Source organism: Heterodontus francisci, unplaced genomic scaffold, assembly GCF_036365525.1.
Source record: "Heterodontus francisci isolate sHetFra1 unplaced genomic scaffold, sHetFra1.hap1 HAP1_SCAFFOLD_124, whole genome shotgun sequence".
Lineage (NCBI taxonomy): Eukaryota > Metazoa > Chordata > Chondrichthyes > Heterodontiformes > Heterodontidae > Heterodontus > Heterodontus francisci.
In genome coordinates, this window is record NW_027140322.1 from 2828187 (window position 1) to 2900275 (window position 72089).

Below are 72089 nucleotides of genomic sequence, written 5' to 3' on the forward strand. Positions count from 1 at the left end.
ATTTTAGATATCAGACAGAGTGATGGATTAAAAAACGTGATGGTAACAAGTAAAAATGTACCCACCCCGAATTCTAGAGATGTTCCCTTCAGGATATTCTGATCCAGGATCCGTGTCACCCAAACTGTAACTGGTGTAATATTCAATCTGATTGAGGGACTCAATGGAATCAGTAACTGTTAAACACAAACATGGATGGTTATTGGAGAGATTGATTGGCACGTTCGAATAAATAACATAATACCGTCATCATCTGGTGACAACGTCCTGGGACTTTGTATCTGACGTGATTGTGGAAAATTCATCACAGGGACTGCAGTGGTTCAAGAGCAACTAGGGTTGGACCTTAAATGTTGGCTCATACAGCGAGCCGTTAAAACAATACGCAGTACAGCCGGTCGGTCAGATTTCAGACATCAGAGCAGAGACAATAGTGTAAAACATAGTCAGTGAGCACAGTTTCTTAATCCAAAATCCCTCCACCCTGTCTCTTTCCCTTTCAGAGTCTCAAACGGCAGGTGGTGGGGCTCCAAAACCGAGCCCCACCCCGGATAATGGGGTAGAAAAGTGTGCAAGGAGGGCAATAACGGATTTGAAATTCGAGTCATAGAGTCGCACAGCATAGAAACAGGCCCTTCGGCCCACAGCGTCCATGCCCACCATAATGCCTATCTATACTATTCCCCCTGCCTGCATTAATTCCACATCCCTCTATGCCTTGCTCATTCAAGTACCTGTCCAGATGCCTCTTAAATGTTACTACTGTTACACTCTCCACCACCTCCTCTGGCAGCTCATTCCAGATAAACACTATTCCTTGTGTGAAAAATTTTATCCCCTTTAAACCTCCTCCCTCTCACCTTAAATCAATGCCCTATAGTTTTAGTCACCCTTAACATGGGAAGCAGACTCTGGCCAGTTAACCTATCTATGCCTCTCATCATTTTATATACCTCTATCATGTCCCCTCTCAGTGTCCTTCGGTCCAGGGAAAACAGACCCAGCCTATCCAATCTCTCTTTATTAATCAAGCGCTCCAAGCCAGGCAACAGCTTTGTGAATCTTTACTGAACCCTCTCTAGCTTAATCACATCTTCCCTGTAGTGCAGCGACCAGAACTGCACACAGTACTCCTAGTGCAGCCTAACCAACGTTATGTGCAACTGTAACATGACGTCCCAACTTTTGTACTCAATGCCTCGGCCGATGAAGGCAAGCATGCCATTCGCCTTCTTCACCACCCTGTCTAACTGTATTGCTACTTTCAGAGAACTATGTACATGCACCCCAAGGTCTCTCTGCTCAACAACACTCCCAGGGCCCTGCCATTCACTGTTTATCTCCTTCCCTGGTTCAACTTTCCAAAATCCATCATTTCGCACTTGCCTGCGTTAAATATACCATTTGCCAATCCCTTGCTCACTTTTCCAGTTGATCTATATCCTGTTGTAGCTTTAGATAACCTTCTTCACTGTCCACTATACCACCAATTTTGGTATCATCTGCAAACTTACTAATCATGCCCCCTGCATTCTCATCCAAGTCACCAATATGTATGACAGACAACAGAAGGCCCAGCACCGATCCCTGCGGCGCACCACTGGTCACAGGCCTCCAATCTGAAGAACAACAATCCACTACCACCCTCTGCCTCCTATCACTAAGCCAATTTTGTATCCAATGTGCTACCACACCCTGGATCCCATGTGTTCGAACCTTCCGGAACAACCTACCATGCAGGACCTTGTCAAAAGCCTTGCTAAGGTCCATGTAGACAACGTCCACCGCCCTGCCCTCGTCAATCCTCTTGGTCACCTCCTCAAAAAACTCAATCAAATTCGTAAGATATGTTTTCCCACGCAGAAAGCCATGCTGACTATCCCTAATCAGACCTTGCCTTTCCAAATGCATATAAATTCTGTCTCTCAGAATCCCTTCCAATAAATTTCTCACCACTGATGTAATGCTCACCGGCCTGTAGTTCCCTGGCTTATTCCTGCTACCCTTCTTAAATAAAGGCACAACATTAGCTCTCCTCCAGTCTTCCGGTACCTCACCCATTGCTAATGATGATACAAAACTCTCTGCCAGGTCCCAGCAATCTCTTCCCATAGCCTCCTAGGATACACCTGGTCAGGCCCCGGAGATTTATCCAACTGAATGTGCTTCAAAACCTCCAACACCTCCTCCCTTGTAATGTTGATATGCTCCAGGATATCGCTGGTCCCGCCCTTGAACGCATTAGCTTCCGTGACGTTCTGCACGGTAAATACAGACGAAAAGTATTCATTTACGACCTACCCCATTTCCCGTGGCTCCACACATCGATTACCACACTGATCCTTAAGGGGACCTACTCTCTCCCTAGCTACCCATTTACTCTTAATATACTTATTGAATCGTTTAGGATTCTCATTTATCTACCAGGGAAATCGTCTTTGTGTGTTTTGTTGTAACCTCAGAAATTTATCTCAATGGTTAAATCGCTCCCTAAATATATCACAGGACAAAGCTTTCATCGATTTTCTAGTGTTGTTGCCCCAGTATCATGAAGTGGAATTTGTAGATATTATGTTAAGCATCAGAATACAAAGTGTCAGAATAAGTTTTTTTGTAGAAACCACTGATTTCAGGTAAGGAGTTCCTGATGGGAACGTGTTTCTGATCCAGAAATCCAGTCACCTCGAGAAATAAAATCTGAGTCAATGTGACTGTCTCCTCCTGAGAGCAGTGATTATTTATGGTCTTGTTTAAATGGAATACAATTACATGAAAGTTACAAACAAACTGAAATAACGTTCTTTAACCATTCGCGATGGGTGGGAATCTTCCCAAACCCATTGCTCATCTTACTATACACACTGATATAGACACACTCGCACTGTGATAGGCCACCTTCACAGGGTGATAGTGAACGGATTTCTGACAGTGTTCAGTCAGTAAACTGACCATTAAAATGGGGTATTTAAGTGGAAGTGACATTTGTCTAGACAAAATTCGGTATGAAATATAAAACACAGACCTGAACGCCGGATCTGATAGGAATCCTTGCCAGGTGGAATATTCTCAATCTCTTCATAAATTGCTTGGTATAAACCAGCCGGTGAACCCTTGCCACCAGTGACAGAACCTGTCAGATGAAGAGTAGGGAGATTAAAGTTTAGTTGCAAACCACGAGCGTTTAACAGTAAATTATCTGCGAACACATCCAAATCACAGAGATGCCGATAGTAAAGAGACAAAGCCAGGTATTGTGAATGCAGAGTAGTTTTGTTGTGCATATTTTCGGATAAGTCTATGTATCTATTTTTTTTGCATTCTCATATATTTACCTGCAGCAGACTGGGGACAAATTCAATCAAGTTTGTTAGAAACGATCTCCCCCTGACAAAGCCATGCTGAGTTCCCCGATTAATGCCTGCCTGTCCAAGTGGAGATTAATCTTGTTCCTCAGGATTTTTTCCAATAGTTTCCGTACCACTGATGTTAGATTCACCAACCAGTAATTATCTGGTTTATCCCTGCTACCCCTCTTGAATAATGGTACCACATTCACTGTCCTCAGTCCTCTGGTACATCTCCTGTGATCAGACAGGATTTGAAAATCTGTGTCAAAGCCCCTGCTATCTCTTCCCTTGTCTCACGTAACAGTATGTGGCACATCCTCCCAGGGCAGTACTGTGGCGCAGTGGTTAGCACCGCAGCAACCCGGGTTCAATTCTGCGTACTGCCTGCGTGGAGTTTGCAAGTGCTCCCTGTGTCAGCGTGTGATTCCTCTGGGTGCTCCGGTTTCCTCCCACATGCCAAAGAATTTCAGGTTGACAGGTAAATTGGCCATTGTAAATTGCTCCTAGTTTAGGTAGGTGGCTGGGAAATATAGGGACAGGTGGGTATGTGGTAGGAATATGAAATTAGTGTAGGATTAGTATAAATGGGTGGTTGATGGTCGGCACAGACTTGGTGGGCCGAAGGGCCTGTTTCAGTGCTGTATTTCTAAACTAAGCTATCTCATCTGGGCCTGAGGATTTATCCATTTTAAGCCCACTAAAACATCTAATACTTCCTACCTTTCAATGTTAATTTATTCAAGTATATCACAATTCCCTTCCCTGATCTCTACACCAGCATCATCCATCTCCATGGTGAACACAGATGAAAAGTAATAATTTAAAACCTAATCTATGTCATCCGGCTCCACACAGATGGCTACTTTGGTCCCTAATCGGCCCTACTCTTTCCCTGGTTATCCTCTTTCCATGAATATACTTTAAAAACTCCTTGGTATTGTCCTTTATCTTGCTCACAAGTGTTTTTGCATGCCCCCTCTTCGCTCTCCAAAGTCATTTTTTAAGTACGGCCTGTGCTTTCTATACTTTTTTAGGGCTTGCGCTATTTTCAGCGCTCTGAATCTGTCATAAACCTCCTTTTTATTCCTTATCTAATCCCCCATAACCCTTGACATCCAGGGTTCCCTTGGACTTGTTGCTCCTACCCTTCAACTTTACGGGAATATGTTGGCCCTGATCTCTCCTATTTCCTTTTTGAAGGTAAGAGCCCATGGGATCCAGGGCAATTTGGAAAATTGGATCCAAAGTTGGCTTAGTGCCGGAGGCAGAGGGTGACGGTCAAGGGTTATTTTTGCGATTGGAAGCCAGGGACCAGTGGTGTACTGCAGGGATCGGTGCTGGGGCCATTACTGTTTGTAATGTACATTAATGATTTAGACGTGGATATAGGAGGTATGTCAGTAAGACCGCAGATGACACGAACACTACTGGTGTCATAAACAGTGAGGAGGAAAGCCTTAGATTGCAGGACGATATAGATGGGCTGGTAAGATGGGCGAGGGAGTAGCAAATGGACTTTAATCCAAAGAAGTGTGAGGTGATACACTTTGGGAGGACTAACAAGGCAAGGGAGTATACAATGGATGGTAGGACCCTAGGAAGTACAAAGGGTCAGAGGGACCTTGGCGTACTTGTCCATAGATCACTTAAGGCAGCAGCACAGGGAGATAAGTTGGTTAGGAAGGCATATGGGATACTTGTATGTATTAGCCGAGTCATATAATATAAGAGCGGGGAGGTTATGATGGAGCTGTATAAAATTATAGTTAAGCCACAGCTGGAGTACTGTGTACAGTTCTGGTCACCACTCCAAAGGAAGGATGTGATTGCACTGGAGAGAGTGCAGAGGCGATTCACCAGGATGTTGCCTGGGCTGGAGCATTTCAGCAATGAAGAGTGACTGGATTGGCTAGAGTTGTTTTCTTTAGAGCAGAGAAGGCTGAGGTGGGACCTGATTGAGGTATACAAAATTGTGAAGGGCATTGATATGATAGATAGGAAGAAACATGCTCCCTTAGCGGCGGGGTCAGTAACCAGGGGGGATAGATTTCATGTAAGGGGCAGGTGTTTGAGAGGGGTATTGAGGAAGAAACTATTCACAAAGAGGATGATTGGAGACTGGAACACACTGCCAGAAGGGGTGGTAGAGGCAGTACCCCTCACAAAATTTAAGGTATTTAGATGAGCATTTGAAATGGGATAGCATGCAAAGCTAAGGGCCAAGTGCTGGGTAACGGGATTAGAATAGATAGGTGCTTGATGGCTGGCACAGACACGTTGGGCCGAAGGGATTGTTTCTCTGCTGCATAACTCTATGACTCCATGACCTGATCTCGTGCTTGTGATCGTTTGCAAACTACTTCCAGTCTAGTCAAGTTACAAGGCTCGATCTTTTCAGCTTTATGATTGTCTTGTTACAGAGGCTGTTCTGGCCGGGTCCTTGGCAGAGATAACAGGTCTATGCTGTCCTAGCTATGGACTTTTTCTTATTCAGAGAGAGAAAGAGAGATTTTTCTATAAGAACTCTATATTATTATGAAAAGTGCTTTTTATTAAGAGGTCCATTTCTTATAATAAATCAGGAGTGGGTTAGATGGGTGAAATATGAGTGCAAGCGTTGTTTTGGAATGTCGAATCACCGCTGGTGAATACAGGAGGTCCTATACAAGTATCACTTGTCAAAATAACCGACAGGCCCGGTTAGACAACTCGCGATTGGATGCCCAGAGCCCGAATCTGAAGGGCAGGAATTGATACCCAATGGATGAAGAAAGATGAACAGTGAAATAAATAGCTGAATGCACAGCCCAAAAAATCAAATTATCTTCCTGATCCATTGTTACAATAAGTAAATTCTTCCAGAGTTTCATGTATTATGTGATGAACTCTCACAGTGAATGTGAACACTTCAAATCACTATCCGTTTTGAATGTCACATTTTATTCATTCTGGAGCACCTTGAATGGAGAAAACCAGCAAAAACGACTGCAATGTATTTCTAACAAGGTCACCTGACAGTCCATAGAAAGCTGCATTGACCGAAAGTCTTGCAAGTATATGACATGAAATCTGCGATTTTCTGTTTGTTCCACGGTAAGATATGAGCCTCACCTCTTCTGATTGACTTTTTCTGTATAACCACCATCAGTGAGACCAACACACAGATTAGCAGGACTCCGAAGCAGACTGCAACTAGGATGGAAGTAGTTTTATATCCCTGTTCTTAATGACAAAAATAAAGAAAGGTTTAGCACAGACACAGTCCATCTTGTGTGATAAAATATTTGCAAGAAGTATTTAATAATTATATCCACTGCTTCCAGGCAATGAGTTGGGCTGAACATTCCCCATTATGTGGTGCACATTGCACCAGAGGAAAGTGTGAAACAATCTAAATTACAGAGACAGTGCCCCCATGTTTCTGATCAGTGCAGGACAGTTCAGGTACAGCCAGAAACTGGGATTAGCGGAATTTAAACTGGACCATTTGAAATATGCGGTGAGGCAACAAAATGTTCCAGTCAATGAGAACGTGCACATAGCATCTTCAGAAAATGACAACAATACCAATTCAACTAATACAAACTCTAATGCTAGCTGGACTATTAATAATGGTAAGTACCTGCAGATGTGGATGGGAAAGCAATTGGAGGCACATCGAACCCTATGGAATATATTGTACAAAAAGTTCAGGAGGATGAAATTTCAGCACTTTCCATTTAAACGATAAATACTGTTCTTAATTTCCCGAACTAATGAGTCAATTTAACAAAACAAGGTACCCTAACCCCACTCTCCAAACCCTGCCACCCTCACCGGAACAAATCACACTGGCATCTTCCTTGTGATCACAGTCAGATTGAGCCGGCGATGAGGAAGGACAGTCGGCCAGAGAAGATTCGCTTCCAGTGCACTTCACCTCATCCAGCCAGATAACACCGACACCCTGAGAAAAAGTAGCTCCTCCAGGGGCCAATAGAGCGTGACCACAACCCAGCTGTCTGCAGACAACATTGGCATCGGACAAATCCCAGGAGTCATCACAAACCGTGCCCCAGCTGTTATTGCACAATATCTCCACTCTCCCAGAGCAGTTGGTGTTACCTCCAAACAGGCGCAACCAATGTCCAGAATCTGGCAAAGAGAATCAATTATTATTATTGATGTAGTATAAGACAGGAGTACAAGTCAGATAGTTGGTATAATAAAGAGGAAGTAGCACCTGGTGAAAGTACATGTTTACAATCATATTCTCGAATGCAGTCCTCTGATCGATGGAGCTGCTCCTCAGTTACTTTTGCTTCTGTTGAGAAGAGAAACATGCTGACTGTATCAGCCACCAATGTTTGAAATGACACTCACAGATTGAGACGTTTGTTGTGTTACCTGAACAAATAACACCAGCATCCTCCCTGTGTTCACAGTTGTGTTTCCCCCACGGTTCTGTTTGACACTGCCAAAGGAACGATTCGTGTGAAATACACTCCATCCCATCGAGCCAAATGGGTCCAGATCCTTCTCCGAATGACAGAGTGTAATAATCGATAGAACTGAGGGGACCGCACTGTAACTGTTTACAGATCACTTCTGCATCAGGTCCATCAAGTGTATCCGAGCACACTGTTCCCCAGGTGCCATTGTAGAACACTTCCACTCTCCCCTCACAGCGATGCTTCCCATTCACCAGCCGCAGCTCTTTGTGCTCTGTCAATGACACAAGAAATATCCAGATAGTTAGATTGATAACTCGTTGTATGTTCATACTGCACAGCTCAACACATGCTGCACCAGTTGTGTTCACTGATTTCCGGTAAGTATTCAAGAAAAGCGATAGAAAAACACCGGCAGCCCATAATGTATTAAAGAATAATCAACACGGATTGAACAACAGAAAGACAAACAACGTTACTGAATTGTTTTCAGACGTTACAGAAAGATAACGGGGATAATGCAGTCGACGCAACATGCATGTTTTTTTCAGAAGGCCTCCGACAAGGAACCACATCGTGAGATCATGACTGGGGTCAGAGCATGTGAAGTCAAGAGATCAGTGGAAGAATAGTATAAGACGAGCTACAAAGCACACTGTCGGGTTTAAATGTGGTAACCCAGAATGGCGGAAGGTGGGAAGTCGTGTTCCACAGGTCTGGGGTCACTGCTGCTCAATATTTACAAAAACGATTTTGACTTAGACAAGGGAGACATGATTTCAAAATTTCAGATGACAGCAATTTGGGGATATAGTTAACACTAAGAACAACAAATACGAAATACGGAAGACGTTAGTAAAAGAGCCGAATGGGCAAACAATTGCCAAATGAGTTGAATACAGATAAGTCTAAGGTGGTCAGTGTTGATAGGAAGAATAAAGAGGCAACGTACTTCTTGTAAAATAAGGATTAAAATGATGTATAACAGCAAAGAGACCTCGGGATATAGGGGCACTAATCACTTATAAAGTGACAGAAACCGAAGCTAGTGATCATAAATATTGGATGATCATGAACAAATCTAATAAGATATTCAGGAGAATTATTTTTTTTAGCTCGGAGTGGTTTGAATTTTGAATTCCGAACACATGCAATTGTTGAAGTGATGAGCGTCGATGCCTTCAAGGTAAAGCTGTATAGGTACATGAAGAAGAAAGAAGTAGGCGGATATGCAAAGAGGGTTAGATGCAGTGATATGGGGCGATACTCGTGGGCAGCATAAACACCACATTGACCAGTAAGGCCGAATGGCCAGATTCTGTGCTGTCCATTGTATGTAATTCGATGTCATATCTTCCCTGTGAAGCCATGTGCACAACACTACGGAAAATAGGCACATGGAAGCACCCTTACCTGAACACAAGATCCTCACATCTTCTTTATGAGAACAGTCGTGGTTACCCCACGATGCTGAGGGACATTCCCAGAGAAATGATTCGTTACCGAAACACTTCAGTTCATCCAACCAAACTGGCCCTGAGCCTCGTTCACAAGATGCCGGAAGTGCCAGGTCCAAGGCCTTTCCACAACCCAGCTGTTTGCAAACCACGTCAGCGTCCGCCAGATCCCAGGAATCATCACAGACTGAACCCCATATCCCATTGTAATAAATCTCCACTCGGCCAGTACATGGGCTTCCACCGTCAGACAGCCTTACCTGCACGTGGTCTGTTGGACAACAGTACAGGAGGATTATACTTTCAATAGACATTCACCTCATCACTCAATGCAACTCATTGCACCATCACCAGCTTTAAAACAAGACATGTTAAATGCGCCTGCGACAGGTAAATAAAGCTATAAAACAGAATATCTGTTTACACATGCTTCTTACACAGAATGTAATGAACAGAAATGTTTCAGATATCCTACTACATCTGGCTTTGACATGTTATGTTCTCCAGTTCCCATTTTATGTTTTGAACGCTGTGTACGTTGTTGTACAGGCGATCACTCACACGAATAACAATTAATTTATACCCATGTTTTATTACTGTATATGTTCGTTGTCCATGTATGTTACCCTTATCTGTTATCTTGGTCAGACATTTACTGTCATCTCCTATTGCCTTTATCTTGAATTGCAAGTGACTTGCATTTATCTAGCGCCATTAACGTAATGCAACATCCCAAGGCGCAGTGCAGGAGTGATATCAAAGAAAATTTAACACAGAGCACCAAAGAATATATTAGGTCACATGACCAAAAGCGAAGTCAAAGAGTTTGCTTGTTATGGAGTATCTTGAAGCAGGGAAGAGAGGTTGACAGGCAGAGAGATTTAAGGAAGCAATTCTGGAGCGTGTGACCTTTGCAGCTTAAGGCACGGCCGCCATGGTGCGCAATTGAAATCAGGAATGCTCAAGAAGCCAGAACTGGGAGCTGTCAAACTGGAGCCGATTGCAAAGAGAGGAGCTGCGAGGCCAAGAAGGGATTTGAAAACAAGGATGAGAAATTTAAAACCGCGCATTGCTGGGAAAAGTAGGTCAGTGAGCAGAGGGCAGATGCCTGAGTGGCAATTGGTCGAGACAGCAGAATTTGCAGAGGTTGGAACTAAGGAAGCCAGCCAGGAGTACATTAGAATTATCGAGTCTGGAGGGAAAAGGGCAATCGACAAGAATAGATCACGGCAAATTCGGGTGATGTCATGGAGGTGAAAATAGACAGTGTTAATGAAGATATGGAGATTTGATAGGAGGCTCACCCCGGGATCAAATGTAACACCAAGATTACAAGCAGTCTGCCTGAGTCACAGACAGTTGGTGTGGCGAGAAATTGAGTTGGCAGCAAGGAAACATGCGATGGGGACTGATGGTTTCTATCTTTTCAATACTGAGTTGGAGGAATTTTCTGCTGATGCAGTACTGAATGTCAGACTGGAATTCTGACAGTGTACAGGCTGTGGAGGGCTCAAGAGAGCTGAATGTGAGGTAGAGTTGGATACAGTGAGATACATGTGGAAACTGAGGCTCAGTTTGTGGATATCACTGAAAGGCAGCATGTAAATGAGAAATGAGGTATCAATGGATAGATCCTTTGGTGACACTGTAGGTGACTTTGCAGGAGCGGGAAGAGAAGACATTGCCGGTAACTTTCTGACTATGACTGCACAGATAAGACTAGAACCAGCTGAGTGCAGTCCCACCCAGCCAGGGGATAATGGAGAGGGGTTGGAGAGGAATTTCATGATCAATCATATCAACATTTGTAGACAAGTCAAGAAATAGGAGGAGGAAACGTTTAGATTTGTTACAATCACTTAGGATGACATTTGTGACTTTGATAAAAGTTATTCTGGTCTTGTGGTGTGGATAGAAATCGGATTTGAGGAATTGGAACATGCAGTCCATAAAAGATGAGCATGGATTTGGGAGGCGACAACACATTCAAGGACGTTGGCGAGCAACGAACAGTTGGAGCTGGGGCAATAATTTGCATGGACAGGTGGTCAATGGTTTCTTTCTGAGGAGAGGCATGATGACTGCCGATTTGAAGGAGAGTGGGCTGAACATGAAGAGAGAAAGAGAGAATCGTTAATATTGTCAGCTGTCATGGGACCCAGGAAGGGAATGTCTCTGTTCAGTATCTTAGTAGAAATAAGGCGCACACAGCAAGACGTGGATTTCATCAACAGCATAGGTTCAGAGAGAGCGTGAAGGACTCTAGGAGAGAAACAAGAAAAGCGAATTCAGGGTGATGGTGCGGGGTGGGGTTGAACAACTGATAGGAAGTTAGGCCCGGTGGATTGGGGAAGAAAGGTAAGTTGTGGAGGCGACTGAACAGATATTTTTGAACTTTGTGACAAAAAGTCTAGGAGTCCTCTCATTTATTTTTGGAGTTCAGGGTGGACGAGGCAGGGGAGTGGTTCAGGGGGAAGATTTATGATGGAGAAGATATGCTGCGCGTTTCCTTTGCCTTCCTGGATGATCATTGTCTAACGGGTGGTTTTAGCAAAGAAGAGCAGGAACCGATGATGCTTTATGTGATTGATCCATTCAGGATTATATTACCAGATTGTTGGCCAGATGTCACCCAGCCTTTCTGTTTTTTTTAAATTCTTTCATGGGGTGTGGGTGTTACTGGCAAGGCCAGAATTTCTTTTATCCACCCTATATATTACTTCCAATTCATACTGGAGAATGTAACGTCCACAAGTTCTACCCTTGAACATCAGTCTTGCAATATACAGTATCTTCGTGTAGAACTATGTTCCAGGGTCGTGTTGATTATAACATTATCATAAATAGATGTAATATTAATTGCATAACAGAATCACTTACTTTTGTAAGGATGGGACTCTGTATTTGACAATGAAGACATTTGAGTAATTTTAGAGATAAACCATACGTCTGAACAGAGAATATGCAGACCTCTCTGTCCAGACAGGCTGCTGCTATTATGTTCAATGAGCAGACGAAACTTGTGAGGCATATTATCAATTGCTATTGTCTGTAAAATATCAATGATCTAAACTACCAATTATATCAATATATGACTGTTGGAGTGAACAAAGAGGGCAGAAAACAGGATCTCTCTGCAAAATGTTGGACAGGATCAGGAAGTGTCATTGGACAATTGAACTCCAGATGTGTAGACCTCCTGGCTGAGCAGGAAACCAGTATTTAATCTGGACGAGACAAAAATGATTGGACTAATTGCGTCAGGCACTTTGGGGAATAAGAATCAGGATGTGACCCATCAGATAGAGAAGTAGAAGACAAGGAGAAGACACATGGCTTCTGTAGGCGGACATAAATGTTGGGTGGAGCTGAACATCTACCTAACTAAAGAACAAGATGACATACTCTACTCTGTCCAGTGACTGAGTGTGTAAGAACCATTCGGCACTGTAAACTTCTGACGTGAAACGATGGAATGTATTGAATGCCGCTGTGTCCGAAAAAATACTTACTGTAACCAATCGGTATTAAATCTGAATCATTAACTATCTCATATGTTGTAAGTTCCACTCTGTCATATTTAAATAAATGTTCGTTGGAACAACCCCAAACTATCATTAGCGAAATATCAGCACGGTTTTGTGAAGGGTAGGTCGTACCTCACAAACCTTATTGAGTTTTTCTAGAAGGTGACCAAACAGGTGGATGAGGGTAAAGCAGTGGATGTGGTGTATATGGATTTCAGTAAGGCGTTTGATAAGGTTCCCCACGGTAGGCTATTGCAGAAAATACGGAAGTATGGGGTTGAAGGTGATTTAGAGCTTTCGATCAGAAATTGGCTAGCTGAAAGAAGACAGAGTGTGGTGGTTGATGGCAAATGTTCATCCTGGAGTTTAGTGACTAGTGGTGTACCGCAAGGATCTGTTTTGGTGCCACTGTTGTTTGTCATTTTTATAAATGACCTGGAAGAGGGTGCAGAAGGGTGGGTTAGTAAATTTCCGGATGACACGAAGGTCGGTGGAGTTGTGGATAGTGCCGAAGGATGTTGTCGGGTACAGAGGGACATAGATAGGCTGCAGAGCTGGGCTGAGAGATGGCAAATGGAGTTTAATGCGGAAAAGTGTGAGGTGATTCACTTTGGAAGGAGTAACAGGAATGCAGAGTACTGGGCTAATGGGAAGATTCTTGGTAGTGTAGATGAACAGAGAGATCTTGGTGTCCAGGTACATAAATCCCTGAAGGTTGCTACCCAGGTTAATAGGGCTGTTAAGAAGGCATATGGTGTGTTAGCTTTTATTAGTAGGGGGATCGAGTTTCGGAGCCACGAGGTCATGCTGCAGCTGTACAAAACTCTGGTGAGACCGCACCTGGAGTATTGCGTGCAGTTCTGGTCACCGCATTATGGGAAGGATGTCGAAGCTTTGGAAAGTGTGCAGAGGAGATTTACTAGGATGTTGCCTGGTATGGAGGGAAGGTCTTACGAGGAAAGGCTGAGGGACTTGAGGTTGTTTTGGTTGGAGAGAAGGAGGAGGAGAGGTGACTTAATAGAGACATATAAGATAATCAGAGGGTTAGATAGGGTGGATAGTGAGAGTCTTTTTCCTCAGATGGTGATGGCAAACACGAGGGGACATAGCTTTAAGTTGAGGGGTGATAGATATAGGACAGATGCCAGAGGTAGTTTCTTTACTCAGAGAGTAGTATGGGCGTGGAACGCTCTGCCTGCAGCAGTGGTAGACTCGCCAACTTTAAGGGCATTTAAGTGGTCATTGGATAGACATATGGATGAAAATGGAATAGTGTAGGTCAGATGGTTTCACAGGTCGGCGCAACATCGAGGGCCGAAGGGCCTGTACTGCGCTGAAATATTCTGATTCTAATTCTAAAAAACAAACATCGGTCGAGGCTTTCATTCTGCACAATACAACTTCCCCAGAACATATGCCTGCATTGACATGCTGCACAATGGAACTTTCAAGCATCTGGTCCAAAACATCTGTCTACTTTTATACACAGCCTAATGAAACTTACACCAGAACAACTCCCACACAGCTACCTGCTCTTATATACTGTACAATGGAACTGATTGCAAGCTCGACGCCGGATTTGATACCACAGCTGAGAGTCCAATTCTGTATTCTATTTATCACAAAATAGAGATCTTTCACGTCTATCATCATTCACCTCCCTTCCTGCCGCAGCCCATCTGCTGCTGAAATGCTCACCCATGCTTTGCTGTCTGTGGAACAGCATATTTCAATGTTCTCCCGGGTGATAACCCATCCTGCATCCTCCAGAAACATCAGCTCATCCAAAGCTTTGTCGCCTGCCCTCCATTAAGCCCCTCTCAGGAACGCCACTGCACTCACTGGTATCCCTGCTGCCAATGCATCGAGTTTTCAATTATGATCTTCATGTTCAGACACCTTCATGCTCTCCCCCTGCCATCAGTATAACCTCCTCCAGCCTGAATCATTTCGAGAGCTCTGCATTTATCTGAATCCAGCTTCTTGTACATCTCCCACTTCCATCCCCCACAACTTTCAGTCTAGCCTTTAACCATCTAACCACCCAGATGAGAATTTCCACCCCAAACATCTCCGTGTCTCCGCCTCTTCAAATCCAACCATCTGACTAAAAGTTTAGTCACCCACTCGAACATCTCTTTGACTGGCTCTGTGTCAGTTTTCTGTCCGATTACATTCCTGATAAACTCTTTGTGATGTATGTGTTTATTGAAAGTTCTGTGAGAAAAAAGTTCTTGTTGTTTAATTGTGTCCGTGTTCTCTCTCCCTGAACACCACCCCATCCATCCCCAGCTCCCCCACCGCCCACCCTGCTCATCCCCTACCCCCAAATGAAATTACTGATTTGAGACACCCAGGAACAACCTGTATTATCACTTTTCTCAGCAGATTAGACATTTCACTTCTTTGTTATTGTAAAAGCAGTGAAGAATTTGTTTACCTGAACACAGGACCCCAACATCCATACTGTCAGTGAGAGACGAATTCAATGTGAACAAACTGCAGTTCTGGAGCTGCAATTCATTTCCTCCACATTGGACATCATTCACCCAGATGGGTCCTTCACTCTTTCCGTCCTTTGAATAGTTATAAGCGGCTGTCGCTTCACCGCAGCCCAGCTGTGTACAGACCACGTTGGCATCATTCAGGGTCCAGAGTCTGTCCTGCAATCTCCTCCAGCTGCCGGTGTAGTAAATCTCCACTCGCCCATCACACCAGCTTCCCCCGTTAGTCAGCCTTAGTGACCAATTTTCATCTACAATATGAAACACAATGGTGAAATTGAAGCATAATTCACTGCCACCAGAAAAGTTATTAATTTTGATGGTTACTATTTCTGTCATCATTGTTCAGAAGGCGTGTCGGCAGATGTTGCTCACCATCATCTTTTCTCAGTAAATACATTTTGGAGACATACCGAGTCGCTTCCACTGTTTAAACTGGGGGCCAAGGGTAAAATGAACTGGAGGTGAGCGCGGCACATACCGGCAATTGATAAGTGATGAGACCGAAGGGTGGGGCAGGGGCTTTAAATGGCTCCTGACAGATGACAGTTCCTTTCATCCCATATGGAGAGAAACAGACCAGTTTACGTTGCCACAATGCTTCCGATGACATCTCAAGTCGCCTCACAGGCAATGAAGCACTTTTGATTCGTGGTCACTAATGCAATAGGTGACAGACCCGAGGGACTGAAGGTTGTCCTCCTGTCCACATGTACTGATATTTCCTGCTCTCGCCCTGTACTTGAAGCAGCATCAACGTTTCTTCCAATTTCTCCCCCTCATTTTCACATAGTCCATCTTCAACTCTTCCATTCCCTTCCACAACATCTGTGTCTCTGATTCTGGGGACTCTCACAGTTATCTTGTCTATGATTCCTCACACCACGAATACTAGAATGACTCTATCACATTCTTCCACTTTCTCCATCTGCATTGTATCTGGTGATGCAACCGATCATACCAGTGCTTCCAGATATGTCTTCCTTTTTCCACAACCGAGGACTCTCCTCACCTCCTCATCCACCCACCATGGTTGACAGGGCCACATCACGCCCATTCCATTTCCCATACCTCTGCTTTCACCCTTTCCCCCCTCGCAGAACCATGATAGGATTCTGCTTCTCCTCATCTTCCGCTCCATCAGCTTCCATATTCAACAGATGATCTTCCACTATTTCCACCACCTTTAATGTGATACCACTACCAAGCACATCTTCCCCTTCCCTCCACTTTTAACATTCTAAAGGGACCATTCCCTCTGTGACACCCTGATGCACTCTTCAATCATTCTCAGCAACCCTTCCCACAGGAACTTCCCAGGCAAGCGCAGAAGATGCAACCACTGCCCTTTTACCTCCACCTTTCTCACCGTCCAAGCCGGCAAATACTGCTTCCAAGTAAAACAACGATTTGCTCGTACTGCTTTCTCTTCAGTATACTGTATTTGCTGTATTGACTGATTATGATGCGTCTCCTTTACATTGGCACAGCAAACACAGTCGAGTGATTAATTTGCAGAACACCTTTGTTTAGTCTGCAAACTTCACCTTTATCTTCCTGGTATTCATTGTATACTCCACTCCCACTCTGACCTCTCCCTCCTCTTTCTCATACACAGTTCCAATGAAGGTTAACATAAGTTTGAGAAATAGCAAATTAAAAGCAAAATTCAGCGCGTGCTGGAAATCTGAAATAAAAACAAGAAATGCTGGAAATACTCAGCAGGTCTGGCAGCATCTGTGGAGAGAGAAGCAGAGTGAACGTTTCAGATCAGTGACCCGCCTTCACAACTGACAAATATTAGAAACCTAACAGGTTATAAGCAAGTTAAGTGGGTGTGGGGCAAGAGATAACAAAGGAGAAGGTGTACATAGGATGAGGTTACAGAATAGCTGACCAGAATGACTTGGAGCAAAGATGTGTTAGTGGTGTGTTGAAAGACAAAACGTTAGAACAGAAAGGGTGTTAACAGACTGAAAATTGAACAGCCACAAGTACAAACATAATAAAACAGTGGGTAACCCAACTGACCAAACTCAGATGAAACAATATAAAAACAAAAAAAAAATTAAAATTGGAAAAGAAAAAATAACTCAAAATAAAAGTAAAATGGAGGGCCCATCATGCTCTGAAATTATTGAACTCAAAGTTCAGTCCGGCAGGCTGTGGGGTTCCTGATCGGAAAATGAGATGCTGTTCCTCGAGCTTGCGTTGATGTTCACTGGAACATTGCAGCAATCCCAGGACAGAGATGTGAGCATGAGAGCAGGGGGAGTGATAAAATGGCAAGCAACCAGAAGCTCAGGGTCCTGCTTGAGGACTGTTGGAGGTGTTCACAAATCAGTCATGCAGTCTGCGTTTGGTCTCCCCAATGTTGAGGAAACCACATTGTGAGCAGCGAATACAATGTACTACATTAAAAGAAATACAAGTAAATCGCTGTTTCATCTGCAAGGGGTGTTTGGGGTCTGGAATAGTGAGGGGAGAGGAGATAAATGGGCAGGTATTACACCTCCTGCGATTGCAGGTGAAGGTTCTGTGGGAAGGGGATGAGGTGGTGGGGTAGCGGAGGAGTGGACCAGGGTGTCACGGAGGGAACGATCCCTTCAGAATGCTGACAGGGGTAGGGAGGGGAAGATGCATTTGGTAGTGGCATCACGCTGGAGGTGGCGGAAATGGCGGAGGATGATCCTTTGGATATGGTGGCTGATGGGGTGGAAAGTGAGGACAAGGGGAACCCTGTCACGGTTTTGGGAGGGAGGGGAAGGGGAGAGGGTAGAGGTGCAGGAAATGTGCCAGGCACGGTTGAGGGCCCTGTAAGCCACTGTGGTTGTAAGGACCTCCTATAAGGACTCCATTCCATTCTCCCAGTTTCTCCGTCTCCGACGCATCTGCTCTGATGATGCTACCTTCCATGACAGCGTTTCTGATATGTCTTCCTTTTTCCTCAACCGAGGATTCCCCCCCCCACCCCCACTGCGATTTAATTGTACTTCTTTCAATGTAATGCACTGCATTCGCAACAAAAACGACTTGAGAGGGTTACAGCAATGCTAACCATCAAACAAATACTCCAAATGGATGATCTCTTCAGAATATTCCTGCTTCAATAAGCCTCCTATTTCTTTATTAAATATAGAAAATGTACCCTGATACTCTCTTCAATCATTCTCAACACCCCTTCCCACAGGAACTTCCCATGAAAGCGCAGGAGTTCCAACCAGTGCCCTGTTACCTCCACCTTTCTCACCATCCAAGCCCCAAAACACTGCTTCCAAGTGAAACAACGAATTACTTGTACTGCTTAATCTTTAGTATAATGTATTTACTGCATTGACTGATCATGATGCGTCTCCTTTACATTGGCAGACCAAACACAGTGGAGGGATTACTTTGCAGAACACCTTTTTCAAGTCTGCAAGCTTTACCTTTCGCTTCCAGTTGCCTGTCATTTTCATTGTCTACTGCACTACCACTCTGACCTCTCCCTCCTCTTTCTCCTGGACAGTTCCAATGCAGGATAACATAAGTTTGAGAAACATCACTTCCTCTTTCCACTAGACTCTTTACAGCATTTTAGAATGAACACTGAGTTCAGCAATTTCAGATCAGATTCCCTCCCCCTTTTTTTCTTTTTTGGACGATATTTGACTTCCAATTTGCACCTCCTCCAGAAATGTGCTTTTTACTTGGCTCTTTCTAACATACTTTTGCTCTGCATTGTTCGTTTTACCATTTCATCTCTCCTGTCTTTCACCACATCACGGAGCGTTCCTTTCATTCTTTCCTTGTTTCCCCCTTTCTTTAAAAAAAACTGTTAAATCTCTAAGTTCTGATGAAAGATCCACAATCTGAAAGGTTGATACTCTTTCTGTCACCACAGATGCTGCCAGAACTGCTGAGTATTTCCAGCACTTCCTGTTTTTATTACCTATATTGTAAATTGTGAAACGTGGGAGCACTTTTGCATTGAGCAATGTCCCACATACAGTGATCAGATAACTGAGCAGATAATCTGTTATATGAGGGTGCTGGCTGAGAGATAAGTATAATCCTGCAAATTGGGAGAATTTAAATTTACATCATGTTTGTGAAATTTTCAAAGACATAGCACATTGGTGAAATAACGAATTATGCCATTCACTATCATTTTATTGCAACCGGTGTGGTGGAACTTAAAATATATCTCACACTATGTATCTTACAACAAGTTCACAGTGTTTTCTATTAAACAGCTGATCTTTGCAGAGAATTCCATGATCATTCATATTTGAACTGCCTACATTGATAACAGTTTCAATGCTCGAGCAACATATCCATTCCATGGCAGTGGTCCTGGGAGCATCTTGCTGATTCTATAGCCCTTGAAAAATGCTCCAGATTTACCCGGAAATAGATATTATATGACGAGAAGTACGACCAACGAGTCATTGTATGTATAAATGTTTACTGGAGTGAAGCTTTGATTCATTTGTAATTTAATTCAGACCAATAAGCCCACAAACACATCTCAGAATCTTAGTGACAAAGGAAGCATGGGATCAGCAAAACGAGTGAATCAGAGACCTGTGGAAATAGTCAATGATGCTTGACAGCAGAGCGGTTGCTGTATTTCAGTTCAATTGACTGAGATGACTCACCCGTACAGATGACACCTGCATCGTTTTCATGGGAGAAGCTAAACTGTTCCCAGGATGAAACAGGACAATCCCACAATCGCGTCTCGTTCCCCATACACCTGTAATTTTCCTTCCACACTGCACCAGTACCCTTTCCAAAGCGGGCTCCTCCCGGGATTGAGTTTACTGCCCCACACTGTAAGTGCTCACAGACCACTTTGGCGTCTTCCATATCAAAGTAAAGGTCACACAGCGTCCCCCACTGGTGGCCATGCAGCACCTCCACCCGACCGGAGCATCTGTCCATCCCACCAACCAATCGAAGTTCAGGTTTTCCTGTATTGAAAACAAATACAAATCCAAATGATTTCTAAATCATCCTCTGCATAGAAACAGCAAAATAGAAAATGGGTAAAAAAAAGGAGAATTTTATCAACACGATTATCCAACCATACTTTACACAAATTATCTATCAAAAAACAATTAGAATTACTACAGCAACACAAAAGTAAAATACTGCGGCTGTTGGTGATCTGAAATGAAACAGAAAATGCTGGAAATACTGAGCAGGGCGAGCAGCATCTGTGGAGAGAACAAGAGAGTTATGTTTCAGGTCTGTGTACTTTCCTCACAATAATTATTACAGGACCTCTTTAAGAAGTTGGCTGAATACTCAAAAGTTAACAGTTCTTCTTTCAAACGTTAATCGACAGTTGGACTTTATCTCTTGGTACTTGGAATATAAAACTCAGAAGGATGTGATGTTTCTATTGTATCTGTTGTCGCTTTTGGGCATGGCACTTCACAAAACCATCGGCTTTGGAGTAGGTGCTGGACAGAGTCACTAGAATGACAACTATGCTTAAAGCGTTACATTATTGAAGACAAGTTGCATAAACCTTGTTTGCAGTAGATTGCGTTTAGAAGGATTAGACATTATCGAGTTGACGTGTTTAAAATGTTTAAGGGGTTTGATAGATGCGCTAGAGAAGATCAAAAGAATAAATACAAAACAAGGCCATTTAGGAGCTGCTTTTCTTCATGAGGGATGTGGACATCTCTGGCAGTTATTGCTCAAATTTATTTGCCATTGAAACCGTTGTCAGGACCTTCTTCTTGAACTTAATTTGATTGCCTGGGCAATGTTCTTCTGCAAGTTCTGAGCTAGGTAGAGTTCAGTCAAAGGTTTTAAGCATAGTGTGTACCTTTAGCTGCATATGTTACAAACAGAGTGGGAAGTGTAGAATTTGGTAATTAGTGTGAAAGACTGAAATCTAGCCTTAACATTTAGAATTTAACTTGCAATATAAAAAAGCTGCAAGGCAGTTCATGTTAGCAGTTAATCGTGCAAGTCAAGTTAGCAGTAAGCAGTCAATCAGCTGTGATAGTCCGATCTGGGGTAATTACTGTCTGCTGGAAACGGTCTAAACTGTTGCAACTTGAATGTGCCTGCAAAGGCAAAGAACATTAGACTTAATTGCAAGTGGGTTTGAGTGCAGGAACAGGGATGTCTTACTTCAGGGCCTTGGTGAGACCACATCTGGAGTAATGTGTGCAGTTTTGGTCTCCTTATCTGAGAAAGGATGACCTTGCCATGGACAGAGTGCAAAGAAGATTTACTGGGCTGGTTTCCAGGCTGGCAGGATTTACGTATGAGGAGAGATTGGGTCTACTAGGCCTACCTTCACCAGAGTTTAGAAGAACGAGATAGGATCTCATAGAACCCTATAAAATTCGAACAGGACGAGGCCGGCTCGATGCAGGGAGGATGTTCCCGATGGCTGGGGAGTCACAGTCTCAGGATATGGGGTATGCTATTTAGAACCGAGATGAGGAGAAATGTCTTCACTCATTGGGTGGTGAACCTGCGGAATTCTCTACTGCAGAAGGCAGGGGAGGCCAAACCATTACATATTTTCAAGAAGGAGATGGATATCTTTCTTAATGCCAAAGGGATCAAGGGGTATGGGGACGAAACGGATCAAGGTACTGAATTAGATGATCAGACATGATTATTTTTTATTGCTTGGCAGGCCCGAAGGGCCGACTGGCCTACTCCTACTCCTATTTTCCATGTTTCTATTTTTAGACTTCTAGTAAGGCAGAGTGTAACCACAGATTGCAATGTTAACTGAATAAATAATGAACACAATGGGAAGTTAGAGTTTGCTCAGAGTAAGAATTCGGTGCAGAGGGGGAAAAGGATGTTTTTTTTTAATTCTTTCACAGGGAGTGGAGGTTTTTGGCAAGGCCAGCATTTATTACCCAACCCGAATTGCCCTTGCAACGATGGTGGTGAGCCGCCTTCTTGTACTGCTGCAGTGCATGCACTCTCAGTACACCCACAGTGCTGTTAGGAAGGGAGTTCCAGGATTTGACCCAGCGACGGTGAAGAAACATTGATATTGTTCCAAATCAGGATGGTGTGCGTCTTTGATGGGAACTTGCATATGGCGCTGTTACCATCCATCTGCTGTGCTTGTCCTTCCAAGTGGCCGAGGGCTTGGGTTTACAAGGAGGTGCTTTGTTTTGTCTGTTCAGCTTGAGTAAGTGTGTGGAGTCACCGATTTAAGACAGCACCACATCCAGCAGCAGCAGAGCCTATTGGGAGAGGCAGGCACCAGACAAATAGAGGGGAAGCAATTGTCAAGTCAGAGTATGAGGGGATGTGGATAAGTTTCAAATAAGTATTACGTTAATTGGTGAGTGCTCAGTGTTTCGGCATTAGCTAACCAGTAAAATAGCTTTAAAGCTAAAATGCATCGACAAATAATTTTAACTCTAAAATAAAGACAGACTAAGTTATGGCAGATCAGTTATTTTTTTCTGGATATAGGATTTTGTGGATGACGCAATTATCCCGAGGGAACATGTCCATAGCAGATGTATCCACCTGCAAACTCTCTGGCTCTGGGTCATAAAGCTGGAGGGGGAATTGGAGATACCCCAACACATACAGCAGCAAGAGGAATATTGGACAGTTTGCTGCAGATTTCAGTCACAACAGAACAATTATTTAATATCCTAGTACAAGTGGTGGGTACCACCACTTGTTGAAGGTGCGGGATCAGAATGAGGTTGTTGCAGCTTATAGTGCACAGTAATGGAAATCCAGATTTGTTGGTGAACGAGGATATGCAGAAAGTGAATCTATCCAACAGGAACAATGTACTGGCTATTTGTGAGGATAAGGATGAAGACTGTCAGAAGGACAGCCAGAATGTTGACCGTGATACGTTGGAACAGGAAGCTGTGGAAAAGGTGGAGGAGTGGATCATAATGTGATACTTTTAAGTAGTTCAATAGTTAGGGTTTTAGGAGTCCCAAACAGTATTTCCCCAACTTGTGCGAAGTGAGGGATATCCCAAATCAGATTGGGAGAATGCAGGGGAAATATCCTGTCGTTGTGAACCATGTAAGGACCAACAGCATAGGAAAGATGAGGAAAGAGGTTCTTTTCAGAGAGCACCAGGAGCTGAACTAAAAAAGAAGATCTCAAGGATTATAATCTCTGGATTATTATACAAGCCGCTTGCACATTTGTATGGGGTGTGGGTGGGGGTGGATTAGGGTGGTCAACACGTGGTTGAAGGTGTTGATGTTGGAAAGAGGTGTTACTTTTCATGGCACCCACCACTTGTACTGGGATATTAAATAATTGTTCTGTTGGAATGCGCTTCACCAGAACCGGGTTGGGATCAGGGTCCTAGAATGAAGGATAAATAAGGTTGTTACAGGAATGATAAACTAGTTAGTGGGTGAAGGGAGGCTGGTGGGGGGGCGGGGTGAGGGGGTAGAGCACAGTTGGAAATGTAAAATAAATAGGCACCACCGGGAGAGGAAAAACAGAAAGATGCTACATTTGCGTAAGGCAATTTTACGGGTTTTCACCACGTGAATTTGCTCTTAAAACAGCAGTTCTTTCTTGAAAAAGGAGTTGTTAGAAATATTGGCAGACCTCGACATTTTGAGCAGTGTACTGTGCCCATTGTCTGGAGAAACAACTGGAACTAGTGGAAGTTATCGGTTTATATGTAGTGGAGAAAGGGAATATGGACAGGATCTTACTAGTGATAGGTTATTACATGTTCTTGTTCTGGCTGCTATTGGTCTGTTAATTATTTTCTATGATAGGTCGGTATATGCAATTGTCCTTGCTGCTTTTTGTCAGCTACTCTGTATCGTGGCAAGTCATTCCATACTATTGTTCTGGTCGTGTTATGTTGGCTGCAGATCAGGTGATGGTGTGTCTCTTGAGGATAGACAACCAGATATCCACTGAGGAACAGGCCACTGTTAGGGGGACAGTATGGTGTTTTTAGATCTCCATAGCTTCCCTGATGCAATGAATGAGACATGTCTGCCACCGTCAAGTAAGCTCAACTCAATGACCACAGCATTAAATGGTCCAATTCCAAACTCACCTCATCTATTATGGACTGCCGTGCAAGACACAGTAACATGATCAGCATAAAAGAAAACAAAAACATGGAAAAATGGGGAAAAGAGCCCAGATTCTCGTGAATGGCAGATGTAGAAAGAATAGCAAAGGGTGACAAAATAGATCGCAAAAGCTACACAACTTTTACAATCACTTCTAAAATAGGTTGTAAGTAAGAGCAATGTAGCCTCATTAAAATGACAATGGTGATATTATAAATGAAAATAAGGAAATGGCGGGAATTATACATAATTACTTTGCATTAGTATGGACATGGACGTCACTTTTCTTAAGGTTCCTTGTTGCCACAGTTGACCAAAAGCCGCCTTGACGTCGAGGACAGTCACTTTCATCCCACATCTGGAATTCAGCTCTTTTTTCCATTTTTGGACAAACGGTTTAATGAGGCCTGAAGCTGAGTTGTCCGACAAACCCAAACTGAGCATCAGTGAGTAGTTTATTGGTAAGTACTGCTTGATAGCGCTGCAAACAACACCTTCCATCACTTTGTTAATGATTGAGAGCAAACTGCTGGGTCAGTAATTAGAAAATTGCAATTGTTACACGGCTATTTAAAGAATGTTATCGAGGGAATCGAGGGAATTATAGATTGGTTCGCCTAACAGCTGTTGTCAGGAAATTACTAGAGTGTACATTTAAAGATGGAGTGTCTGATCACCTTGAAAAGTTACAACCAATCAGAGAGAGAGCCAGCATGGATTTGTAAAAGGTAGATCATGCCTGATTAACCTGATCAATTGTTTTGTGGAGGTAACTAAAGTAGAGGGCAGGGGAAGCTCAATGGATGTTAATCAGATGGACTTCCAGAAAGCAAACAACAAAATCCCTCATAACTGATTGTTGGCTAAAGTTGCAGCTCATCGGATTTAGGGCAAATTATTGACTACTTAGGACGTGAGCTAAGTGGCAGGAGACAGACAGCAGGGATAATGGGCAGATCATATAACTGGCAGGATGTGATAGCGCCGTCCCACAGGAACCTCTACTATTTATTAATGATTTAGATGGCTGGACAGAAAGCCGTATATAATTGACATACTCAATATTGCCATTGAAAAATATCAACGATATTGTAATCATGCATATTTTAAGCATAAATTTGCAACAACAAAAAAAATAGATTAAGTGACTGTGTAAAACTATTACAATATTGGCAAGTGTGAGGTGTCCAATTTGGAATTTAAAATGTTCCAGTATTTTCGAAATGGTGAAAAAACGGAAAATAGACTTCAGGGTCATGGGCAAGGACAGGAAAAAAAACAGCAAATGGAATGCTGGGCTTTATATCTAGAGGAACGGAATACAAGGGGCTGGAAATGATGCTACAGCTAAAAAAAAATCCTGGTCAGGTCACATCTACAGTAGTGTTCGGCTGTGTGCAAACAAAAAGTATTTTGGGCAGTTAGAACTGTGCAAGAAGTATTGTGCGACAAGAACTGATGCTAGGAGTACTATTGATCATATTTTGCATAAATGATTTCGACTCAGGGAGGGACATACAATTACAATATTCATTAATGACATGTACTTGGGACAATGGTTAATACTAAGGCAGATTGTGATAAAATACATGACGTTAACGAAATTGTAAATTAATTCTAATGCAGATAAATGTACACTTACAGATTAGGGTAGGAAGAATGAGAACACATTTTCCTTGGACAATGATAATCTAAATTGTGTCGAGGAGCAATGGGATTCAGGGGTGCAGATAGAAAAATGAATACAACAGCAATACGGGTTAACAAAGCTGCAGAAAATACAAAAACATTGAGGATTATTTTCAGAGAGATACGTTGAAAGGGGAGTCATACCCAGCACAAGGAAAGATTTGCTGTTGATTGGAGTTGGTTGATTGGGTGCGAACTGGTCAGTGTTTCCCTGCTTTTCTAGGCAGTATGCAACTGGGCAATTTTCCACCGGATCAGTTGGATCCTAGTGCTGTAACTGTACTGGATCAGCTAGGCTCCAGTTGTTGCTAGTTTTAGAGCACTGATCTTCAGCACTGCAGCTGGAGTGTTATCGGGCCCCTAGTCTTTGTTATGTGCAGTGTGCTCAGCCGCTTCTTAATGTTGTGCACTGTCAATTTTAGAATGGACCGAAAAATAGAAAGCATTTGCACAGCAGTAGCTCATTGGCATGGATTGTCACGCACTACTTCTCAACTTTTGCCAGTCTGAATAACTACCTTTAACCCACACTTTGTTGACTGTTTTGCAGCCAGTTTTCTACAGTCTGTCATGATCACCCTTCACATTATGCAATTAATTACCTTGAAACCACATTCACAGTTTTAGGTTTAAAAACTGGACAGACAGCTTCTGACCAGCAAGATGCAACAGTCAGCATATAATCATAGAATGTTTACAACACAGAAGGAGGACATTCAGCCCGTTGTGTCCATGCTGGTTATCGGCAAGAGATCCTCAGCTGGTCCTATGCTTCTGCCCTTTCCCCATAGCCATGCAAAGATTTTCTCTTCAGGTGCTTGTCCAATTCCACATTGAAAGCCACAATTGAACCTGTCTCCATCAGACTCGTAGGTAGAACATTCCAGATCCTAACCACTCGCTGTGTAAATAACTTATTCCTCATGTCACGGTTGGTTCTTTTCCCATCCACCTTATAACAGTGTTCTCTGGTTATTGACCTTTCTGCCAAGAGGAACACTTTCTCTCTCTCTACTCTGTCTATTCCCCTCATGATTTTGAACACCTCCATCAAATTTCCTCGCAGCCTTCTCTGTTCTCAGGAGAGCGACCACAGTTTCTCCAAACGATCATTGTAACTGAAGTCTTTCATCCCTTGAACCTTCCTTGTCAATCCTTTCTGCACCCATTCTATAGCATTCACATTCTTCTAATGTGCCGTGCCCAGAATTGTACACAATACGCCAGTTGAGGTGAAGCCAGTATTCCACAAAAGTTCATAATAACTTCCTTACTTTTTTACACTATACCGCTACTTAAAAAGGCCATGCGCAGGCAACTGCGGGATCTTACAGAGCAGTTATCTTTGTGATTCCCACAATAACTGTGGACCCATTACTTCAGCTCCCCGAGGCTGAGGAAACTCCCTCCCTCCCTCCCTCCCTTCCCTGCTCCCCAGTCTCAGCTTCACAATCTGTGTGATATATCAGATCTGAAGCCAAGCGATCATTGCAGGTTGGCAGCCGGGCGGACAGTACATGCCCGGCAGCGGCTGTTGGGTTGATGAATGGAGATTTGGATTGAGATTGTGACATTTCCAGCGGTTCAGATCATTCACTGCGGATCTGGGGAAAATCTCAATAGAAACTGCTCTGTCTGCATTGTAAATGTGCTGAGTATCAGGTATTGGCTGCTCCCGGTGGAAAATGTTTCTTAAATATAATACTAATAATATAATTTTAAACAGTGATCCTAATATTAACAATAATTCTAACCAGAGATAACTGGAATTATTATCATCTGACTTTCTGGGTATGGACCATCGCGGATTGTTTTACTTTCACTTCTTCACAGAATCTAACAGCCGCGGTGGGAGATGAGAGACTGAGAAAGATTTTTACCTGAGCAGATGACGCCGGCATCATAGAAGTGTGACCAGGTATAGTGACCCCATTGAGCTGACTTACAGTCCCGCAGAGAGGCTTCGGTCCCGCCGCACTTTACATTCACCGTCACAACGGGTCCGGACCCTTCCCCAAAGTGAGCCCGGCCCGGTGCAGAGACTGCGGTCCCGCAGTCCAGCTCCCGACACACAACAGCGGCGTCCTGCAGGTCCCAATCATTGCCATACACAGTCCCCCACTGCCCCCGGTAGTGAATCTCCACTCTCCCAGTGCACCGACTGCCCCCATTCACCAGTCTCAGCTTCACCGTCTCTGTAAAATATCAGAAATATCATCAAGCGGTTCTTGTGTGTTAAACCCACAGGTTCCCAGTGCACAGACCCTCCCCATTCACCAGGTATGAATTGACAGGAATATCAGTCTGCACTCAGAACCCTAATAAAACCCGGAGTATATATTACACATGAAAAAAGGAAAGGGAAATATTAATACACGGTGCAAACGAGCAGGGAACCCGGAGACAGCCGAATATTCCCACCAGCACAGCGGCTCGAAGGAGAACTGGATGGGGACAGGCTCAGAATAGTTTTAACCTGCAGAAGTGGGGAGATGGGCGTGGCTGTAATGATCACATGTTTACGTACTCAGAACTCATTGGACGAACACAGTGAGACCCCAGCACCAGGAAAGAGCAGAGGAAATTGCACCCACACCCAGTACAGCCAATGAAGACAGGGCTGGATGGTGATGTGATCTTGATGTCAGCGCAGATTGGTTAGCTGGACCGTTGGGCCGGCAGCGGTGTCAGTGGAGCTGATCCTTCACACTCTGCTCTTCAGAGACCCTCAGTTATTGTCCCTCTGCATGAAGACAGCAGTCATCTCTCAGCTAGGTAACAGTGTGAGTGGAGCTGATCCTTCACACTTTGCTTTTCAGAGACCCTCAGTTATTGTCCTTCTGCATGAAGGCAGCACTCATCTCTCAGCTAAAATTAAAGATCTTCAGTCACAGTATGAGGGACACCCTCCCTTTCTGACTCTCAACTGGGCAGCGGGTTAATCCGTGATCAAAGAAAATGCTGAGATTTTCGCCCAAGCTTCATATTTAATGGGATGGATTAGAGCAGAGAGATAGCAGATAGTGTGAAAATAAAGGGCGATTACCTGACGGGTCAGCCTTACTGTTCCCAGGTCTGCCTGAAATGAGAAGTTAACAATTAGAGTTCACTGGGGCAAGAAATGAATGAAACTGTCAGAAAGAAAAAACACAAATACAACTAACTGCAGGGTCATTATTCCCGTGCCTTGCAGAAGAAATTATATCGGGATCTGTGATTTCATTCCTTAAAACAGAAAATACAGTTTCTGCACAACATTAATATTGGTAATGGGATAAAATATATCCAGAATTGTTTTCACATATACACACACTGACATCCGGATACACTCTCTCCTTGTGCTGACGGTGGGTGGGCTTCATGTATTACCAGTGTGAAGGTGCCTGAGAAGGCGATGGTGATGGTCCTCTCCCTTATAGAATCTTACAATGAAACAGCACAGAGGGACGCCATTCGGCCCATGGTGCCTATGCTGTCTCTTCGTCAGAGCAGTCTAATTAGTGCCACTCCCATTCCCAATCGCCCTGTAAATTTGTGCTGATGGTGCTCTGATCATTGATGACCCGTATGTAGATACCCTGAGAAGAGGGTAGTGATGGATACCCTTTTAAACCCACACTGATGGCACTGTCAGTGAATTCAGCTTTCCGATCTAAAGTTCGAGAAGGGATGGCAACACAAGTTAAAGATTTTCCGATCCTGCGGTAGATTTCAATGCCTTTCAATTTACTGCAAATTCTTCCACCTGTAACTTTCAAAGTATCTGTAAACGTGTAATTGGGCTATTCTGTCGTTCAATAAATTACATAGCTTCCTCAAACGAAACAAAACAAGATTAACGGTCTGTCAGCCTCCTAACTCCGTGCTGACTGTTTCTCAGTAAGCTCCTGCAGTTCTGATTCTCTTGTAACCTGCCATCACCGACGTGCCCTGTTCTTTTACCCATTAATAATGTTCGATCAATGGTCCCCCCGTTTACTGGTTAAGCGTTTCTGCTTTTCAAAAATTCAGTTACTCGGTTGACCTGAACCCAATCCCCCTGATCACAATGTGTCTCACAGATCTCCAGGTGTTTTTCTATTCTCAACATTATATACTACAGACGGTGTGTTGACCTGATCCCAATCCCACTGATCACAATGTGTCTCACAGATCTCCAGGTGTTTTTCTATTCGCAACATGGGGTGGCACAGTGATGCAGTGGTTTGCACCGCAGCCTCACAGCTCCAGCAACCCGGGTTCAATTCTGGGTACTGCCTGTGTGGCGTTTGCAATTTCTCCCTGTGTCTGTGTGAGTTTTCTCCGGGTGCTCCGGTTTCCTGCCAGAAGACTTGCAGGTTGGTAGGTAAATTGAGCATTATAAATTGCCCCTAGTATAGGTAGGTGGTAGGGGAATGTAGGGATAGGTGAGGATGTGGTAGGAATATGGGATTAGAGTCGGATTCGTATAAATGGGTGGTTGATGGTCGGCACAGACTCGGTGGGCCGAAGGGCCTGTTTCAGTGCTGTATCTCTAAACTAAACTAAAATTATATACTACAGGCGGTGTGTTGACCTGTTCCCCAACTCCCTGGTGAAATTATATCTCCCATGTATTATTGTCTCTTTGTATACTCTGGTGATATATTATAGACAACGGGACACCGATTCCTGTCCTCAGCTGTGCTTCCCGAGTAATTTTGAATGTGTTACTGTTTCCCAACTATATCTCACTGGTCTCTTAATGATCCTAATTCTGGAATGTAAAGAGTGTGTGATTTCCTCCCAGTCCTGGAGCCTGAGCATTCCTACTAACTTTCCCTGATAATAGTCAGTTCCCACAAATTCCCCTTTTCCAGTCACCCAATGACAGACGTGGGGGAGGGGGGGAATAATCTTTCAGTATTTACTGAAAAACGGTTCCAGTCTCAGTGTTTCTGTAGAGTCCGTGAATCGTCTTCAATCCACTCATTCATTTCCCCTACTCTTCATGCATTTATCATTTCAGCCTGTAACCATCCATGTCACGTGGGATTTTTTCTCCAAATAATCCAGTGGTTCAAGGAGAAAGCCCACGAACACCCTCTTAGGGAAACTAGGGATAGACAATACATGGGTGGAGGACAACGTCGCCAACATGACGACAGTGGTTCAAGAAAACACCCCGTCATCCTGTCTGGATAACTAGGGTTGTTCAGTAAATTCTGCCTGGCCAGCGAACTCATATCCCGAAAATGATTTTAAACAATTATAACCGAGATACCCATACTTGTCTATTCGGCCTGTTTATCTCTTGCTGTCTCAGAGAAATGTTCAGTCAATCCCCTTTCTCAATCAATACTATTTTTCCATTTATCTGCACTACTCCTCATTTCTGCTGATTCCTCCATTTTGCTCTCAGATCCTTCCTCGCAGTTTCTAACTGCTCTCATTATTGTTCTTGAAAAAGTTTGAATGCATTTCTGTGTACCGTTTTTCAAATCTCCGATATATGCAGAGGATATACTCACTATTCCAACACTCTTCTGGTCGGCCTCCTACCCTAGGTAAACTTCAGCTGATCTAAAACTCTGCTGCTGTTCTCCTGGCATGGACAGTCCCGCTGTCACTGACTCCCGGATCCCAACGCCTTAGATTTCAGTGTTCACACCGTTACCTTCCTGATGTTTAGACTAATGGGTTTAGTGCAAAACTGTTAGGTTATTTTAACATTTTATACATATGTTAAATTACTATGGTACCGTATTACTGCAAACAGTAATATAGAAATATTAATTATTAATAACAATAAACTCAAAGGAGGTGAACAGAAATGGGACAAACGTTGGATATTCAAATCCCAAAATTTAAACTCTTGAATGTGTTACAAAACCAGGGACAGCGGTGGTTTAGGGGATACAAAATACAGTCAATGCAGAGAGTTTATGAGTACATGCTTCGAATGGCAGATTATTAGATGGGTCAATAATCAAAATAATTATATTATATCAAACTATTTTACTTGAAATTTGAGCTACTTCCACAAATAAATGAGGTATTTTGGATTTCAGAAGCAAATTAATTGATAGAATTACAGTTATTGTAGCTTACACTCACAAGCAAAGCACTGGACAGAAGGAAGTCATATCAAACAATCCGGATTCTGTGTGTCAATACTATTATCAGTAACGTTTAGCATCTATCTCCATAACACATCAACGAGTGTCTGAAGAAACGTTACCACGGTTCGAAATAACCAAACACGCATCGAACCTTTACAGTACCGAGAAAAAATGTTCTGTGCACTGTCTGTTGAATTTCTATATGCAAACAAATTCAGGATTTGTTCCACAAGGTGACCAGAGTATGGCACATGTAGAAGGAGATAAAAGAATTTAATAGGAGTAGGATTAGGCCATACTGCCTACCCAGACTACTCCGCCATTCAGTAAGATCATGGCTGATCTATTGCCCCAGATCAACTTTCCACCTTTTCCCAGAGATTGGGAAACAACTCTGGATCTTTCATTAAACACTGCATCGCACCATATATAAAGTTTGGGATATGTGGAAAGAGATTCCAAAATACGTCTGGATATTAAATACTACATCAAATGTATGAATCATGTAGAAAGAGACTGAGAAACACTAATTATTACACAACACCGTGCATATAAATGTATGAAATAGAAATCATGATTTAATGTCAAAAGACATAGTTTTGAAGATTGTCAGTGACGAAATAAAATTGTTCATCCGCCAAATCGCCTGAAAACAGCAGCATACTTTCTGGAGGGTATAATCGATAATCAGTAAAAATGAAGCAATATGTATTCCACCTCCAGCTAATATATTGTACAATATTTATTGTCCTTTCTGAATATTCCAAATGCTGTACAAACTATTTAATCTAATTCTCTCCAGCACATGGCACTTCACTGAGACATTCCGGGGACAGAAATCTCAATGTGCGATGAGTCAACTGGATGCAGATCCCGGTATTCTACAGTTCTGACTCCCATACACTCGATTGTAACACTGACTACTTTCTACTTCCAGGAGTCTCCGTTTTAAACGTCTGATTAGAATTTTAACTTCAGTCTGCTGCGTCCGTACGAGAGCCATAGGAAACAATATAAAACCAACTCTTGCCGCACTTCTGTTTGATTTTGGTAATAAAACAAAATTTAACTCAAATTATCTCTGGAAATGCAATTAAATATTCATCAGATGACAAATATTAGATCCGTTTTTGCTTTTTGCGACAAAAATGAATAACAGTTCCTTATTTGAATTTGATGAACTTAAAATCAAACAGGACAGAATGTGTTCAATGACAAATTTATAAATTAAGGAAACTGTTTCAATATTCACTTGTACGATTTCAATAAATGACAAATCAAAATAAATATGCACATGCCCCATAAATTGATTTTGATCTGGGGCTAATAGCTAAAAAAAAGTTTCAGGGAGTCAGATAGATTTCATACTTTCTCTCTGTCCTATGGCTTGCAGAAAATATTCTTAAATTACCTTAAAAATCAGAATTTTAGAATGCAATCCCTTTCACAAAACCAAAAGAAAATTAATCATGGAAGTCTGTAATAACATTAAGGGAGCGTTTCCCTGTCGTGAACCTGCATTTGCTGTCGATAGGCATTAACAAATGTCACCAAACCCGCACTGGAAACAGTGAGAAACTGTCATATTAATTATTACTTGACGCTGTTCATATGAATATGTGAAATAAGTTGAGAATTTATAATACAAAGTTCTAAAGTTCAAGGTCATCATTAAGTAAACAATAACAAATGGAAAATCGTCCGGAGATTTTGGAATATTCATTAACATTATCTTTGGGAACGGCACTTCACAATGACAGTAATAACTAATGCTAATTGAAATAATATTGGTTCTGCTACAGTTAATACATTATACAATATTTATAGATCATGTACAACACTCGAACGTGGAACAAACTATTTAAATCATTTCAGTTCCACTCAGTATATCACACAGGGTCAGACAGCACTTCTACTGTGAAATAACTGGGACAGAAATGCCCGCGTGGCTTCGGTCAGCAGTAGATTTAGCTTTGACTGCTGTTCTATAATCCCTGCATTACCATCGACCCCACACCCCGAGACCTTCTATTCTCACTGTGATCACTTTCTACTGCTAGATTGCTGTTGTTAAATAATCTGCTTAGAATTTCAACTTCAGTCAGTTGTGTCGGTACGAGTGCCGCAGAGGACCAAATAACACAAATTGCCACGATATTTGTTTTCAATTTTGCATTTAAATCAAAATTCTGCACATGTCCCACTTGGGAATTTAGAAGACGTGTTAATAAGATGCAAGATATTATAAAAACAATGTTTTTTGATCGCAAAAGAATGGATAATTGTTCCCTATTTAATATTGATGGAATGTAAAATCAAACCAACAGCCCAAGATTCGTATTCAACGTGAATTCTACAAATGAGATAAACTATTTCAATATTCGCTTCATATGATCGCAATGAATCACAGTGTTTTTTGTCATAAAGCATGCCTGCTTTTTAAAAATGATTCTGAGCAACTAGCGATTGGAGAAACGGATACAGGGAGTCATGTGCAATTCATTGTTTATCTTTTCTGTGGCTTGAATACAATTTTCTTTAAATAATCCACAGAACAGGCTTTTACAATCCAATTAGTTAATATTCACGGAAATACAATTCGTTAAACACATCAAGTATCTGATAACACTGGGACTAAGCTGGCCTGTCAGTAAACCAATAAAGTTTGTAACAGACAGAGATTGATAAATGTAACCAAACACACACGGGAAATAGTGAGAAACAGAATGGAATCATCAATGGAATAAAACAACAAATATCGAGCCGTTGGAACAATCATAAAGAACAATATCGCTAACTCTTTACACACAACATGTCACTGTGTGAAAATATGTGATTGGGAAAACTTAACTATCTTCAGGCACTGTACAAAAAAATGGAGGCAATAGAATAATTAATTTAATATAAAAGATACTAATTTTGAAGATCATCACTAACTGATCAATAATACAGAGCAAATTCCCCAATGATTTAGGAACTTACAGTGACATCATTTTTTGCAGAGTGCTCTTGATAATTATACTAATCATGAAAACGAATTGAAAAATATTGGTTCCACCTCCAGTTGAGTGGTTATTATAGATTGAAGGTAACACTTCAACATTGAACAAATTATTTTAAAATATTTAGTTTCATGAACTGTATCACTAGGAGAGCAGACAACACTTGTGTTGAGAAACATCTGTTTCAGAAATGTGTGTGGCGGTTCATGGTGGCAGTAGATGTAGTTTTGACTGGTGATCTGCACTCAGTGAGATAACTTACACCTGACTCTGATACACTCTATTCAAACAAAGACGGCGCTCTACTTCTATCAGACTCGCTTTAAATACTCAGATTAGAATTTCAATTCCAGCTGGCTGTGTCAGTATAAGAAACACAGGGGGAAATATAAAACAAACTCCCGCAGTCTTTGTGTTCGATACAAATTCAACTGGGAATTTAAAATACCTGTTAATTAGATGTAGAATATTCCAAACTCGTTTACTGTAACCAAAACAATATTACTGTCAGCAATAGCTCAATTGCTAGCACTCTCGCCTCTGAGTCAGGAGATGGTGGGTTCAAGTCTAATTCCAGAGACTTGAGCACAGAATCTAGGCTGCCACTCCAATGCAGTGCTGAGGGTGTGCTGCACTGCCCAAATTCTTTCCATCGGAGGAGACGTTAAAGCGAAGCTCCGTCGGCCCTTTCAGGTACACTATTTGGAGGAAGGGTAGGGGTATTATCCCCAGTGCTCTGGCGAATGTTGATCCCTCAATCAACATGTCACACACAAAAAAAGTATTCTGGTCATTATCACATTGCTGTTTGTCGGCGCTTGCTGTGTGTAAATTAGCAGCCACGTTTCCTATATTACAGTATGGACAACACTACAAAACAATATCGAATTGACAGCAAAGCCCTTTGGGACGTCCTGACGGCGTAAAATGCGCTATGTAAGCGCAAGGCATTTTTATATAAATGGGGGTTTATTCCTATTTGTAGTTGAAAGAACTTAAAATTGAAACATTCAATCCAAAATTTGTAGTAAATGAAACTACTACAAATTATATTACACAGTATCCATTTCATACCATCCCAATGAATGACAACTGAAAATAAAATAGATCCGTTTTACGTAAATTGATCTCAGACACTGACATATTCTATTCTAACAGCGAAGTGTCTCTTTTTCTAACAGACCCTGCTTAAATCGACCCATGAGATTTTCAACGCCAGTCTGCTCTGTACGAGCGGCTGGTAGAAGGCAATAAACAAGTGCCAATATTTCATTAAACTCTACACAAGAAAATTAAAATGTATAAAGCATTATTTACTTTCTACATCTCCTGAATGGGTTCTGTATTAAAGATGATAATTAGATTAATAATATACATCTTGTAATAATAATCAGTGTATCAGTAAATAACATAATGCATTCAAAAATCTGTAACTTACAGTTCAAAAGCTGCAGTAGAGACAGGGTCAGGAAGGTTTGCATCATGGTTCTGGCGCTGGGTACAGCGATGAGAACAGAACATTACCCGAACGCAGTTCTCAGACACTAAGAGCTCCTTGCAGCAGCTTCTGAAACTCTGGCTGTTGTGGAAATTAATTCTTTGACAGAAGTTTCTGCAGAAAAAATGTTTTCTTCCAAATAACCAATAGATTTTGACTTGTGTGAACCGTGAATTACAAGCTGGTAAAATACACCAATGAGACGAAATGTGACCATAAATGGATAAAATGAACCCAGGTTCCAACTACCAGCCTATCCTGCGAGGATAATGACGTGTGACAGTTTGAAAAGTAAATGAATCACTGATCTGGCGTCCAGATCATAGATTCATAGATGCACAGGAAAGGCCATTCGGCTACTTTAGTCAGAGTCGTCCCTTTGAAAGAGCTGTCTAATTTATTGTCACATATGTAGCTTTTTCACGTAACCTGGAAATTATTCCATTGCAAGCACTTGTTTAATTGTCTTTATAAATTCCTCTGGAATCTGATTTCATCACTCTTTCGGGTCGTGCTTTCCAGATCTAAACAAGCCTTAGTGTGAAGAAATGTCTCTTCACTACCTTTCTAGTTATTCTTCCGGTTCGACAGAAGGTCTCGGACCCAGGCCCATCTCTGGAACCGCAGAGAAGAGGTAGGTGAGGCGGTGTCACCAGAGCCAGTACGCAAGGCCCCGGCGAGAGGGCCTGGGCGGTTTTCTTGTGCTGCAGGTGGAGGGAGGTCCCAGGGAATGAACTGGTTCCTGGTGGGGGTGCTCTGTGCGTCACAAATTGGCCATGAAGGAGGCAACGCCCCACCGCACCCACAAGGCCACAGGGAGAATGCTTCGTTTTACAAGGTGTCCTCTCTATATGGTGGAGGACATCGCTGCTGGTAAGATCCCAGCGGCGGTGGAATGATCCCATAATTGTCCCTTAATTGGCCACTGAAGATCCTCAATCTGCCATTGGGCGAGAAGGCTCTTGTCGGTCTATGCTGCCTCCAGGATCACTGGACGATGGGGAGGCGCTGGGATCCCCATCCTGCCAAGTCCCTTGTCACACACCGCTTTTCTCCGTGCCCCCTCCCCACCCCTCCCGGCTTCCAATCACGCCTCTGGGGGCCAGTAAAATCCTGGCCATGATCTCTGATGACAAACGTATTCATGAGAGGAAATAAGTTCGCATTCTTACTCTACCATAACCCCTCATTATTTTGAACTCTGTTAGATCTGGGATGGCGGGACTGGCGTATGAGGAGAGATTGAGTCGGTTAGAATTATATTTGTTGGAGTTCAGAAGAGTGAGGGGGAATCTCATTGAAGCCTACAAAATTCTAACAGGACTTGACAGGGTAGATGCAGCAAGGATGTTCCCGATGTTGGGGGAGTCCAGAACCAGGGGTCACAGTCTAAGGATGCAGGTAAACCTTTCAGGACAGAGTGAAGGAGAAATTGCTTCACCCAGAGTGGTGAGCCTGTGGAATTCGCTACCACTGAAAGCAGTTGAGGCCAAAACATTATATGTTTTCAGGAAGGAGTGAGATACAGCTCTTGGGTCCAAAGGGTTCAAAGGGTATGGGGCGAAAGCGGGAACAGGTTACTGAGTTGGATGATCATCCATGATCATAATGAATGGCGGAGCAGGTTCGAAGGGCCGAATGGCCTACTCCTGCTCCTATTTTCTATGTTTCTATCCCACTGAACTTTCCCTGCTCCAATTCGAAAAATCCAAGCTCCTGAATTCTGTTTAGTTTTTTTTAGTTTAGAGATACAGCACTGAAACAGGCCCTTCGGCCCACCGAGTCTGTGCCGACCATCAACCACCCGTTTACACTAATCCTACACTAATCCCATCACATCCCCACCTATCCCTATATATTTCCCTACCACCTACCTATACTAGGGGCAATTTCTAATGGCCAATTTACCTATCAACCTGCAAGTCTTTGGCATGTGGGAGGAAACCGGAGCACCCGGCGAAAACCCACGCAGACACAGGGAGAACTTGCAAACTCCACACAGGCAGTACCCGGAATTGAACCCGGGTCGCTGGAGCTGTGAGGCTGCGGTGCTAACCACTGCGCCACTGTTCTCTCCCTGTAAATGAATTCCCTCACCCGTGGTGCCTTCTTGATAATCCTCCTTTGTACGTTTTGCAGGGCCTTGAAATTCTTCCAAGGTATTCGTGCCCGGAATTGCACACAGGACGACAGCTGAGTCATAACAATTGATCTATTAAGTAGCAGCTTGATGCCCTTTATGTTTGAATTCAATAACCCCATTTTCAAATCAAATATCTCGTACACTTTCTCAATCAGCTTCTCTACTTGCCCTGCAATCCTTAAAGATTTATGAACATGCATTCCCCTGTCCCTCTGTTCTTGCACCTCCTGCAAATGGTACTATTTATGTTATATTGACATGATGCTGTCACAATGAACATCACTTCTGACTTGACCACAATAAATTGCATCTACCGTTGATCTGCCCATTTCAGCAGACTGTCTACCCTGAAGTCTGCGATTATAATATTCACGATTTAATGCAGAGCCATGTTTTTCACCATCCACAAATGTAAAAATTATACATTCTAAACCCAAGTCTATGTAACTTGCATGAAGAAAGTAAGAACAATAATCTTAAGACGAACCCCCGGGCAACAGTCACTCTCGCCTGTCAGAAGAGCATCCATTCACCATTGTTCCCTCCCTCCTATCTCTTACCCAATCGACTACTCGAGCTGACATCTTCCCTTTAATAATATGCATTCCCATTTTCTGAATAAGTCTGTTATGAGGTACTTCGTCAGCATTGGATGCCCAAATACACAAGGCCTACTTCAGTCTCTGACTTGATTAAAGAACTCAATCAGTTAAGTTACACGCGATTGGCCTTTTATAAATCCGAGATGTTTTTCTCATCTTACCTCATGCTTCTGCAAGTGAGAATTAATTTTGTCCTTGATGAAGGCCTCTAGTAGATCTCTCAACTTTCACTGTGGTTAGACAGATTAGCGTGTAGTCACATGGTTTACCCTCTCCTCTCGTTTTGAAAAGGAGTCTAACGTTTGCCAAATTCCAGTTCTTCGGCCCCAGTGCGATGTACAAGGAGTATTGAAACATTGTGGTCAGACCTGATCTTATCTCCAACCCAGATTCCTTTATCTCCCAGAATGCTTCCCATCTGGACCAGGGATGTTGTCGACATTTAGTGACAAACTGTTTAGCAACGCGTTCCCATCTATTTTATCCTATGCAGGATATCTGCATCCCTCTCCTCGATTGGGACATTAATTTCAGCCTCTTCTTTTTTGAAGGCAGTTGCAAATTACTCATTCTGTACCTCAGTCACGCCCTCTGCCTCGAACAGGAATATTTATTTGCTTCTCCATAATCGGCTGCACCGTTCCTTTATTTTTACTTGTATATGTTTGACAAGATTTCTGAACCCCTTTACTCTTAGCTGCTAATCTTTTCCATGCTTTCCCTTTGTCCTTCTTGTATTCTTTTCCAATTCTCCCTGTGCACTCTGCTTTCTATTTGTTTTGAGATTATATTCTTGATTTGGAATTTGTAATGAATCTCTTCTTTCTCTTTTCCTTTAACTGACAATTCATTTTTCATCCAGAGAGTGCAGCATTTAATTCCCCATCTTCACCTCCAGATTTGAGTACTCCAATGCATTCGTGGCCAAACTCCCTGTTTGCATCCTCAGTCATCCTGAGGACATCCAAACCTCTGCTGCCTACATACAACTCTCGCAAGGAGACGTTCATCCATCACCTCTACACTCACATTAGCTTCTGGTCACACACCTAAACAATATTGAAATTCCCACGTTTATTTTATAATCTCCCCATGAGCTCTTCTCTCCCTATCTCTGTAATCTCTTTTAGCCCTATAAGATATTTGTCCTCCTTCAATTCCGGATACCTGAGCATTCCCAAATTTAATCGCTCCACCGCTGCCAAGATCCGAAATTCTGGAATTCCCACCATAAACCTCTGCCTCTCTACATATTTTTCCTCCTTTAAGATGCTGCTTAAAACTTACCACCTTGACGAAGCATTTGGTCATCTGACTTAATATCTGTTAACGCTGCTCGCTATCAAATTGTGTTTGATAATATGACTTGGAAATTTTAACTATGTAAGGACACCTCATAAATAAGAAGTTGTTGATCTTGTTTTCCACCTTCTCCTTTACTCTTCTCCAGTTAGAAGTGTGCTTTAGAATGAAGTGTATTTAGCTCTATGCCACCGTGGCTGAAAGGGCCTTTGAACCTCTCCATTCCAGTTCCACTATCATTCCTTCCATCCTTCCTTAACCATAATGAAGTTGCGCTTACCCTCAACTTTCACTCCACCAGACTCTACATTCAATGAAATATCCTCCATCACTTCTGCCAACTTCACCACAATGCTCCCACCAGACATCCTCTGCTCTATTTTCAGCATTCTGAAGGTACAGCTTGACCCACTCTTCCTTCACTCAAAACACCCACTACTCTTCCAATGTCACCTCCCCAGGCAAGTGTTGGTGATGCATGACCTGCCCTTTCACCTTCTCTTCTTCAACTGTCAGGACCACAAACAGTGATTTATTTGTATTTTTGTTTTTGTTTAATCAATGCATTACTTCTTAACAATTGTCCTCAACACCATGGAGATGAAGCATACATTCTGCAATTGCTTTGCTGAGTTCTTCCATTATGCCCAGTAGCTTCCATGCACTTGCCATTACAATTCCCTGTCCCACTCAGAGCTGACCCCTCTGTGTTCAGCCGCCCACATTGTTTCAATTTTTCTGACTCAGCATCAACTTCAAAAATAAACACGTGGGAACTACTGCCCCCATTTGTTTTTGACAGCAGGTTCTGGTAATGATTCTGTTCTTCATTTAATCACGACTGCCTTCCACCCCATCACAGTTTCTCTCTTTATCTCCTTCCTCTGTTCCCATTTTCCCAGCCTCTGTCCTTACTGAAACACTGTTACAGCACAAACCTTTCCTGTTCTGAAGAAAATTCTCTTTCTCAAAATGCTACCTCGCCTACTAAGTAGTTCTAACATTTTCAGTTCATGATTTAGATTTCCAGCATCTGCAATATTTTGACTTTTTAAAGAAGTTGATGTCATAGAGAAATGTGGTTAGGTTGCAATTGAATATAAATACATACACACAATAGATAAATAACTTCGGAGAGAGTGGCAAATGGGAATATGATGGGATCAGGAAAGTAATCTTCTTCGGCAGACACTTGGTCAAATGTTGACTTGTTGCCCAGGGCAGCCACCTCGATTACCATTACCACCATTACCAGCAAAACAGCAATCACTGCTTTTCTGCTCAGTTTTGCTGTATTTGCCCACTGTAGAACAGCAGAGTGTATCTGAGACATTCCTCTCAAAACTGCTGCACTCCATATAAGGACTGTGCAGCTTTATTGGGAAAACTGCCAAATATTTGAGGAAATGTGATCTCTAATTGAGACTGTCGAGAGACGCAGAACACACTGAGACACTGAGTGGTCATCATAAGTTGTGAATGTTCACCATCGTTGAACTATACAGGGAGGGATGTGATGTGTTTCCTCTAAAACAAAGGAATCTGTTTTCTGGAAGGTGATCACTTGGAGTCAGGAACGGCTTTCCATTGCCGAAATATGTGAAATGCAGCTCACAGTCTGCAGAACCTCAGAACAGCCACTGTGTGTTTTTCTGTTCTGTTGAAATGAGAGGAAGCACCTGGCGTTGTGGTGATTTCTCTGCTTCCGTTTTTCTTGCCTGCTGCTCTGTAATGTCAAGATACTGCAGCAGCATATTAAAACTCGGAATCTGAAATTACGTTGTTTAAAATCCAAAAGGACAAAGTATCGGGGGAAGAATTTCTGGGCAATATCATTAATTCATTGGAAATATTTGACAGCTTAGTGTCTGCAAGTAAACGTACCTCTTATCACAAAAACTGAATCACAGCACAGAATATCTGTAATCTGTGTACAATTTCCAAATGTATAACACACAATATCAACAGGCCATGATAAATCACTCTGAGTCCAATTCAATCAGCAAAGTCAGATACACCAAAGCATCAATTCTCGCTGAGGTTTTAATTTAAAATAGAAGAACCCATGTGATGTTGCCTGTCCAGGTTCATGAAGCAGGAATACTGTTAAGAATCAAATACAGTCAGGAGGATTGAGCCTGTGTTAATGTAAAGTGTTAACTCGCTGCGATCCGATCACTGGAAATGCAGCCTGTGTCAATGTCAGTAGTTAACTTGCTGTGATTCAATTCAAAGAGGGGATCTGAAGGTAGACAGTTGCTTCAATAAATTGTCCACTGTACCTCAATAAATAACATTTAATGTCAGCCTGATTTCTCTGGGAATGAAAGTAAATCTGGGTAATGAAAAGAGTCTGAAGAACTAAAACAGATCAATAAATGAACACAGCTGAGCAGCCACTGTAAAGTTATCACAGGTAGAAAATGTTCAAATGATTAATTCCTCCGGATCTCACATAGAATGAAACAAAAACTCCCCAGAAATGGACATTTAATAAAATAATTCCACAAACTGCATTGTCAATCTGGACAAAAATGATTTGAAACGAGGTAAATCCCCCATAACATTGCCACACACTCTTTGGTTTCTGAGGATGTGTCAGGTACTTTCCCAATCTGATAGACTTGTCCCCCTGAGGTGTGTTTTGCAGATATCACAGACTGACAATTTCAGTATGAGCCATGGGTGTTGACAGCAACTGGTTGTCAGAGAAACTTGAAACACATGCACAGAATGGTGGGGATTGAAGATATTTGGGTCAATATCTTGTATCTGTGAGGAGCTGATCGATCCTGTAAACAGTGGCACTTACACATGAACATACTGAGAAATGGTAGCGCTAACCAAGGAACTTGCAGTAAGCACTGATACTCAGCAAAGAACCTATATAAATTATGTTATACATGCAAGATCTCCTCAGACTTTCTCAAATACTTAAGAGAACGCAGTATGAAAGTAAAGATCTGAGGATCTCTCTGCCAACACTGTCATTTTCTGGGGTCACTGTTAATAATGTGACACTCAGGCAACCTAATAAACACTGACCTTAAATCAGAAAGTGCTGGAAATACACAGCAGATCTGATAGCATCTGTGGAGACGGAGTTAGCATTTCAGGTCTGAGACCTTTCATCAGAACTGGAAAAGGTTAGAAATGAAATAGTTTTTATTAGAAACTGAAAAGAAGGTGGCAAGAAGAAATAAAATTAAGATGTGTGATAGGACGGAGGGCAGGAGAGATTGTTGTTGTTTTTATTATTATTCATTCATGGGGAGTGAGCGTCCCTGTCTAGACCAGCATTTATTGACCATCCATAATTGCTGCACTCCTTGGGGTGTAGGTACACCTACAGTGCTATAGGAAGGGAGTGCTAGAATTTTAATCCAGCGACAGTGAAGGAACGACTGTCTTGTTATTTTTCTGGATGGTGAGTGGCTTGGAGGGGAATATTAAGGTGGTGGTGTTCATATCCATCTGCTGCCCTTGTTCTTCTAGGTAGTAGGGGTAGCGGCTTTGGTATGTGCTTGGTGTGTTGCCACAGTGTACCTTGTTCTTGATACACATTGCTTCCACTGTGTGTCGGTGGTGGAGGGAGTGAATGCTGGAGGTTGTGAATAGGGTGCCAATCAAACGAGTTGCTTTCCTGGATGGTGTCGAGCTTCTTGTGTGTTGTTGGAACAGCACCCATCCAGGCAAGTCTAGAGTATTCCATCATACTCCTGACATGTGCCTTGTAGATGGTGGACAGGCAATGGGGAGACAGGGTATGAGTTACTCGAGGCAGAATTCCTAACATCTGACCTGCGCCTGTAGACAGTGTTTACCTGGCTGGTCCAGTTCAGTTTCTGGTCAACGGTCACCCACTGGATATTGATAGTGGGGGATTCAACAATTCTAATACCAGTGAACATCAAGGGGAGATGCTTAGATTACCTCTTGTTTGAGATGGTCACTGACTAGCACTTGTCTGGTGTGAATGTTACTTGCAACTTATTAGCACAAGGCTTGATGTTCTCCATGTCTTTCTGCATATGAGCACAGGCTGCTTTAGTATATTCTGATTCACAAATGATGTTGAACATTGTGCAATCAGCAGCGAACATCCCCACTTCTGACCAGATAATGGAGGGAAGGTTATTGATGAAGCAGCTGAATATGGCTGTGCCGAGCACACTGCCTTGATGTTCTATGGCTGAGATAATTGAGATCCAACAACAACAACCAACTTCCTTTGTGCGAGGTACTACTCCAACAAGTGGAGAGCTTTCCCTCTGATGTCCTTTGATTCCAGTTTTTCTCGGGCCTCTTAATGCCATGCTCAGTCAAATGTTGCCATGATGTCAAGAGCAGTCACGCTCCCCTCACCTCTAGCGTTGTGCTCTTTTGCCCATGTTTGGACCAAGGCTGTAATGAGGTCAAGAGCTGAGTGCCAGTGAGCAGGTTATTGCTGAACAAGAGCTGCTTGAAAGCATGGTTAATCACCCCTCCCATTACGTTGCAGATGATCGACAGTAGACTGATAAGGCGATAATTGGCCAGGTTAGATTTGTCCTGTTTTTTGTGGACAGGCCATACCTGTGCAATTTCCCACATTTCCATGTAGATGTCAGTGTTGTAGCCGTACTGGAGCAGCCTGGCTCAGCGTATGGTTAGCTCTGGAACACAAGTTATCAGTACTATTGCCGGAATACTGTCAGGGCACAGAGCATTTGTAGTGTCCGGTGCCTTCACTATTTCTTAATATTTCGTGGAATGAATAAGATTGGCTGAAGACTGACATCTGTGATGCTGGGGACCTCAGCAGGAGATCGAGATGGATCATCCACTCTGCACTTCTGGCTGAAGATGAATGTAAATATTGCAGCCTTGTCTTTTGCACTGATGTGCTGGGCTCCACTATTAGTCAGGATGTGGATATTTGTGGAACTTCTTCCTCCTGTTGGTTGATCATTTGTCCACCACCATTCGTGACTGGATGCGGCAGGACTGCAGATCTGTTTCAGTGTTATTAGACCTGCACTCATCCAGGAAAGTGAGTGGGGACAGTATGAAGAAAGATTTTTCAACTGTGAGCTTCTGGGTTTAAGAGAGCACACAAAGCTTGTGGGATGGGAGAGGAGGAGTTTTATATGAATTGTGGGAAAATTGAGTTCATCGACCAAAAGACTTACTTGTTTTTTCTACAAGTTATTTTATCTGGTGTGTCATGTGGCTGGAAGCCTTGCCTGATTCAACAGGCTGAAATTTTCAAGCATTTTGGAGATGGTCTGGGAGTCAGGACGGCTGGCAATACTGGTGGGGAAGACATCGAGTTGGGAGCTGATCTGTGTGTTGTGGAATTGTTTAACTCTGTCTATCACATGTTGCTTCCACTGTTGGGTATGCAAGTAGTCCTGTGTTGTAACTTCACCAGGCTGACACCTCATTTTTAGGTATGCTTGTTGCTGCTCCTGGGAAGCCTTCCAACACTCTTATTGTACCAGGGTTGATCCCACGGCTTGATGTTAATGGTCGAGTGGGGATATGCCGTGCCATGAAGTTAAACATTATGGCTGAATATAATTCTGCTGTTGCTTCTGTTGCCTATGGAACAAAGCGTCTCGTGGTTACCCAGTTTAGAGTTGCTAGATCTGTTTGCAATCTATGCCATTTAGCGTCGTGACAGTGCCACACACTACAATGGTGAGTATACCTCAATATAAAGACAGGACCTTGGCTCCAGAGGGACTGTGCGGTGGTCAATCAGAGAGCCATAGAGTAATACAGCACAGAAACAGGCCCTTTGGCCCAACGTGTCTGTGCTGGCCATCAAGCACCTAACTATTCGAATTCCATTTTCCAGTACTTGGCTCGGACCATTGTATGCTCGGGCGTTTCAAATACTCATCTACATAATTCCTAAATGTCGTGAGGGTTCCTGCCTCTACCACATCTTCAGGCAGTTCGTTCCAGACACCAACGACCCTCTGGGTTCAAATTCTTTTCCTCAAATCCCCTCTAAACTCCCTGCCCCTTACTTTAAATCTATGCCCCCTGGTTATTGATCCCTCAGCTGAAGGAATACGTTTCTTCCTATCTGACCTATAAATGCCCTCAGAATATTGTTTCCCTCAATCACGTCCCCCCTCAGCCTTCTCTGCTCGATGGAAAACAACCCGAGCCTTTTCAGTCTCTCTTCAAATCTGAAATACTCCAGCACAGGCAACATCCTGGTGAATCCCCTCTGCAATCGCTCAAGTACTATTACATCCTTCATATAAGGTGAAGGCTAGAACTCTACACAGCACCCTAACTGTGGCCTAACTTATATTTTATACAGCTCCATCATAACCTCCCTGCTCTTATATTATATGCTTCGGCTAAAAAAGGCAAGTATCCCATGCGCCTTCCTAACCACCTTATCTAACTTTGCTGCTGCCTTCAATGATCTATGGACAAGTACACCAAGGTCCCTCTGACCCTTTATTTCCTAGGGTCCTACCATCCATTTTGTATTTACTTGCCTTGTTATCCCTCCTATGCATCACCTTTGCAGGGTTAAACTCCATTTGCCACTGCTCCGCCCATCTCACCAGCACATCTATATCGTCCTGTAATCAAAGGCTTTCCTCCTTCACTATTTACAATATCATCAATTTTAATGCCATCTAATGCTTACTAATCATACTTCCTATATTCACGTCTGAATCATTAATGGACACTACAAACAGCAAGAGTCCCAGCACCGATCCCTGTGGTACAACACTGGTCACACGTCTGCTCTCCCAAAAACAACCCTCGGCCATCAGCCTTTACCTCCTGCCACTAAGCCAAATTTGGATCCAATTTGCCAAATTACCCTGGATCCCATGGGCTCTTACCTTCTTAACCAATCTCCCATGCGGGGCCTCAGCAAAAGCCTTACTGAAGTTCATGTAGACTACAGAATCCACTTTACCCTCATCTACACATCTAGTCACCTCCTCGAAAAATTGCAATCAAGTTTGTTAGACAGGATCTTCCCCTGACAAAGCAATGCCGATTACCGCTGATTAATCACTGCCTCTCCAAGTGAAGATTAATCCTGACCCTCAGAATGTTTTTCCCAATAGTTTCCATACCACTGATGTAATTATCTGTTAGATCCCTGCTCCCCTTCTTGAATAATGGTACCACATTCAGTGGCCTCCAGTCCTCTGGTAACTCTCCTGTTTCCAGAGAGGATTTTAAAATTTGAGTCAGGGCCCCTGCTATCTCCTCTCTTGCCTCATATAACAGCCTGGGATGCATCTCGTCTGGGCCTGGGGATTTATCCACGTTAAATCCCACTAAAACAGCTAATACTTCCTCCGTTTCAATGCTAATTTGTACAAGTGTATCGCAATCCCCCTGCCTGATATCTATGCCTACATCCTCCTTCTCCATCGTCAAAGCAGATGAAAACTAATCACTTAAAACCGTACCTATATCCTCCGGCTCTACACACAGATTGACACTTTGGTCCCTAATGGGCCCGACTCTTTCCCTCGTTATCCTCTCGCCCTTAATATACTTATAAAACGCCTTGGGCCTTTCCTTTGCCTACACATTCTACAGGCTTGAGGGGCAGAATAGCCTACTCCTGCTCCTATTTTCTATGTTTCTATTCTCCTCCATGGCCGCCACTGTTTTCAGCGCTCGAAATATGCCACAAGCCCCCTTCTTTCCTGATCCAATCCTCGAGATCCTTTGACGTGCAGAGTTCTCTGGGTTTGTTAGACCTCCCTTTCATCTTTACGGGTACGTGCTGGCTCTGAACTCTCACTATTTCCTCCTTGAATGACTCCCAATGGCCTGATGTAGACATTCCTTCTATTAGGTGCTCCCAGTCCACTTTAGCCAGATCCTGTTTTTCATATTGATATTGGCCTTCCCCCAATTCAGTACTTTTATTTCCGGTCCCTCCTGGTCCTTTTCCATAGCTGCCTTGAATCCTACAGATTTATGACCACTAAGCCCGAAATGCTCCCCCACTGATACTTCTATTACTTGTCCAGCTTCATTCCCTCGGATTAGGTCCAGTACTGCCCTTTGTCTTGTCGGACGTTCTACGTACTGGCTCAAAAAACTCTCCTATATGCATTTTAAGAACTCCGCCCCCATTCAGCCATTTCCACAAAGAATATCCCAGTTAATATTGCTGGAACATGAACTCCCCTACTATAGCCCTATCAGTGTTACACCTGCCTGAGATTTGCCTACGTATCTGTTCCTCTATCTCTCCCTGACTGTTTGGAGGCCTGTAGTACACTCCCAGCCAAGTGTTTGCCAGTTTTTTTGTTTTGAAGTTCTACCCATATACCCTCATTTGAGGATCCCTCTAAGATATCATCCCTCCTTACTGCAGTAATTGACTCCTTGATCAACAGTGCAATGCCACCTCCTCTTTTACCCCCTCGTCTGTCTCACCTGAAGATTCTATACCCTTGAATACTGAGCTGCCAGTCCTGCCATTCCCAAAAATATGTTTCTGTGATAGCATTAATATCAAAATCCCATGTAATAATTAATGCCATCAAATCATTTGCCTTGCTAGTAAGACTCCTCGCATTAAAAAAATAGATGCAATCCATCCTTGCATTATTCGCTCGTGCCTTAACAGGTCTGTATTTGCTCTGCCTTCCAAACTGATTTAGATGTTCTTCTTCATTTGACAGTGCATCATCCCGACTGTACCTCCAGTCTTATATCATTGCGCTGCCAAATTATTTCACCCCCAACAGCAACTCCACCCCCCAACCCCAACAGCACTAGCAAATCTACCAGCAAAGAGGTTGATAAAACACACACACAGGCACACACACACCGATCAGACCCCAGGCGCTGAGCGAGACAGCTATATAACCACATACACAGACTGACAAAGAGAATCACACACACACACACACACACACCGACCAGACCCCACGTTCTGAGCCAGACAGATATACAAACACGCATACACAAACAGAGACACACACAAACACACACACACACAAACACACGGAGGGATGGGAACCTTTGCAAAGAGTCAGAGGAGGGACGATCAAAGACAAGGACAAAACACAGTAAGAGGAATAGGAAAAGTGAAAGCCAGAGAAATCAAGGGCCAGAATCAAACATGGCCACAGTGAAAAATAGTGGGAAGGGGCCAACTAATGTTTTAAAACAAGCCTTAAGGCTGTGTGCCTTAACACGTGGAGCATTCACAATAAAGTGGATGAATTAATCGCGCAAATAGATATAAACGAGTATGATGCAGACGGGATTATGGAGACATGGCTGCAAGGTGATCAGGGATGGGAAATGAACATCCAGGGCTATTCAGTATTTTGGAAGGACAGACAAAAGGCAAAAGGCGTTGGAGTTGCATTGCTGGTTAAAGAGCTTTTTAATGCAATAATCAGGAAGGATATTAGCTCTGACGATGTGGAATATGTATGGGTAGCGCTGAGAAACTCTAATGGGCAGAAATGGTTAGTGGGGGTTCGATATTGATCCCCAAACTGTAGTAGTGATGTTCGGAATGGCATAAAACAGGAAATTGGAGACGCATGTATTACGGGAACATTTGTATTTTCGGGTATCTTTAATCAAACTATAGAGTGGGCAAATCAACTTAGTCACAATACCATAGAGGAGGAATTCTGGAGTATAAACGGGATGTTTTTCTGGACCAATACGTTGAGGAACCAACTAGGCAAGAGGCCTTCCTAGACTGGGTATTGTGTAATGACAGAGGAATAATTGACACTCTGGTTGTGCGAGACCCCATGGGGAAGAACGACCATAATATGATAGAATTCTTCATCAAGATGGGGAGTGACATAGTTGATTCTGAGACGAGGGCCCTGAATCTTAGTAAAGGAAACTATGAAGGTATAAGGCGCGAATTGTCTATGATAGACTGGGACACGTTACTTAAAGGGACGACGGTGGAAATGCAATGTCAAACATTCAAAGTTTGCATGGACGGACTGAAACAATTGTTTATTTCTGTCTGGCGCAAAAGTAAAGCAGGAAAGGTAGCCAATTCATGACTTACAAGGGAAATTAGAGAAAGCATTAGATCCAAGGGAGATACATATAAATTCGCTAGGAAAAAAGCAACAAACCTTAGGATTGGGAGCAGTTTCGAATTCAGCAATAGAGAACCAAGGGATTGATTAAGAAGGGGAACATGGAGAATGAGAGCAAGCTTGTGGGGAACATAAAAACTGACTGTAAAGGTTTATATAGATATGTGAAGATAAAAAGTTTAGTGAAGACAAATGTAAGTCCCTTACAGTCAGAAACGGGGAATTTATTATGGGGAACAAAGAAATGGCTGACCAACTAATTGTATACTTTGGTTCTGTCTTCACAAAGGAGGACACAAATATCACACCAGAAATGTTGGGGAACACAGGGCTCAGAGAGAGATGGGAAATGAAGGAAATCAGTATTAGCAGAGAAATGGTGTTGGGAAATTCGTGGGATTGAAGGCTGATAAATTCCCAGGGCCTGATGGTCTGAATCCCAGAGTACTTAAGGAAGTGCCCTAGAAATGGTGGATGCATTGGTGGTCATCTTCCAAGATTATATCGACTCTGGAACAGTTCCTACAGATTGGAGGGTATCTAATGGAGCCCCACTATTTAAAAAGGGAGGTAGAGAGAAAGCAGGGTATTATAGACCAGTCAGCCTGACGTCGGTAGTGGGGAAAATTCGAGAATCCATTATCAAAGATTTTATAGCAGAGCACTTGGAGAACAGTGGGAGAATCGGCCAGAGTCAACATGGATTTAAGAAAGGGAAATCATGCTTGGAAAATCAACTGGAATCCTTCGAGGATGTAATTAGGAGAGATGATGAGGGGGAGCCAGTGGATGTGGTTTATTTGGACTTTCAGAAGGCATTTGAAAAAGTCCCACATAAGAGATTAGCATGTAAAATTAAAAGGCATGGGACTGGGAGTACTGTACTGCGATGGATAGAAAATTGGTTGGCAGACAGGAAAAAAGGAGTAGGGATAAATGGGCCTTATTCTGAATGGCAGGCAGTGACTAGTCGGGTACCACAGGGATCGGTGCTTGGGCCCCAGCTATTCACAATATATATTTATGATTTAGTTGAGGGAACTAAATGTAATATCTCCAAATTTGCAGATGACACAAAACTGGGTGAGAGGATGAGTTGTGAGGAGGATGCAGAGAGGCTTCAGGGTGATTTGGACAAGTTGACTGAGTGGGCAAATGCTTGGCGGATGCAGTATAATGTGGATAAATGTGAGGTTATCCAATTTGTCAGCAAACGCAGGAAGGCAGATTATTATCTGAATGGCTACGAACTGAGAGAGGGGAATATGAAATGAGTGCTGTGTGTTCTCATACATCAGTCGCTGAAGGCAAGCATGCAGGTCCAACAGGTGGTAAAAACTGCAAAGGGTATGTTGGCCTTCATAGTGAGAGGATTCGAGTACAGGAGCAGGGATGTCTTGCTGCAATTATACAGGGCCTTGGTGAGGCCACACCTGGAATATTGTGTGCAGTTTTGGTCTCTGAGGAAGAATGTTCTTGCTATCGAGGGAGTGCAGCGGAGGTTTACCAGATTGATTCCTGGGATGGCGGGACTGACGTATGAGGAGATATTGAGTGGGTTCAGATTATATTCGCTGGAGTTCAGTAGAGTGAGGGGGGATCTCATAGAAACCTATAAAATTCGAACAGGGCATCACAGGGTAGAGGTAGGAATGATGTTAACGATGGTGGGGGAGCCCAGAACCAGGGGTCATAGTCTAAGGATACGGGGTTAACCTTTCAGTACTGAGATGAGGAGAAATTACTTCACCCAGAGAGTGGTGAGCTTGTGGAATTCTCGCCCACAGAAAGCAGTTGTGGCCAAAACATTGTATGTTTTCAAGAAGGAGTTCGATATAGCTCTTGGGTTTAAGGGGACCAAAGGATATGGGGCGAAAACGGGAACAGGTTACAGAGTTAGGTGATCAGCCATGATCATAATGAATGACGGAGCAGGGCCGAATGGCCGAAGGGCCTACTCCTGCTCCTACAGACATACACACACCGATCACACCACAAGCACTGAGTCAGACAAATTAGACGCACACACACATGCACTGATCAGACTCCAGGTACTGAGCTGGAGCCATATGCAAACACACACTCACAAAGAGACAGACAGACACAAATACACAGCACACACACATACATTAACACACACACACACGCACAGGCACACACCGATCAGACCACAGGCACTGAGCCAGACAGGTTTGCATATAAACACACACGCACACAAACACAGATTAGAGGACAAGCACTGAGCCAGACAGATATACATATACACACAAACACATACACACAAACACTGATCAGACCCCAGGCACTGAGCCAGACCGATATACAAGCACATAAAGTCAAACACAGACACACACCACACACCCAGAAATGCACACCGATCAGATCTCAGGCACTGAACCAGACAGATATGCAAACACACAGAAACAGGCACACGCACACACACACAGATCAGATACCGGGCACTGAGCCAGTCCAATATACAAACACACATACACACACCCACACACCCACACACCCACACACAAACAGTGTGCGGCACAGTGGCGCAGTGGTTAGCACCGCAGCCTCACAGCTCCAGCGACCTGGGTTCAATTCTGGGTACTGCCTGTGTGGAGCTTGCAAGTTCTCCCTGTGTCTGCGTGGGTTTCCTCCGGGTGCTCCTGTTTCCTCCCACAGCCAAAGACTTGCAGGTTGATAGGTAAATTGGCCATTATAAATTGCCCCTAGTATAGGTAGGTGGTAGGGGAATATAGGGACATGTGAGGATGTGGTAGGAATATGGGATTAGTGTAGGATTAGTGTAAATGGGTGGTTAATGGTCGGCACAGAATCGGTGGGCCGAAGGGCCTGTTTCAGTGCTGTATCTCTAATTCATAATTCTAATTCACACCGATCAGACCTCAGGTACTGAGCCAGACCGATATTCAGACACACAGACGCAGGCACAAACATAGACAGACAGACAAATATTCACCAAAGATACACCAATCAGACCACAGGCTCTGAGCCAGACAGATATGGAAACACATACACATAAACACAGACACACATATACACAATCGCGCACACACACTTATCAGAGCCCAGGCACTAATCCAGACAGATAATCAACCACATACACACAGACAGACAGAGAGAGAGACACACACACACACAATCACACAAATCAGAACCCAGCTGTGAGCCAGCCAGAGATACAAAGACGCACACACACATTCACACACACGCACACACAAACACAAACACACACAGACACACACCGATCAGACCCCAGGCACTGAATCAGACAGATATACAAACACATAGACACAAACAGAGCGAGACAGGCTCACACACAAACACACACACACACACACACACCGATCTGAACCCAGGCAGCAAGCCAGACAGATCTACAAAGACAAACACACACACGTGCACACAGACACAAACACAAACTCACACACACACCGATCAGACCCGAGGCACTGAGCCAGACAGAGATACAAACACAGACACACGCCACACACAAACATGCACCAACTCACACAGGTCAGCTTTGATTAACGCCCAACCTGCTGCTGTTGGGGCATTGGTTTCCACAATCCCTTCCAGCCTCGAAAAGTATAGAGGCAGCATTGACAGATTTAGTGATTCGAATGGAGAGGAGATTTGGTCGGATCACTGATGTCCTTGAGTTTTCTCTCATGCAGATCACTGAGAGATAATGTACAGCCCCATGGGAGCAGACTGGCGCAATGGGAGCTGCAGGCGGTGTCCTCTTTCAAGAAGGAAGTGCATCTGCACCCTTGACAGGCCCTCGTTCGATGCCCATCAAGTTAGTCGAGATGCATCAACCAGAAGTCATTCACTGCTCTCGGTCGCACTGCCGAAAATTCCGGTTGTAAATATCTGCAGTGCCATTTTTACTACTGCAGTCAGCGTCCACCACGCTGAGGTCAAAGGGGCAGCTCTAGAATTAGAAAACACGCAGCCTTCAGGAAAACACAATTAGGTGGCCCATGAATGAATATTAATTTGAGTGCAATTTGTGAACGTAATATTAGTCAAACGTTTATCCATGTCAATTTGTGCAGATTGTTTTGTTAATAACTTTAGTTCCTTCACAGTGTGTGGGCATGTGAATGCCTCATGCAGGGATGTTCTCTGTCCAGGTGCAGTGGAGATCTGAGCTAAATGGAAGAGAAGAATGATGTTCGTGGATCACGGGGTGCAGGGGTGGGAGGAAGGGGGATGGGTAGCATTTCAATGCAATCAATGTTTAATAACTTGTTCTCAGACTTCTCATGTTACTCGCTGCTTCACCATGCAATGCCAGGCAACGCATGGTCAGCTCTCGGTGTGGTCTCCAATTCTGCCTGCACGATGACAGTGCAGTGACTGGCACGACAGAGCCATCTCTCAGTGTGGGCTCCAGGTCTGGCTGCTGAGACAGGGCAGTGGGAGGGAAATATAAAATATCTGTCAAAGAGGAGAAGTGCTTTTGTCATCCCCCAATGTGATGTCCCTGTCTCACTGCAGTTACTGTCCCCCTCTCACCATCTCCATCTGCTGGTGGCCCTGTCTCACTGCAGTCACTGTCTCCCCGCTCACTATCTCCATCTGCTGATGTCCCTATCTCACTGCAGTTACTTTCCGCTCCCACCATGCCCATCTGCTGGTGTCCCTGTCTCCCTGCAGTTACTGGCCCCTCTCACAATTTCCATTTCTGGTGTCCCCGTCTCACTGCAGTTACTGTCCCCTCTCACCATCTCCATCTGCTGGTGTCCCTGTCTCACTGCAGTTGCTGTATCCTCTCACCATCTCCATCTGCTGGTGTCCCTGTCTCACTGCAGTTACTGTCTCCCCACTCACTATCTCCATCTGCTGGTGTCCCTATCTCACTGCAGTTACTTTCCGCTCCCACCTACTCCATCTGCTGGTGTCCCTGTCTCCCTGCAGTTACTGGCCCCTCTCACCATTTCCATTTCTGGTGTCCCTGTCTCACTGCAGTTACTGTCCCCTCTTACCATTTCCAACTGCTGGTGGTCCTGTATCACTGAAGTTACTGTCCCCCTCTCTCTATCTCAACCTGCTGGTGTCCCTGTCTCACTGCACAGTGACATAAAACCACACCGTATCTATCTATCCATCCATCCATCTATCTAACTATCTATCCCTGGGTATTGTCTGTACCAGTACATCTGAGGGATACTGGTCCCATCCACGGTGCATTTCAGCTTCACCTGCTCTCCAGGAAATTTGGAGACAGCGGTGGGAGTCTGGTGGATAGTCTATGAGTTCACATCTGGGAAAGAGACAGTGAGAGGAGGAGATCAGTAAACAGGGACAATCAGTCCAGTGGAGAGAGTTAGTGAAAGAATGAGAGAAAGTGGGAATAAGTGAAGAATTAAGTAGAGCTATTGTTGAAACAAACCCCTTATGATGAAACTGGGTGATCAGAGCCAGTAACAAATATATCTTTTATTTTAAGCTGCCCTCTGAATCAGCAAAGGGGAGAGAGCAGGAACGATGAGTGTTGTCAATAACCAACCCACTCGTACAAGTAATTGGGAGGAACAGGAAGAGCATTAGGAAGTGAGGCAGAGATGGTGACGTTCATTTTCCACGTCAACAAATCAGAATGCAGAAGATTGTCAATGCCTCTCTTTGTCTCCTTCTTTCTCGTTGTTTCTGATCGCGAACTTGTGGGAGTGAAAGGAAGACTGGGAGAGGAAAGGAAAGTTATTAACAATATTATTGTACGTCACACTCACTTACAATGAAACAGGATGATCAGACCCAGTAACAGATACATCGTTCACTTCAACTTGATCTCTTAATCGACACAGGAGTGAGAGCAGGAGCTTAGAGTCTTGTGAGGGTCCAAATTCACTCTTTACAAATCATTGGAAGGAACATGAAGATTATTAGGAAGTGATATAATGTTGGAGACTCCCATTCCTCGAGGTCAACAAACCAGAATTGAATTGGTTGCCAATCTCCTTCTCTCTCTCTCAGCTTACCTTCCACTCTCTTGCTCTCTTGCACTCTCTCTGTCACTTTAGCTCTCCTCATGTATCTGGAGTTATGCCGCCCACTCTCGCCCTCTCTCTGACTCTCTTTCTCTCTCTCTATCTCGGTCCATGTTCCCTCTCTTTCTCTCTCTGACTCTCCCTCTCTCGTGTATTTAGGGTTATATCTCCCACTCTTTCCTTCTCTCTGACTCTCCCTCTCTCTTACTCTTGTTAACTCTTCAGTTCTTTCTCTGTCCCTGCCTCTCTCTAGCTCTGTCTCCCTATCTGTCTCAGGCTCTTTATCTCAGTCTCTCTTTCTCTCCTTCTCTCTCTCAGTGTCCTACTCTCTCTCTCTCATTGTGTGTCTCTTGCTGTCTCGCTTTCGTTCCCTGTATCTCTGTCTCCCTCTCTGTCTCAGTCTCTTTAACTCTGTCTGTCATTTTTCCTTTTACTGTCCTCTCCCTCTCTAGATCTCTCTCTCTCTCACACACACACTCTCTTTCTGTCTCTGACAAAGTGGGTGTCCTTGTCCTGTTGATGTGTATCAAGCTGGATCTGCATGAACTCCTGCTCTTTCAGTTTTCTCACTAAATCCTTCTCGAAGCCATTGTTCGTTCCCAGGTCCTGAAGCCCCACTCTGCTGTCCGTGTGGGGAAGGAAAACACAGGGTCAGTGCACAAAAACCCATCTTATTGTCATTGATTCATGATAGTTACAATCTCAGTTCTAGTGGCATCCTGATGAATCGGTCTTTGCCCCTTTCTCCACTGCCTGCATCTCTAATCTCTCAGTGCCACTCTAACCTGTCTTTTTTTTAAGGCATGACGTCCTGTAGTTACCTCCTGCATCCGTTCCCCCTCACAAAATGTGAAAACCAGACCTCCCCCGCACCCCCCCCTCCCCCCCCCCTCCCCGCCCCACATTAGAAAACGGATAGCTCGTTTCAGCTTTACCTCGATGGGAGGATGCAGGGAACATTTGTATGGAGGATAGGAGAAATGTGTGGGTGTGCTGGATCCAGAGGGGCTGAATGGCCTCCTCCTGTTTACTGTGTTCCTGATAATCACTTTCCTCATCCCAGGGAAAGAAGAAACTGTGCCAATGGATAGCATCCAAATCTTTTTACTGATATCCTCCCCTGATAGTTAAAACCTCTCAGTTCTAGCATCATCCTTGTTAATCATTAATAGAAAGATAGAAAACTTACAATACAGAAGGAGGGCATTCCTTGCATCTTCGCCAGTGTATCTGCATTTAGTTTCTGAGTTTTATCCTAACCGTCTTGTATTGTCACAAAAACGGTCGCCCTGCAGCTCCCAGTCCACTGATGGCCCGCGTATATATTTCTCATCCTCAGACTCAAATGCCTCATTGGCTTCGGCATTCACTAGCTGTGAACCACCTCCAACCAAACACCCCTCCGAGATCGTGTCTGCATGTTTGTTGGTGTGTCTATGTGTGCATATGTGCATGTTTGTGTGTTTTTGTGTGTCTGTACTGAGGGAGCGCTGCACTTTAATATGTTGGCACTTTTCCAACGATTTTCCAAAGTTTATTTGCCCACTTGTAAACGCCTCTCATTGAACCAATCAGTCACCAGATCAATAAAACCTCAGTGATATCAGCAAAACACAATTGGCCCTTTTACCCCTTCTTGTTTGCTGTCACCAATTAACTCAGGCCTTGTTAACTGTTCAGGGGCCATACTTAGAGAGCACAACACTCTCGGAGGGATAATACTGAATGAGTTATGTTGAGAGGAGCGCTGTAAGGGGGCCTGGGGAATTAAGGCCCCCTCGACAAATAATATATAAAAGGGGCCTGGGGTATGAAGGCTTCCTTTAAAAACAAACGGGGTTAGATACAGAATAAAGCTCACTCTACGCTGTGCCGATAAAAAAGAAAGAGAAAGCGGGGTTGGCTGTTGCTTGATTGCATGTGCTGACTGCTGGTTGCTGCAACGAACCTCAGCGAAAGAAGAAAGAAGGGGCGCTATACTCAAGTGGATCTGGGCCCTACTGGGAGATTACAGCACCATCGGAGGTGCAGTAAGGAGACGGTGATGTACTCTTGGGAAGCAGTTCTGAGGGAGAGCGTTACTATCGGAGCATCACTCTTCCCACACAGCAGTTGTACGGCGTCCTGGAGTACTGTGTATAGTATTGGTCTCCTTATTTGGGAATGCTATGCTAGCATTTGAGTGAAGGTTCACAAGGGTGATTCCTGGGAATTCGGGATTATTTTATGAGCTGAGGTTGAGAGGTCTAGGTTTATGTTCCCCATAGTTTAAAAAAAATGAGAGGATTTCTCATTGAAACAAAGACAATTGTTAGGGTATGGTGGATGCGAAGAGTACCTTTCCCCTGGGGATAGAGACTCCAGATCCAGGGAGTCACAATTTCAGGATAAGGCGTCGGCCATTTGGGAATGAGATGAGAAGAAAACAATTCCTCACTCAGAAGGTTGTCAATCTTTGGAATTCTCTACCCCTGAGAACTGTGGATGTTCAGTCGTTGAGTACAGTTAAGAGCTAGATTGATAGATTTTTAGATTCGTAGAGAATCCAGGGATATGGGGATTGGGTGAGAAGGTGAAGTCGAGGTTGAGGATTAGCTGTGATCCTATTGAATGGTGAAGCAGGCTCGAGGGGCTGAATGGCCTGCTCCTGCAGCTCTTTAATGAGTTATATGCTCCCCTGCCCATCATGCTCTCTATTTCTCTACTGCCCTCCACTTTTCCATTCCCCCTCCTTCTCTCACTCCTCCCTCTGCTCTGTGTGTGGACAGTGAGCGGGTTCAGTGACGGAACCACTCCTGAGCTCAAATGTTGAGCTTAATCACGTTTGGTCTGGAAACCATGAGAGCAAAGAGTTTCTCCATATCTGCTCAAATAAATCCACCACTCATCCAAAACACCTCAATTAGATGACACTTTATTGTTTTATATTGAAGGGAATGCCAGTCTACTTTCACCAAAATGTCCTGATCATTGAACTCCTTCTGCTCAGGTATCATTGTAGTGAACCTGGTCTGCACCCCCTCCAAGGACGATGCTTTCTGAGCTCTGGTGTACAGAACTGAATGTAGTTACTCCACATGGGGTTCAGTCAGAGTTTCCCAGAATTGTATTGTATCCTTGACCCCTTTACATCACAGCCCACTTGTGATTTAGAGAGTGGGGGGGGGGGTGGATCTGCACAGGTTTATTGTGGCAGCGGTTAAGTCAACAGGAGTTGAACTGAAATCGTTGCGTGTTTGTCACCCTGTCAGACGGACAGTGAGAACATTGGACTGCCAACTGTTGGTGGTTTAAGCAGAAGAGACTGATCGGAGGTAAAGTATAAATTATAATCACAGTGCGAATCGGTGAAATATTTCATGGTGCCAGCTGATCGTAGATGACGTTGTTTAAAGACATGTAGAGAATTGTAAAAATGTATTTTTGGGATGTGGGCATCGTTGGCATGGGGGCATCACTCGCTCAGTACTAACCCTCCGACTGTGCGGCACTCCCTCAGTACTAACCCTCCAACAGTGCAGCGCTCCCTCAGTACTGACACTCCAACAGTGCAGCACTCCCGCAGTACTGACCCTCCGACAGTGCAGCACTCCCTCAATACTAAACTTCCGACAGTGCGGTGGTCTCTCATTACTGCCACCGCAATAGAGCGGCCCTCCCTCAATACTAACCCTCTGACACTGCGGTGCTCCCTCAGTATTGACCCTCCGATAGTGTGGCGTTCCCTCAGTTCTGACGCTCCGACAGCACAGTGTTCCCTCAGTACTGACCCTCTGACAGTGTGGAACTCCCCCAGTACTGACCCTCTGATGGTACAGCACTCCTTCAGTACTGACCCTCTGACAATGCAGCACTCCCTCAGTACTGACCCTCCGACAGTGCAGCACTCCCCCAGTACTGACCTTCTGACAGTGTAGCACTCCCTCAGTACAGACGCTTTGACAGAGAATCACTGCCGCTGTACCAACTGTGTAGCAAACTCCTCCTGCCCCTTCTATCCTCCCGTTCTCTGTAACTTCCTCCAGCCCTTGCAACTCTTCCTGCCTCTGTAATCTCCTCCAGCCCCTACAACCCTTCCTGTCTCTGTAACCTCCTCCAGCCCCTACAACCATTTCTATCTCTGTAACCTTTTCCAGTCCCTACAACCTTCACTCTCTCTGTAACCTCCTACAGCCCTTATGACATTCCCTCTGTCTGTAAACTCCTCCAGCATCGACAGCACTCCCTACCTTGGTGACCTCTTCCAGGCCCTACAATGCTCCCTATCTCTGTAACCTGCTCCAACGCCTACAATCCTCCCTATCTCTGTTGCTGTTCCCCTTCCTGTCGCTGTAACCTCCTCCAGCCCAATACAACCCTCCTTATCGCTGTCACACTTACAAGAATTGCACTGATTAAACATTATGGGCTAAAATTGAGGAGTTATAAAAACCGGACGTTGCTATTGTTTAAAAAAATGGACAGTGTGCAAAACATCGCTGCTTGTGTATTCAAACATGGCCACACTGTCTGTTTAGAATGAGGAATCACTTCAAACCGAGCCATGTCAATTACACCCATCCTACACACTCCTAAAACATTCCAGAATAGAATGGGTTCTTCAGAAATAAAGAAGTGGTGAAGTAGTCATTGCCAGTCACTACAGGGTAGGAAATCCCTCTTTCCCAGCAGTGGTGAGAGGTAACAAACATTTACCTTAAAAAGGCAGCTCTAGAAAGAGTCTATCTCTGTCTCCCCATCTGTCACTTTTGTCTGTCCCTCTCTCACTCTACCTCTCACTTTCTCTATCTCCCTCTCACTCTCCCTCTCTCTCTCCCTCTCTCTCTCTATCTCTATCGCCCTCTCTCTCTGTCGCTCTCTCGCTCTCTCTCCATCTCTCTCTGTCTCTCTCTCAGTTTCCATCACGTGCCTTCATATGCAAATTTGGCGGTTTTAGTTTAATAAACAAAAGTCATCACGTGAAACTCTCCGCTGAACAACCGCGGTGGAGGGGTGCCACCACCACCCGGTAAACAGGACCTGGAACAAGCAGAGATCAGCAGCCGCCAGCCTTCTATCTTTCTCTCTGTATCTTTGTCACCCTCTCTCTTTCTCTGTCTCACTCTCACACTGACTGGGTTTTCAATTGGACACCCTGTCCCTTTGCTGACGTCATCCCTTTGCTCACTCTTTCAGGATTTGGAGTGTGCTGGCAGATCCCACAATGCAGACTCTCTGCCTGTTCATGTTGGTGCTGTTCTGGATCCCCGAGTCAAATGCTGCTGCACTAAATGAAAATGTCTTGGCTGCAATTGTCTCACAGTAAGTGTATTTAATGTCAGACTTGTTCAGGCAGCTGGGAGAGCTTGTGACTGCTCCCAGGCACAGGGATCAGCCTCACCCGCCTTGCCTCGGGTAGGCTGCAACTGAAGTGGAGAATGACAGCTGGTACACGGGAAGGTCTGGAGCTGCGACAACGGCCCCGGTCTATTATCCTCTGATGATATGTGATGAGGGGAGCAGGGCCGGGTCCAGTTAAATTGAAAGACGATTGAGCAACAGAGAGGGGAAGGTGAGAGAGAAAGGACTCAAAGTCGTAATCAATAATCTTACTCACTGATCCCACTCACTGACCCCACTCAGTGACTCTGCACACCGATTCCGCTCACCGTCCAAGCTCACCGACTCCACTCACAGACGTTCACTCACCGACCCCGCTCGCCGACACCACTCACTAACCCCCACTCACCGAGCCCACTCACTGACCCCACTCATTGACCCCACGCACTGACCCCACTCACTGACAAAACTCACTGACCCCTCTCAACGTCACCACTCACCGACGCCCACTCACTGACCCCAAACAATGACTAAACTAGGGCGGCACAGTGGCGCAGTGGTTAGCACCGCAGCCTCACAGCTCCAGGGCCCTGGGTTCGATTCCACGTACTGCCTGTGTGGAGTTTGCAAGTTCTCCCTGTGTCTGCGTGGGTTTTCTCCGGGTGCTCCGGTTTCCTCCCACAAGCCAAAAGACTTGCATTTTGATAGGTAAATTGGCCATTATAAATTGTCACTAGTGTTGGTTGGTGGTAGGGAAATATAGGGACAGGTGGGGATGTTTGGTAGGAATATGGGATTTGTGTCGGATTAGTATAAATGGGTGGTTGATGTTCGGCACAGACTCGGTGGGCCGAAGGGCCTGTTTCAGTGCTGTATCTCTAATCTAATCTAAACTCACTGGCCCCACTGACTGACACCACTCACTGACTAAACACACTGACCTCACACGCACTGACAAAACTCACTGACCCCACTCATTGACTCCACTCACTGACCCCACTCACATACGCTCACTCACTGACTAAACTCACTGGCCCCACTCACTGACACAACTTACTGACCAGACTCACTGACTCGACTCACTGACACCACTCACTGACGAAACTCACTGACCACATTCACTGACCACGTCAATGACTCCACTTACTGATCCCACTCACAGCCTAAACTCACTGGCCCCACCCACTGACGCCACTCACAGACCCCACTCATTGACGAACATCACTGGACCAACCCACTGACCCCACTCACTGACGCCAATTAAATACCCCACTCACTGACCCCACTCACAGACTACACTGACCGACGCCCACCCACTGGATAAACTCACTGGCCCCACTCACAAACCCCACTCACATACTCCACTCACGGATGCCCACTCACTGATTCCACTCATTGACCGGGGGCTGCCCGGTATGAGGTGCGATGACCTCTCGCACCGACAAAGGCAACCCGTGACGCCCAATCTCTATGCCAGCTGAGCTGGATTTACAACCCGTAACTGTTGCCTTCTGTGTTGTTTCGGTCGCTGTGAGGCGACTATGGAATGACCTCTCCATAGCGCATGCCTGGGCGAATGGATGGACGTTGTGAGTTGCCCAAGCGTGAAAACCCCCTCTCAGCCTTTCTGGTGGGGAACAAAGGAGTGCAGGCCACGACGTTTGGCACCAGTATGGCTGCAGGGACTGCCAGAAACATGCCAAAGGTGACACATGACCGCCTGCGGGGTTCCGCTCCGGATCTTCTGTTTGGGTTTACTCCTTTAGCCTTGGACTCTCCCGAGATGCCCACAAGGCAGTGGGGCTATGAGGGCCCCTGCTCAGGGATAGGTGGATGCCGGTAGGAGGAGGGGATGAGAGGGGGAGGTGTGATGTGAATGGTGTGTGAGGCGGAGCTGGACAGGGGGCAGTAGAGGGCTGGGGTGGGTACAGCCGATCGGGGTGCAGTGGGAAGATGTTGCGAGAGAGGAGCTGGGAAGGGGTTGCGAAGGGGGATGGGGTGGGGAAGAGGGTGCGTGTGGTGTGAGCTGGGAGGGGGGATCTGGGAAGGGGAAGAGGGGGGAAGGGGAACCTGGAGGGTCAGGGGAAATATAAAGAGATTTTCGAGATTACAAATGATTCTGCAAATTTCTGACTGCCACTTCCCTGTCACCACGAGAACAGGCCTGGCCCCCACACACTCATCACCAAGGGAACAGGCTCAGCCCCTAGTCTCCCGTCGCCATGGGTAACGAGCTCCGCCTCCATTCTCCCGCCACCATGGGAAACAGGTATCGCTCCCACCCCCACCCCCCCCCCCCGTCACCATGGGGCAGACAATCCTCCCCCACTCTTCCGTCACCTTTGCTTCAGGCCCGCCTACTCGGCTGTCTCCATAGCGACAGACACTGCTCCGGTCAGTCAATATAGCGATAGGCTCAGCTCCCCGCTCTGTCACCATAGCGAGACCCACGCCCTCCACTTCGTCACCATCGCAAAGTGCCCCACCACACTGCCCTGCCAGCACAGCGACAAGCCCTACCCCCGCTTTGTCACCATATCGATAAGCACAACCCCCGCACTGTCACCGCTCTGTCACCATAGCGACAGGTCCCACCCCCGTTCTGTCACCATCGCGACAGTCTCGGCACCCGCTCTGTCTGCACAGACAGTCCCTGCCCCCCGCTCGGTCTGCATGGCGTCAGGCCCCGCCCCCCCGATCTGGATCCATAGTGACAGGCCCCGTCCCCCAGCTGCTGGAAATAGTCAGTGATTCAGTGCCTGTCATCATTGAATGAGTTTAACAATTGCAGGAAAGGGTTATTTCAGCACATTCTTCAACTGATCTCTGAATTTAGCCTGGGTCACGGCGTAAATCGCAGTGTTTGTGCAGCAACTGAGGAGCTGCAGCATGAAGCCCGATTCCTGCAGAAACACAGCGAGGTAAGCAGACACAGACCCCAAGTACCCCATCCTCTTCCATATAGAGTACAGCATTAACAGTGTCCATAACAGAATGAAATTTGCCGAAATAACTAACAGTAAAATGATGGATTTCCTTCGGCTCTCCATCTCTGAGTCTCTGCGACTCTCTCCACTGCTGTTAGCCCGGAGTCTTCTGCGTCCTCTGCTGCTCATTAAAATGTGCCTGACGGTGAGAGCGTTGAGCAGCAGAATCACCACAAATGGGAGCCCCGGGGTTAGAATGTAATGGACCAATTCGATTGTTCCCCAGACACGAGATTCCGCACCATTCTCTGTAACATCACAAAACCAGGGCAGGTTCCCCAGCCGATACTGACTTGTTAACATAAAATACCAGAAGATGTTCTTTAAACAGCTCAGCACTGTCACTGTTCCCAAAACCACAGCAGCCGTTTTCTCTCTGCAATATTTACTTTTCAGCTTCTGGGAACAAATGGCCACAAATCGATCAAAGGTGAAAGTGACGGTGAACCAGACAGAACAGTCTGTGGCTGCATAAAGCAGGACGGCGTGAATATTACACACGGGGATGAGCAACAGGAACTGAAACTGTTCCCAATAAACAATGGGAATGTGTCTCAATATCAGGTCCAGGATAATGACCAGTAGATCCGCCACTGACATGGCCACCAGGTACCGAGTGACACAGTTGGAGAGACCACATTTTCCCTGAGGCAGGATCCCAATCGTCAGCAAGTTGACTGTGAGGAAGGGAAATAAACAGGTCAACAACCTGGGAGAAAAGTGACCAGTTTGATTTCAAACTTATCGAGATTTACAAATGTACTCCTGTATCCAGTGATACATTGAAATATTGGAACTGAAAGAACAAACAGGAAGGTGTGTCTTGCAATGCAAGGCAGGAGAGCTTAACTGACAAAAGGATGATAGTGAAATTGTTCAACTCAGTGTGGATCATAATTCTCCCACTCCTTCTTTTCCCTGTCTGGATTAAAAACTGTTCCTTCTCCAATCTCTCCCAGTTCTGATGAAGGGTCACCGACCTGAAACAATAACTCAGTTTCTCTCACGACAGATGCTGCCAGACCTGCTGAATATGTCCACCATTTTCTGTTTTTATCTCAGATTTGCAGCATCTGCAGCACTTTGCTGTTGCATAGAAATTTAAAGGCTGGACTGACTGAGAGCTTCTCTCACCTGTGACAGGCAGCACGGAATTCAATTATTTCAAAGCAATAATTGGGAATGGGTCCATTAGAAAAAATCAATGAAACAAATAATCTCAATCGTCACTAAGTTGACAAGGGAAATTATCAGGAAATTATGCATCAGGTTAGGAGAAAAAAACACAGTTTGAAGGATTTCAGGTAACATTGTACATTTTGTTACCACGTTCAGTATGTCTCCAATTAATGCAGTCGTGAAAGTGATTTCTGCTTCCAACAGGGAGTTGACTTTAGCGGAGCCAGCAGACTGTAACAGCGGACTGAAAACATGAGGTGAGCCCGACATGGCAATTTGGAGCCCACGTCCGGTGCAGTTCAGTGGTGCTCGGAAAATGAACTGCCTGGTACCGTGGTCTACACCCCTTTTAGGATGGGAATACCACCTGCCAAAGTTACTGAACAATCAGAGGTCCAGCAGCTCAGCAGCATTGGCAACACCGCCGGGAGCAGTGGAAATGTTAGCACTATACTAGGCCTGTGTTCAGGACCGTAGCTGGAGCCCTAGAACCTAGGTAAATATGGCAAGGACACCAGGGACAGTTCAACTGGTCGGGGCCACTGCCAGTAATGTACTAGGCCTAGGACCAGGAGCACGACTGGAGAGCCGGGACCCGAGGTAAGTGTTTTGGATCCTCTGGGTCTGGTCAGGGAGTGGGTGTTACTGCTGGAACTACTCCAGTCCTGAAACCCGGACCATTACTGGAGTCCCATTTCTCAGATAAGCTTCGGAGTTCGTGGGGGCCCGTCAGAGTCGGGGCCCACTGCTGGTACTACAGCAGACCTGGAATTAGGTGCCCTGCTGGAGCCCGACATGAAAGGCAAGTGTTGCGGGGTCTCAGGGCCTATCAATGACTGGGTGCTACTGCCCGTACTACATAGGTCCTGGGACCAGGAATGTCACTCGTGGTTGGATTTCCGATAAGGCTGATAGGATAGCCAGGATCAGTCAGGGAACGGGCACCACTGCCAGTACTACAGCTGGCCTGGGACAAGGACCGTTCCTGGACATCCATAGCCAAGGTACATGTGAGTCTGTCGCCTGGGACCTATAAGGAAATGGGGGGAGGGACACTGCCAGTACAAGACCACTGCCTATCCTCGAGACTCCAGAGCCAGGTATGTGTGGTGGGCAATTTGGGGCTAGCTACGGAGGAGGGACAACTGCTGAGAATGCACCAGTCCTGGGAGCAGGCCCACAGCCAGAACCCGGGACCTCAGGGAAGTGATGTGGGATGGCCGTGGCCAGCAAGGGAGCGGGGACCACTGCTGATACTGCACCAGGCCTGGGACCAGAGCAGCCTTGGAGTTCCAGACCCCAGGTAAGTGCGGTAGGGTATCAACGTCCAGTCTGATTGCTCCTGGAAGGTGGTGATGGGGCTGGCTGAGTGCGGAGCAGTTTAATGCAGAAGAAGTCTTTGCTGTTGAGTGCCCGTCCACGGCCCACATATTACCCTTCGGAGGAGGCCTCCCCCAATCCTGCAGAGGGGATGCCTTGTTTTACTGGGAGGCCTGCACAAGCTGTGGAGCTGCCACCAACCGCTCGTGTAATTCCAGTTAACGGCCTCAATTGACCTATGGGTAAGAAGGTTGTCTACATCACCGCCGTAGGAGCCCCTCCGCATTCTATCCTAACTCCTGGGAACCCATTTAATTCCGCCCAGGGTTTAAATTATACAAGCATGATTGGATTGGGAAATAGAATTAAAACAAACGGATTTCAACTGGAATTAGGAGTGGATTAACAAGTTAATAAAATAATAGGATTAAATTAAACATGAGTAATAATGGGTTTATAATACATCAGCCCCCCCAGTAAATATTGACGAGGACAGTAACCATTTGCAGGAGGTCTTTTATCAATATCAGACTGGAGGGAGGTGTACAGGGCTGTTCCCCAGGGTTCAGTACTAGGACCACTGCTGTTTCTGATGTACATTAATGACTTAGACTTCATGGAGAGGTCATGCAGCGTGAAAGGTCAGTGAAGGGCGAGGAAACTAGTAATATAATTCATGAGGGCAGAGACAGATTGGTGAGATGGGCAGAAACAACAACAACTTGTATTTATATAGCGCTGCCTTTAATGCAGTAAAACATTTCAAGATGCTTCACAGGTGCCTTATGTAACAATATAAGACATCAAATCACATAAAGAGAGTGGAGGTAAGATGGCCAAAAGTTGGATCAAAGAGTGTGGGGGATGGGGGGGGGGGGGTTGTGTGGGGGGGGGGGCGGTGGGGTGGCGTTAAGGAGTATCCTAAAGGCAGAAAGTGAGGTGGAGCGGTGTGAAGAGGGTATTACAGAGCTTAGACCCAGGCAACTGAAGGTGCAGCCACCAGTGGTGAATAGATTAAACTCAAAGTCCCCTAATAGATGAACACAGATACCTTATTGTCTGGTGGGGAAGAGGAGATTACAGACATAGTGGACTGGACATGTGTAGGAGGCGGTGCTCGCAGCGCCAAACCAGAAAGGCGGTGGCAATACCAGCTCCACATTTTCGTACCATCCCCATGTCATGGAGTGATCCTGCATGGTTTTTTTCCTGTCTCAGTCTGCCAGCCAGGATCCTAGTACCTTTATATATGAAAATTCCACCTCCATGAGCTGCTGGCCAAAACGAGCTTCGGCAGTTCAGCAGTATAGGCACTGTCAGCGGGAAGATGTCCACTGTCATGAATGGGCAGGAAGCAAAGAGACACAGACCCTAAGAAAATAGACGACAGGTTTAGACAGAGGATCTGGATCGGCGCAGGCTTGGAGGGCCGAAGGACCTGTTCCTGTGCTGTAATTTTCGTTGTTCTTTGTTCTTTGTGTCAGTACTGCAGAGGTCTTGGAACCAGACCGAGCGCTGGAACTTGGACCCAGGGTGAGTGAGGCGGGGTCGCCAGGTCCAGTCTGGAAGGCCCCAGTGAGGGGGATTAGAGCACTGGTCATAATGTCCAGGGAGAGCGGATGGGAGCTTCATTGTTTCACGGCTGGGACCCCCCGTGGGCCACAGATTGCGCACAAAGAACCCAGCCTCCCACCAAGCCCGCAGAGAGGGTGCTCCATTTTGCAAGTCACGCTCCACAGTTGAGGTCACCCCACCCCTCCCACTGGTTAGGTTCCAGTGGTGGCGGAAAGGGGCCCTCAAATGGCTACTTAAGGGCTACATTTGTCTTTAGGGTGGGAAGGTCATCATCGGACAACCTCCCTCCCCTGGCAGGATCACTTGGCAATGGGGCAATGGCAAACCCTCTGCCCCCACTAACCATCACGTTTGTCTGGGGCCCCACCAACGACCTCAATTTATGGGCACCCATAAAATCCAACACAGGGAGCGGTGAGGTAATGCATACATTTGAAAACAATGATGAGAATTTTGAAATCAAGACGTTTCTTAATCAACAGGCAATGTAGATCAGCGAGCTCAGGAGTGGTCGGTGAACAGGAGTTACTGTGAGTTAACACACCAGCAGCAGAGATTTGGATGACCTGAAGTTTATAGACAGTAGAATGTGGGAGATCAACAGAAGGGTACTGGAATGGTCAAGTCTAGATGTAAGGAAGGCATGAATGAGCGCTTTGAGCAGCGGTGCTGAAACAGGGGCGAAGTCAGGCGATGCTACAGAGGTGGAAATAGGCCATCCTTGTGAAAGGGCATATATGTGGTTGGAAATCATGTTTGACAAATTTGCAACAGATCTTTGAGGATATAGCAATCAGAGTTGATAAAGGGGAACTGGTAGATGTAGAATATTTGGATTGCCAGAAGGATTCGATAAAGTGACACATAAAATACTATTTCACAAGATGGGAGCTCCTGGTATTCAGGGCATTGTATCAGCATGGATTGAGGATTGTTTAACTCACAGAAGGCAGAGAGTCGGGATTAATGGGTCTTTTTCAGGTTGGAAAGACGTATCCAGTGGAGTGCCACAAGGATCAGTCCTTGGGTCTCAACTTTTTACTATCTATATTAATGACTTGGAGGACAAAGGGGACAGCATGTAATGTATGCAAATTTGCTGACGATACAAAAATAAGTGGAAGGGCATATTGTGATGAGGACATAAGGAATCTGTAAGGGGATATAGATAGGTTTAGTGAGTGGGCAAAAATTTGGCAGATGGAGTTTAATGTAGGGAAGTCTGAGATCATGCACTTCAGTAGGAATAATCAAAGCCAGACCATTATGTAAATGGACAGAGACTTCCAGAAAGTGCAGCATATAGGGATCTGTTATTGTGCATGAAACACAAAAAAGATAGCACGCAGATGCAGCAAGTAACTAAGAAGGCAAATGGAATTTCGGCTTTTATTGCTGGGGGGGTTGGAGTACAAAAATAGGGAAGTCTTGTGACAACTGTGCAGGGTGTTGTAAGGCTGCACGTGGAGTATTGTGTACAGTTTTGGTCCCCGTATTTAAGAAAGGATATACTGGCATTGGAGGCAGTTCAAAAGAGAATCACTGGGCTGACTCCTGGGATGAAGGGATTAACTTATCAAGAATGGCTAAAAGGTAGGCCTTTTTTCATTAGCGTTTACAAGAATGAGGGGTAATCTTACTGAAACGTGCAAGATTCAGAGGGGGCTTGAAAGGGTAGATGTTGAGAAAATGTTTCCACTACTGGTGGAATCTTGAACTAGGTGACATAGTTTCAGAATAAGGGGGCACTCATTTAAAACTGAGATGCGAAGGAATTTCTTCCCTCAAAGGCTTATGAATGTCTGCAGTTCTCTACTCCAGAGAGTTGTGGAGGCTAGATCGCTGAAATTATTTAAAGAGGAAGTAGATAGATTTTTGAAACATTGGGAAATTGAGGGCTATGAGGAGTTGGAACGAAAGATGAGTTGAGGTCTGGAGCAGATCAGCCATGATCTTATTGAATGGCGGGGCAGGCTTGAGGGACCGAATGGCCTACTCCTGCTCCTATTTCTTATGTTCTTACGTTCCTATGAAGCTCATCTCGGTATCAAATAAGGCACCAAGTTATGGATAGTCTGGTTGATTCTCGCACAGTTGCCAGGAAGAGGGATGGAGCAGGGAGCGAGGGAATAGAGTTTGGAGTGGGAACTGCAAACAATAGCTTCATTCTTCTCAAATATTAATCAGCACAGCAAATATGTGAGTTAAGAACATAAAATGATGGACATACTCAGCAGTTCTGGCAGCATTTGTGGAGATAGAAACAGAATTCATATTTCAGGTCTGTGAACCTTCATCAATTCTGAGTATTTCCGACACTTTTATGTTTTAGTTCAGATTTCCAGCATCCCCAGTATTTTGTATCTGTTATAGATGTGAAAGGGATTACATTTTGGAAGTATGTTTGCGTGATACAATGCAAGCTACAGAAGGGAGTGCAAGGACAGAGAGACCTGGCGAGTTCGTGTGCAAATCATTGAAGGTCACAGGACAGGTTAACAAAGCTGTTCAGAAAGCATATGGGATCATGGGCTTTATAAATACAGACATAGATAACCATAGAAAGAAAGTTATACTGAACTGATACAAAACAGTACGGCATGCCTCAGTGAATGTTACGTGGAGCAACAGCATTTTAATCATACTGTACCAGCGATCTGGGATTTCAGTTACAAGAAGAGATTGGAAAAGCTTTGATTGTTCTCTTTTGAAAAACGAAGGGTAAGGGTATATTTAATATAGAAATCAGGAAGACTTTTTATAGTGTAATTAAGGAGAAAGTGTTTCCAATGTCAGAAAGTTCAATATTAAGAAAAAACAAAATGATGGTAATTGGCAAAAACCATAGTGGAAATGAGGAGCATTTTCTTACACAGCGAATTGTTGGGAGCTGGAATTCACTGCCTGTAAACATGGTGGAAGCAGATTCAATAATATCCTTCAAAAGGGAATCTAATGAATACTTGAAAGAAAAGA

At 44.5% G+C, this 72089-nt stretch overlaps 2 protein-coding genes across 2 annotated transcripts; both read right to left on the reverse strand.

The window, feature by feature from the left end:
- Positions 1 to 6810: 6810 nt before the first annotated feature.
- Positions 6811 to 8037, reverse strand: LOC137359224 (deleted in malignant brain tumors 1 protein-like). Its single transcript, XM_068025284.1, has 4 exons — positions 7734 to 8037; positions 7570 to 7650; positions 7217 to 7481; positions 6811 to 6892 (listed from the first exon to the last, which is right to left on the reverse strand). The coding sequence occupies exons 1-4, from the start codon at positions 7834 to 7836 to the stop codon at positions 6811 to 6813; spliced, it is 531 nt and encodes a 176-aa protein (XP_067881385.1). The 5' UTR covers positions 7837 to 8037.
- A 519-nt stretch (positions 8038 to 8556) lies between these two features.
- On the reverse strand, positions 8557 to 36670 carry LOC137359225 (deleted in malignant brain tumors 1 protein-like). Its single transcript, XM_068025285.1, has 7 exons — positions 36537 to 36670; positions 29063 to 29095; positions 27897 to 28211; positions 19906 to 20220; positions 15202 to 15516; positions 9197 to 9505; positions 8557 to 8597 (listed from the first exon to the last, which is right to left on the reverse strand). Exons 1-7 carry the CDS (start codon positions 36580 to 36582, stop codon positions 8557 to 8559), a joined length of 1374 nt encoding a protein of 457 aa, XP_067881386.1. The 5' UTR covers positions 36583 to 36670.
- Between the last annotated feature and the right edge of the window lie 35419 nt (positions 36671 to 72089).

Coding starts and splice junctions, on each gene's coding strand:
- LOC137359225 (XM_068025285.1), bottom strand. CDS start 36,582: ATGATGCAAACCTTCCTGACCCTGTCTCTACTGCAGCTTTTGAACT. Junction 20,221..27,896: donor TGCCGGCGTCATCTGCTCAG/GTAAAAATCTTT, acceptor TTTTCAATACAG/GAAAACCTGAACTTCGATTG. Junction 9,506..15,201: donor TGTTGGGGTCCTGTGTTCAG/GTAAACAAATTC, acceptor GTTGTCCAACAG/ACCACGTGCAGGTAAGGCTG.
- LOC137359224 (XM_068025284.1), bottom strand. CDS start 7,836: ATGGAGTGTATTTCACACGAATCGTTCCTTTGGCAGTGTCAAACAGAA. Junction 7,482..7,569: donor TAAACATGTACTTTCACCAG/GTGCTACTTCCT, acceptor TCTCTTTGCCAG/ATTCTGGACATTGGTTGCGC. Junction 6,893..7,216: donor GCCGACTGTCCTTCCTCATC/GCCGGCTCAATC, acceptor CATTTTCTGAAG/ATGCTATGTGCACGTTCTCA.